The sequence below is a fragment of the Perognathus longimembris genome, chromosome 6 (assembly GCF_023159225.1).
Source record: "Perognathus longimembris pacificus isolate PPM17 chromosome 6, ASM2315922v1, whole genome shotgun sequence".
In the NCBI taxonomy this organism is placed as follows: domain Eukaryota; kingdom Metazoa; phylum Chordata; class Mammalia; order Rodentia; family Heteromyidae; genus Perognathus; species Perognathus longimembris.
The window spans coordinates 35,277,367-35,349,298 of NC_063166.1; the positions used below are offsets into that span (position 1 = coordinate 35,277,367).

The 71,932-nt window shown below is 44.7% G+C and overlaps 1 protein-coding gene across 1 annotated transcript; it reads left to right on the top strand.

Moving 5' to 3' along the window:
• The first annotated feature begins 14,859 nt into the window (after positions 1-14,859).
• Pxdc1 (PX domain containing 1) lies at positions 14,860-41,918 on the top strand. Its single transcript, XM_048348541.1, has 5 exons — positions 14,860-15,442; positions 29,923-30,014; positions 30,845-30,962; positions 37,781-37,892; positions 40,799-41,918. The coding sequence occupies exons 1-5, from the start codon at positions 15,187-15,189 to the stop codon at positions 40,914-40,916; spliced, it is 696 nt and encodes a 231-aa protein (XP_048204498.1). The 5' UTR covers positions 14,860-15,186; the 3' UTR covers positions 40,917-41,918.
• The last annotated feature ends 30,014 nt before the right edge of the window (positions 41,919-71,932 follow it).

Here is a 71,932-nt window from a genome sequence, read left to right on the forward strand (position 1 = left end):
AACTCAGCCTGGATGCATGGAGCTGCCACAAGCCTATGAAAAGCAGGAAAAATAATAAAATGATTATTTCCTTTATTAAAAAAATCCTTTGTGGTTAGGCATGCTTTCAATCTATTGCTCCTGTTGATTGTGTGTTCCTATCTCCAACCTTCCTTCCAGACACAATGCTCTTAACAGCTTAAATTTATTAGTATATTTCAGCAGAATCAGACAGCCTAAGTATGATGCACAATAGTCATTGCTTTTATCGGGAGCATTGGCATTCATGATGTGCTATGCCAACAGGTTCTCTGGTTTTTGTTGGGTTTTTTTGTTTGTTTGTTTTGTTTTGTTTTTATTCTCCTAATGTATAGACTGATTAAACCCTAGGACGAGGATTGTGGAAGTGGCTTTTATAAGGAGAACATGAGAAGTCTACTGCTATGATAAATTCTATATGTCATCTTATTTATTCTGGTGTTTTTTTTTTTTTTATACTAATACTGGGGCTTCAACTCAGGTCTGTATACTGTCTCCAAGGGTTTGGTGTTTTGTTTTGCTTTTTCTTCTTTCATTTGGGGAAGGGGGAGGGATGCTTTAGCTCAGAGCCTGAGTACTTACCCTGAGCTTTTTTGCTTAAGACTCTACCACTTTGAGTTGCAGCTCTACTTTATTTTTTCTAGTGGTTAATTGGAGATAAGAGCCTCATGGACTTTTCTGCCTGGATTGGCTTTGAGCTACAATCCTCAGATCTCAGCCTCTTGAGTAGCTAGGATTATAGGGACGAGCCACTGGTTCCTGGCTTGTCCTTGAGCTTTTGCTTTTATTTTTTTTCCTGAGTGCTCTATCACTTAAGGCAAAGCTCCATTTCCAGTTTGTGGATAGTTCATTGGAGATAAGAGTCTCACAGATTTTTCTGCCTGAACTATGATCCTGAGATATCAGCTTCCTGAATCGCTAGCATTAATGCTTAGCTAATGTAATGTAAGTAATGTGTAAGTAAGTACGTAAATAAATAAATAAATAAAAATTCTAGAAATAGCTTGGTTCTTGTACTCTTTTCTGTAATTCTAGCTACTCTTGAGGTTAAGATCTGTAAGATTATAGTTCCAAGCCAGGCCAGGCAGAAAAATCTGAAAAATACATTGTTACTGATTAATTTCCAGTTAATGGGCAAAAAGCCAGGCTGGAGGTGTGATTCAAGTGGTAAAGCACCAGCCATGAGCAAGCAAGTCAAGCGAGTATGAGGCTCTGATATCAGCGCCATACTGGCAAAACTAAATGAAACAACCTTAAGAAACATCTAGAAGTGTAGAGAAAAATCCCAAACTTTATTTTCCAAGTAGATGTTGACACAAAGTATAGAAAACATGACCACTTACTAAATGTTAAGCAACCTCTACAGAGCTCAGTTTGATTACAGTCAGGAATGCGATGACTGTTGCTCACCTTACATTACCAGTCTCTCCTACTTGGAAAATAAAACCACAGTGGAATTAAAAATTGATATAGCAACTTATCAAAGCATCGGATGATCTGCTTCTAGAATTATCATCTTTCCTTCCTCACAGTCCCTGCTAGCTGGGTAATGCATGGCCTGTTAAGCTAATTCTTAGTCAGCTTCTGTCACTATGACAAATGCCTGAGATAACTTATGAAAGGAAAGGTTTCTTTTGGCTCACAGCTTTGGCAGTTCAGTGCACGATGACTCAATCAGCCCTGTTACTTTGAGTTCTCTAGAGATGCAGCACACTGTGAAGGAAGCCTCCACAACAGCAGGGTAAAACTGCTCACTCATGGTTAGGATGAAAACATAAAGAAAGGAGAGAGGAAGGAAAGAAGGAAGGAAGGTATCAAGGCTCCACAATCCTCTTCAGGAGTATAATTCAGATGAAATGAAGCCCTCCTAGGCTCTTTGAGCTCCACCACCTGTTAGTAGTGCTAAGCAGATGACTAAGCCTGTAATTTCCTAGGGAAATGTGCCAGCTCTCAACTACAGCAGCTAGCAAATCTTAGTGTTTACAAGATAATAATTCTGACCACGTACTTTCTTCTCAAGGCTCAGAGTGAAAGGAGTAACACTGATAAGATGCATTGTACTCATAAACTGAAATGTTGAAACAAAATCCCTCTGTATAACTATTTAACATAATAAAAATAAGTAATTCTTGAAAAGGCACAGAGTGATTGTTTATCCTTAATTAAAAAGCACACAGTGATCCCCAAGAATTCTCCACTAATGTGAATAATGTCATCACTGGATCTAAATAAAATCAAGTAATAATAAAAAAGATCTGTTAAATGAATGATTGAATGAATTAATAAGTGATACAAAGCTGGAAAGGTGTACATAAAGAGGAACTTTTACAGGAAGAGTACTAGATGAATATATATGTAGGTATATTTTTTGCTTTTTATTTTATGTGGTAAGATCTGCTATACTCGGGTCAACTCCAAACTCATGATCCTCCTACTTCAGACTCCTGAATGGGGGGGATTAAGGACATGCACCCTGCATCTGGCTCTCGATAAACATATTTTTAAGAATAAATTAAATTGAAAAATAAAAATATTTACATATGTAAGTGATTAATTGATTGGGAAAAATCTCTAAGTTTTGAATCTCAATTTATAATCTAGAAACTGGAAAAGAAAGAGAGTGTCTTTCTCAAGCTAATCAATGAAATTGCAGTGACATTTAGGAGTTTCATTTCCTTGGAAAGTGTACTGTTTGTATCACGTTGTTTTGGAAATGTTTTAAAGTATTTGTTTCTGGCTATTTTATTACACAAAAGAATATGCAGGACCAGTAAATCTTGGATCAAGAGGACAGAATGCAAATGTCCCCTACACCTGTACTTTACTCTCCCTCTCATTCAAGGGAACAGGACTCTTCCTTTGACATAAAAGATTCTGGAAAAGTCTTTTGTTTGAAAATGCTGACCATTCCTCCACTGGAAGAAGTGGGACAATGCTAAGGAAATAGCCAGCAATCAAGGGACATAGTATCCCTCCAGTGGCAGAAGGCCACAGGATGGCCTCATGCAGAGATTTGGGATTCCATTCATTGGCTTAATTCAAATGTTTCTGTTTTTATGTTTATCTGAAATAGTTAAAAAGTGTGAAAACATACTAAAGAATATCAGTAGGCCTATTTGATTCCCTGTGTGTGACTGTGATTTGATGGAAGGTTATTTTGCTTTCTTGTGTTTTGTGAAGTGACTCAAACAGTAATAGAAAATAAAACCAATCATATGTGCTTGGTTTCAGCCCATTATTCCTAACCTATTAATTTTATTCACTTTCAGGAAGTGGCTCCCAACCCTTTTTGGACCCTCCATGTCCATGGCCTCTACAAGCTGTGTATCCAGGAGGCAATCAAGCAAGAATCAGAAATACCTAAAAACAAAACAAAACTCCCAAATAACTACTTCTAAACAATACGGCATAATACCTATTTACATACTATTCATCTAGAGATGGTTTAAAGCATACTGGAGGAGGTAGGTGAGATGTCCTTTTTAAATTAATTTTAATTAATTTAAATAGTTGTTCAAAGAGGTTACCATTCAATATAGCTATGAGTTTATGAATACAATGCAACTTGACCATCATTCTCCCTCCATGCGTGTGATGTCTTAAGCTTGTAATCCTAGCTATATTGTAGGAGGAGATGTAGAATATTGAGCTGAATTGAGGTTTGAGACCAGATCAAACATAAAAATTCATAGGACTTTGCAGGGCATCAGTGGCTCATTCCTATAATCCTAGGTACTCAGGAGTTGAGATCTGAGGATCACAGTTCAGACAGCCCAGGCAGCCAGAAAACCAGAAGTAGAGCTGTGGCTCAAGTGGCTTAAAAAAATTAGGATGCTCCATCTATCTAAGCACGATGTCTTGTGCCTGCCATCCCCAGCAAAGTAGAAACTAAGAGAAGAATTGCATCTAGGCTAGCGTGGGTATATGTGAGAGTCTACCTCAAAAACAGCCAATGCAGGGCTGGGAATATGGCCTAGTGGCAAGAGTGCTTGCACCTTATACATGAAGCCCTGGGTTCAATTCTCCAGCACCACATATACAGGAAATGGCCAGAAGTGGTGCAAGTGGCAGAGTGCTAGCCTTGAGCAAAAAGAAGCCAGCCAGGGACAGTGCTCAGGCCCTGAGTCCAAGCCCCAGGACTGGCAAAAAAAAAAAACCAAAAACAAACAAACCCAAAAAACAGCCAATGCAGCTGAATACTGGTTGCTCATGCCTGTAATCCTAGCTACTCAGGAGGCTGAGATCTGCAGATTGCCATTCAAAAAACCAGCCAGGGCAGAAAAGTCCCCATGAGACTTTTATCTCCAACTAGCCACTCAAAAATGAGAAGTGGTGCTCTGGCTCAAGTGATAGAGTGCTAGCCTTGAGCAGAAAGAGGCTCAGGGAGAGTGTCCAGGCTCTGAGTTCAAGCCCCACAACTGAAAAAAAAAAAAGACAAAAAATAGCCAATGCAAAAAAGGGGATGTGACGAAAGTGGTAGAGCAGCTAACTAGCAAATGTGAAGCCTGAGCTTCAACTCCCAGTACTGCCAAGAAAAGACAAAAGAAACCAGGAAGGAGTGCATAGGTTCTATGTAAACAATGTATCATTTTATGGAAGGGTCTTGAGCATCTGTAGATTTGGGTATCCTTGAAGTATCCAGTTTCTTCCTGATTCCAAAGAAAAATGGTAATACACGAGTATTGTGTAGCTGAGTTCTTGGGATAATTCTATTTCTCCTAACATGAGTCTTAAAACCATTGGAACTAATTCATTTGAAAACACTCTCCTCACTCCCATTTTCTCTCAGTCAAAAACTACTGACTACATGTCAAAACCTGCCCTTCCAAAAGGGGCCCAAAAGCAGCAAAATTAATCACCAAGAGCTATTATCACTAAGTATAAAATTACATAAAGACCTCTGAAGACTAGACAGTTTAAGCTACATGTGGGTGTGATTATGAGTGTAAGATTGGTGGAGAGCCCATGAGCCTTGGATGTTGGCCAAAGCAGGCCCATATAGATGACTTGGGTAGACCAGCTGTCTCAGAGGGCTTGTCTTTAGCAAAACCATGTTTCCGTGTGGTTTAGACTTTGGGGTAGAGAATTGTCAAGGTGGCTACTCTTGTGTTGTCTGTCTTTCAAATACTGTACACTAACAAGCAAAGAAAACAATCTAACTTACTATGAGACAGGATTTGCTGATGCTGAACTTGGAGTGGAGTTTCAGGAGTATAATCAGAATCCAATGAGATGTCGGTCTGCTCAACTTCAAAATAGGTTATTAACAATGAGCAAAACTTACAGAGGAATCTGAAGTAACTAAGCGTTTAAAAAATAGCTGGTGTTGAACCCAAGATTGGTCCTCAGAACTAGCACTGGCTTTCTAATATATTATATGGAGGGATGGGGGCAAAGATTTTTAGAATGTTTGAATTAGCTCCTGGTAAAAGAAATGTAAATTCTTTTCATGTCTAGGTTAAGTGTCAGAGCAATTCATCATAACAAATCACTATACTCAATTCTTTAACAGTCACTCCTTAGCCAGGCACCAGTGGCTCACACTTGTAATCCTAGCTGCTCAGGAGGCTGAGATCTGAGGATTGTGGATCAAACCCAGGTGGAGCAGGAAAATCCATGAGATTCTTATCTCTGATTAACCACCAAAAACCAAAAGTGGAGCTATGGCTCAAAATTGTAGTGTGCTAGCCTTGAGCAAAAGAGCTGAGGGACAGCACTCAGGCCCTGAGTTCAAGCCCCATGACTGACAAAAAAAAGTCACTCCTTGTCCCAAGACACTGACATTTTTTCCATAGCCCTGAGTTTTATTTACTTATTTATCCTGAGTTTGGCTTACAAAATACTTTAGACCTGGGAAGAGTTTATACTGGATTATGAAGATTTGCACAGGCACAAGACGATGTAGCAGAAATTTGGCCATTAGCTAAAAACACTTTGAATGTGCAGACAACTAAGATGGGTAGTTTGGGCTGTCCTTGGAAATAAATATACAGACCAAGTAGAGAGAAGAAAAAGGTAGAATGGAGATTCTAACATGGACATGTGTCAATAATAGTTTTGCATTTCAAAGTTTCACTTACTCTAGCCAATCATGGATTTAAAATTTTTAAATGAAAAATTTTGGAAGAAAAAAAAACTTTTTTTAAGGTTTTTAATTTTGTACCATTCTGAGCAGCATGATGAGCTCTCACAGCATCCTACCTGGGGTGGAAATTACTTCTCTATTTAGCACATATATGCTGATATGCTGTTTATGCTGCCTACACACTAGTGATTGTCACTAGTGGCTGAGCAGGTTCAAGGAAGCTTTACTTCTTGACCCCAAAAGTACAGCAGTAGAGTGATGCTAGCAAATTTATCATAGTACATTATTACAGTTGTTCTATTTTATTATGAGGGATTTTGTTTGTTTGGTTAGTTGGCACCGATACTAGTACTTGAACTCAGGGCCCTATTCTTCCATTGTTTAGGCTTCATAGCAACTTCCAATCCATAGGACAGAGAGTCTCCTTGCCCTGTTCCTATGCACAGCTGAGATGCTCCTCAGAAACTGTCTCCAGGATTCATCAGATTCAGACAAGAATTTTCATGTGAAAAGATATTTATCCATCCTCTAGTCTGCTCACTTGGTATTTAGAGATTTTGTTGGATTTTAGCAAAAAATAAGGAATACCTACCTTCTGCTCCTGACAGGAGAATGAACCTTAGCCATTGACTGCTCTCAGATATAGCAGTCTGTAGAACTAATAAAGCCCCTTCTCCAGAGTTTACAAAGCAGTTATGGGACAGACCTTAGGCATGTGAATAACATGCATGACATCAAGTGCTTTGAAGAAACATGAAACACAGCTTGAATGTGTTTCCTGAAAGTTCTTGTGCTGGAAACTCAGTCTCCAAATTTATGTGATGATGTTTTTTGGTGCTAAAGCCTAGTGAAATAATCAGCATTAATTAGAAGGCCCCACAATAGCGGGCCCTCATGATGGAGTTAGTGGCTTTATGAGAGTAGGAAGAAGGTGGATGCCAGTGGCTCACACCTGTAATCCTAGCTACTCAGAAGGCTGATGCCCAGGCCCCAAGTTCAAGGCAAAGAAAAAAATACGTATAAAGAGCTGAACTTGCTCCTGATGTGATGCTCTCCAGCATGTTATGATGGAACAAGAAAGCCATTACTAGACTCTAGAACTACAAGAAATGAACTTCAGTCCTTTATCAAGTTCCCAGTCTCAGGCACTCTGTTATAGCAGCAGAAAACAGACAAAGATGTACAGTAAGGAGAAAGAGTGATAGGCAACAGTGTGCTTTTTCAGGTAAGTGGCCAAAGGTGATCTCTCTGGTGAGGAGTATATTTAGGCAGCAATCAGGACAATGGTGCAGGCTACAGCAATAGTAACCACAGGACCCTGAAGGTGGCTGTGCCTGGCATATATAAGGAAGAGTAACCTGAGAGAGTGTGAGAGTGTCAGGAAGTGAGACAGAAGATAGGGTGACAGGGACAGGCCACACAGATGTTCTCTAAACCAGGCTAATGTTTTGCTTTGTTTTTTGCCAGTCCTGGGGCTTGAACTCAGGGCTTAAGCACTGTTCCTGGCTTCATTTTGCTTAAGGCTAGCACTCTACCACTTGAGCCACAGTGCCACTTCCAGCTTTTTCTGTATATATGGTGCTGAGGAAATGAACCCAGGGTTTCATGTATAGGAGGCAAGCACTCTACCACTAGGCCATATTCCCAGCCCCCAGGCAATTATTTTAGAGCTTAATTCTGACATAGGAAGCCATTTGAAATTCACACTTAATAATTGAGTAGGATTCTATGGTCTACTTCTTAGTGCATGAATTTTTCTCAGCTCTGTATTTCTCTACACTTCCCTAGGCCTTATATTCCAATTTATGTACTTATATTATATATTGGCAAGTTAATATTTTAAATCATTGGTAGAATCAAACAAAATGGATAGACACACACACATTTACACATATACATATCTTTTCTTATCTCTGTGCAATAAAAATTTATAGTTGTATTACTTGTTTGGGGCTAACATAATTTTTTTTTCTTTTCATTTTTCTTTTTTCTTTGAAATACTGGGATTTGGATATTGGGTTTCATGTTTGCTTGACTGGTCCTCTACCACTTGAGCCACACCTCCAACTTTCAGCCGAGTGCCTACGATTTCAAGCATGAGCCACTGGTACCCAGCTAAATATCATTCACTGATATGAGGCATAATATTAGCTCAAAACAGGTAAGCATGAAGTTTGGGTATAGAAACTTTATTCCTAGTTAGAATATAAGGAAATACATAATCCTAACAGTAACAACAATCTATTCAATCTTATTTAATCTAACCACACAAAGACAGACAATGTCCTTATAAAACAGACTATCCCAGTATAAATATTATGGTCTGTCACAAGGTCACAAGTCATAATGTTGATCTATCTAATCTGATCTAAAGTTCAGATTTAAACTTCAGACTCTCCTTATTTTTCCTATATAGTTTCCACAAACAAGTTCACTAACTAATGCATAGAAATTTAGGGAAAGCAGATTAAGAAGAGTTTTCAGTGAATTAACAAATGTGAAGAAATGTTCGGCTTTAAACAAAAATTAGTTATTAAGTCATTAAACATAGCCATGGATTCTTGCTTTTAGGATCAATAGGATGGGGGTGGGCATGAAAATTCTCTGTTCACAGGTTATTTGCTGAATAATTTCATAGGTTCTATATTTAAGAATATGTAGCATAACAATGCTTTAGGAAAAGCTTAAAATTTCCAGAGGAATTATTTGGCACTGTGGCTAATACTTGGCCTTGGTGTACACTTGAGGGGTGTGTGTGTGTGTGTGTGTGTGAGTGTGTGCATGTGTGTATACACACCAGTACTGGAGCTTGAACTCAGGGCATGGGCACTATCCCTTAGCTTTTTTGTTTAAGGCTGGTGCTCTAATCATTATCAGTTCTATTTCCAGTCTTTGGGTGGTTAATGGGAGATAAAAGTCTCACAACTTTTGGGTCTGGGCTGGTTTTGAGTTGTGATCCTCAGATCACGGCCTTCTGAATAGCTAGGAATACAGATGTGAGCCACCAATGCCTGCCCATCACTCAGTCTTAAAGAGCCTTAGCTTTCATTGACATTTAGGAGTCTTGGTATTCATTGTTGACTTATATCATGGCTAAGGCTTTGAAATGAACAAAGCTAGACAATACCATCAGCCTTCTCCTTGTATTCATGATTCAACGAATGCCAGCTCCTAGGCAGTGGAAAAGAACCATGTCAACACTCAACAAGCACCAGCTTTCTCCCCTTATGACTGTTCCCAATATACATGACACCTATTTATCTAGTATTTGCATTGCATCAGTTTAGAAGGGATCTAGAATGACTTAGGTCTTGATCATTTTAGAAGTACAAATGTAACCATTTCCTGTTGGTGTTTCTACTTCCATTGTTGTGATTATAGGAGTTTCCTTTGACCTTATATTTACTTTTTTCACTGAGTCTCCCCCCCCCCCCCACCCAGTACTAGGGATTGAATTCAGGGAATGTGCTTACTAGGCGCAAGCAAGTTCTTTACCACCTGAGCACACACTCAGACTTTTTTGCTTTCAATATTTATTTTTTGAATAAGGTATCCCTTTGTGCCTTGCCAGCCTGGATGGTGGTCCTTTTATTTACACTTCTTATATAGCTGAGATGCAGGCATATGCCACCACACTCTGCTTTTTATTGGTTGAGATGGAGTCTCGTGAACTCTAAATGATGGCTTTGTACTGTAATCATCTCAGCTCCTAAAACCTGGATCAAAAATTTTGATTCTTATTGACATAAGTACTTGTTTTGCTTATCTTACCACACATAAATAGAAGTTTCAAAATTTAAAATGTGGAAGCTGGGCCTCAGTGGCTTATGACTGTAATCCTAGCTACTCAGAGGCAAAGATTTGTGGATCATGATTCAAAGCCAGGCCATGCAGGAAAGCCTCTGAGACTCTGTGACAAAATACGAGTTAAGTCAACTTATAGGCTGAAGGTTTATTTTGACAAAGTTTTCATAGCCACTTAACACCCTCAGTTTGGTCCTGTGACAAGGCGGAACATCATGGTGGAAGTGAAGGCACCCAGGGAGCAAAGAGGGAAAGGAAGGGGCAGAGTTTCAATATTCCTGTCAAGGGCATGTCCTCAATACCTAACTTACCCCCTCTGGCCCCCACTTACCAAAGGGTCCACTACCTCCAATAGAGCTACAAGCTGGAGACCAGTGATCCTAGCCCCATCCATTTGGGTTGCTATAAAGATCAAATAAGTCAATAAATCTGAAACTGAGCCCAATCCTAAGCTGCACTGCTCTTTGTAAGAAAGACAAAGCTGTGCAGGATTGACACTATGTTAGCATACTATATTCAAAACAACTGGCAAAGAGAGATGCAAAATGCAAACCATGATGATGATGCCACTGTAACTAGCTGATCAGTAGTGAGTGTCCAAACTCCCAAGGAAAAGACAGGTGAGTGGGGGACACAAATGGTGATCCTTCAGGGCCAATAGGGCCTAGACTCTTGTCTCCCCTGGTTCCTTGTCCAATTCCTGCTCCAAGCTGAGCATTCAATCTTATTTTGCATGAAGCTGCTATTGTCTTGCCAGATGCCAAATATATGGGTCACACAGTGCCATCTGGGGGAAGGAATGGCTCCCAACTTTTGTGTGGTCTTCCCTTTCACTTTGAAAGCTAAGAAGTAAAGACAAGAGCTCAGAAAATACAAATGTAAATCAAATCAAACAACTACAGAAGGAAAACAGTTGGAACATCTAAGCATCCAAAATAAAGGCTTTGAGTTGCACGAAGGCTTTTAGTCCAGTTATTTACTCTTATAATCAACTTGAAGTATTGGTTTCTTAAGCCTCCAACCCACAACCAGCACTCCTTCTAGCCTACACCTTTGTAATTTGAAACCAGGCTTGGACAGGAGACAAGTGACCCAGAGTGCTCCGGTTCTTCCTCTTCACGTTCTGGGCACTGGACTAATTCCTCAGCTTGATTTATAATCCAAAACCAGTCCACCTCTTACCTATCTGTTACTGACATTTACATAACACATGTCCTCAAAGGTGTGTACAGCTCACTCAGTCATACCTTCTTATTGTCCTTAACCACACTGGAGGACTTTGTTTTGGGTTTAAATTACCAATGAGATTTGAAAAGTATGAAATTTTGGAACTTTTGTGATTTCAGTTTTTGCGATTAAGGATACGCCATGAACACTTCTGGTCCCAAGCATTTCAGATAAGTGACATTAAACTTGTACATACTTCATCAGAAAAAATACTTAAACAGAAAAACACTAAGAAGAAAATATTAAAGAAAAAAACACCATGTTTTTAGGTCCAAGGCCTGAAGTCTAGTTACCCCAAGTTAGGAGTAGCACTCATCCCCATAGGCCAAATAAGACACAGTGAAGAGCATAGAAAGATTTATTCCATAGCAGCCATAGGAAGACAGCACTTTAGTACATCTTCAGCCATCTTCAGGGGTATAGACATTAGCCTTAGGTTAAATAGGGAGAATTGGGGAAAAGAGATAAGAAATGTATGTTGTTAAAATAGTCCTGGATCGCAGGGTGTGGCCTGATTGACTATTATCTCTATCTTTGCCCTTGAAGGAGTTACAGAAAAGTTATCATTTTATTATTACTGGAACAGAATAGGAACAAAGACGTCTCCTGAATTTTAAGCTATTTTCTTTCAGATTATAAGCAGCTCTGTGCTGGGGGCTCCTGTCAGTAATCTTATCTACTCCTGAGGCTAAGATCTAAGGATCAGACAGTAAGGGCAGGGAAGCCTGGAGACTCTGATTTCCAATTAACCACCAAAAAGTCAGAAGTGGAGGTTGGCTCAAGTGATAGAGCACTAGCCTTGAGGAAAAAAAGGATAGAGCCTAGGCCTTGAGTTCAAGCCCCATGACCAGGATAACAAAAAGGAAAAAAAAGAAAAGAAGATAAGAAGGCATTGTCTGTTTAAGGGGCAGTTTGTCTTCCAGACAAGATGGCCGTGAGTCTGAGCTTTCTTGGAGCCCAAGGTACTTGCAAAGAGACTGCAGCAGGGAATAGCTCAGATCATAGGGCACAGAGACAAAAGCTAGGGGACTTTTAGTTAATTCAGGAGGTCCAGCAAAAGCATGAGGTTGCCTCAGTGGTGCTTATTCTCACCTACCAAACACTGAGGCTGTATCTATTCCCTTGCCTCTACAGCTCAATCCTCTAATAAAAATCACAAAGCAATATTTGCATTCAATTTATTTTAAAAAATGTATTATAAACTAGGTGCTGGTGAGTCATACCTATAATCCTACATAGAAGGCTGAGATCTGAGGATTGTGGTTTGAAATCAGCCGTGGCAATAACAATCCCAGAGAATTTTATTTCTAACCACAAAAAGCCAGAAGTGGAGCAGTAGCTCAAGTTGTAGAGGACTAGTCTAGCACATGCACACACACACACACACACACATACACACACACACACACAAACGTATTATAGAACCTCACAGAAAAATCTGTGTGGTAAGAGTACACACCAGAAATACAGAGGATCATAGTGTGAAGCCAATTTGGGCAAAAAGTTAACTCTCACCTCAACAAACAATCCAGGCATGGTAGGTACAACCAAACACACACACACACACACACACACACACACACACACACACACACACACACACTACCACCCATAATCCCAGCTCTGCTAGAAGTGTAGGGTGTAGGTAAGTGAAGCACAGTACTGGACAAAAATGGAAGAGCGCCTATCTGAAAAAATAAACTAAATGGAAAAAGGACTTTAGGTTTGGCTCAAGTGGTTAGAGTGCTTGCCTAGACTAAGTTCAAACCCTAGTACAAAAAAAAAAATCTTGATAGCATTTCACCTTAATTTGCTCACAGGGCAGAAAAGCACATTTTTATAGCTGCCCCATAGTCTGCTATGTTTATAGGTCAGTAACTTAGTCATTCTGTGTGTGTGTGTGTGTGTGTGTGTGTGTGTGTGTGCATGCACGCACATATGCTGGTACTGGAGCTTGAATTCAGCATCATATGCTCTGTTTTTTCTTCCTCTACTCAAGACTGGTGCTTTACTACTTGATTCATAGCTTCTGCTTGTGGGGTGGGGGTTAATTAGAGATAAAGTCTGTCAGATTTGTCTCCCTGGGCTGGCTCTGAATCTCAATCCTCGGATCCCAGCACCCTAAGTAGCTAGGATGATAGGAAAGAGCCACTGGCACCTAGCTAATCTTTTCTTCAGGGCAAAAATTATATACATCTCTACCAGGTAGAATATGTAAATTTTTAGTCTCTATTAATAATCTTTCTTAAATTTAAGAAAATGCATCAATGCAATGGGTTAAAAACCAGCCCATCTTTGTTTTCATCAGAGTACCTTTTCCGGCACTTGCTATTTTTACTTGGCCATCTCATTTTCTCTAGCTCCAAATCTCTTTAAACAAACAGCACTGACAAGAAAACACTTTCTTCAGTGACCAGGAATGCCTGGCACAGACTAGAGACAGCCTCCCAAAGTTAGGCCTCTTAGGACTGATTGCTCCTAGCCAAGACTGCACAGCTATAGGTACCCATAAATCAGGATTTATTAAAGAACCAAAATTCTAGAGGTCCTGTTCAGAGAGTAAGAGCACCATCAGAAAGGGGTGTAAGGCCAGGAGCCCTGGAGTGGGGCTTTGCTGAGAGGATGGCACAGCTCAGGCTGCTGCTTTCTCGGAGACTCTGGCTTTTGGCCTCTACTGGGGCAGGCTCCAGGAGTCCTTCTGTCAGCTCAACACTCACTGATTACAGGCCACTGGGGAGGGGCAGAAAGCTCCAGACTGTGGCAAGCACCTCTTCTGACTCTTATTGCCCAGGAAAAGGAAGGATGCCCACCACAGGGCTGGAAACTCATGAGGATGGATAAAACTGGGAGCAGTGACACATCTAGGTTCCTCTGCCCCACTCCCCTCGTCCCGACCCCCAGACTCTATGGCTCCTGCAATGATTTTAAAAAGCTTTTAGAAACTCGTTTGTAGAGTTCTTCAGGCCCAGGGCGATGTGAAGTCACTCAACTCACCGGCAGCACCTACTTGTCATACTTAAAACTATCTCTAGACATTATCTCCCAGTTCAGATCAGCCGAGGTCCCGCGCGGCCACGAATGAGGCCCGGCGCTGAGCACTTTTCCTACTTGGACTTTCTAAATTCTTGAGGCTCTCTAGGGGCGTCGGAGTCTCTCTGGGGAGACCTTTTCCCCATCACGATCCCCCGCGGGACCGCCGAGCGGCTGGCGCCCTCCATGCCGGCTTGGCATGGTTCCCACTCTGTTGTCCGTTCCGCTGCGCTCCGGGACTTGGCCGGACCCACGCACGCCCGGAATGCGAAGGAGGACGCGGGTGGGGGCTCCGGGTGCGGAGGGGACGCGGAGCGGGCCGCCGGGCTCGCCCAGCCGCAGCCTAGCCCCGGAATGGTGCGGGGCGACGCGGAGATGAGGATCCGGTCAATTCTGCCGATCCCACCCCAAGCGCCCCTCGTGGGCCGGGCCTGGTGGGTCGAACGCTCCACCCAGACGAGTTTCGGGAGGGGAAACGGAAAGAAAAATTTTCCCGGGGCGGGCACTGGGGGCGCAGGGCCGCCCGCCCCGCCCTCCGGGCTCGGCTATGTCCCGCCACCCGCCCGCGGCCCCGGGCCCCGGGCCGCGGGCGGGTGGCGGCGGAGCACAGCCCGGGGCCCCGGACGAGGGCGGGGGCGGGCAGGCGCGCGGACCTGGGGCCGCGGCGGCACGGGGTGCGGGGCGGGAGGCGGGAAGGAGGCGGAAGCGGCCTGGACTCGACGTCGCCGCCTGCGATGGGAAGTGCCTTATAAAGCCGCCGCCCGGCTTGGCCTTCGCACTAACCGCGGTGCTGCCCGGAGCGCGGGCCGAGGCTGGGACAAGGCCAGACCTTTTCCCGGACAAACACGGGTCTACGCTGCCCGAGACGCCCCGCACCGCCCTGGGTCCTGAGCAACCTTGGGTTCTAGACTGACCCGCGCGGCCACCCGCCCTCGCGCGGGCGCGCCTCCTGCCGGCGGGCGGACGGGCAGAGACCCGGGGCCGCGGGCGCCGGGGCGGCGGGGGCATGCCCGGCCCACAGCATGGCCTCGGCGGTGTTTGAGGGCACGTCGCTGGTGAACATGTTCGTGCGCGGCTGCTGGGTGAACGGCATCCGCAGGCTTATCGTCAGCCGGCGCGGCGACGAGGAGGAGTTCTTCGAGATCCGCACCGAGTGGTCGGACCGCAGCGTGCTCTACCTGCACCGGAGCCTCGCCGATCTGAACCGCCTGTGTAAGCGGCTCCGTGACGCCTTCCCCGAGGACCGGCCCGAACTGGCTCGCGTGCCGCTGCGACAAGGTGCGGGGGCGCGGCGCCCAGTGGCTGCTCAGTGCCACCGAGTAAACGGGAAAGAATTCAAGGGACCGTGTCTTGTCACTCTGGCTCCTCAGGGACCGGGAACACTTAGACCCAGAGCCCTTAAGACGAGCGCCGGGGCGCCAGTGTTGGCCGGACGGGAAGCTCCGACCCGGGGAGAGGAGATGGCAAAGGGCCCCGGCCGGAGGACGCGTGCCCTCATTGTCACCAAGGGACCCTTGGGGCTGGCCAATACTCGGCCCAGTCCCCTGCCCGGAGCGCCCGCCGCACCCCAACCTTCGCGGCAGGAAGGGGCTTGGGGAACGTTTGGCAAGAGTTCTCCAGGGTTGGAGCTGGGGTCGTGTGGGGTCTGGCGACCGTCCTGAGTCCTCCCCACGGGAGGGCCCCCGCGACGGCTGACCGGGCGCGACGTGCCACGCAGCGGCGTGTCCGCCCCTCCCCCGGCGGCCGGGGCGCCCCGCCCCGGCTGCGGCGGACACCCCAGGGTCCCCACCCTGAGATGGGCCGCATTTGGGTTTGATTAGCTGTGGCCGCCTCCTCCCTGCCTTGTGACTGCTCTTGGTTGGCGGAGACTTGTTTTCAGAAACTGTGGCGCCTTTCCCCTTTTCCCTCTGCCAAGGAGGGGCAGGAAGAAGGGGAGAAGTAAGCAGGACTAGAGTTGGGACGGGAGGAGGGGCCACCGGGTGGGAGGGCTCTCCGCATTTGTTAGGCCTCTTCCAATCAGAGATTTCGGCAGCTTGGAGAGGTTGACCCGAGGTGGTCCGATCGGTACTGGGGTCGCTGGCTGCTTGTTTCTCTGGTCGTGGTCTGCTTTCCCCCTGGCGGTAGGCCTCACCTTGTGAGTGAATTAGGAGGATGGATGGTGAGCTCGGTTCTCATGACACGTCCTGTGGCCCAGGCATCCTTTGGGAACGCTTCCTAGCCAGCAGCTGTGGGGCCTAAGTGAGAAGGTCTGCCTCCCAGGGCCGCAGGTGGTAGGTGTTCTCCAAGTTCTCCATCAAGCATCACTTCTAGCTTCAGTGCTTTCCCGAGTTGCTGTTTGTTACTCTGTTCGCAGTGTAGCAATTGAATGCCCAAATCAGGAAAGCATTAGGCAGGGACAGTTTATTCAGTGGCCTCTTCTGCGTTAAAAGACTGGACATCTGAGTGTTTTTCGGCCAGGTGCCCTAAGTTAGCTGTGACTCTAAACACACACTTTGGAATCTGGCTCCTTCCCTGTGACACAAGTTCCTGTTACTTGTGTTTTTGTGAAGCTTGGGATACATAGGAGAGGGCAAAGCCATTTGTCCCTCCTGTCAAGTCAGCTGCTTCCAGACAGGGCTTCTGGTCCAGGCACCCTTGCAGGGTGGAAGGGAGGGGAGGGCTTGCCATATACACCCCAGGCTCTATCTCTGTTCACTGATGCACACTGGGCTAGGGTCAGTTCTAGGGTTGTGAGGTCCATGGCCGTGAGTCTCCAAAGAGTGAAAACATGTAGGAATAAAATATTTAGTGGGTGACTAGTATAGAGAAAAAGAAGGGAAATGATGAGAGCTGCCTTCAAGTCCCTAGAGGAGAACACAAATGAGAAGTAGACATGACGATGTACAGGGTGGATAGGGTGAGGACCAGTGGCTTAAAAGATTTTCTGGCAGCTTGTTATGTACCTGTTAGAGCCATTGCATTGGCTGCTCATGAGTCCTGTCTGGTCAAGGTCTCTTGCAAGTCTGGTCAAGCTTCTGGAGGGGATCAAGAGGGGTTGGGGAGACCAGAGGAAGGAAGATGTCAAGCCATGTCTCCATGCTGGATCTTGGTTCTCTCCTTTCAAGTGGGTCTGCGCTTCTTAGAACCAGCTGAGCTTTTGGGCACAATGCCAGTGACGTCATTCTTTTACTAATCCCCCTCCCCCACTTTATTTTCATGCTAGTACTGGGGCTTGAACTTGGGACCTTGTACTCTCAATTGACTTTTTCACTCAAAGCTGGTGCTCACCATTGAGCCTTACCTCTACTTTCAGTTTTTTGCTGGTTAACTGGAGGTAAAAGTCTCACATTTGTCTACTTGGGCTGGCTTCAAATGGAGATACTCAGATCTCAGCCTTCTGAGTAGCTAGGATTATAAATACAAGCCATCAGTGCTTGCAAACTCTGATACTTCTAATCTAGAAAAATTATTGGCTACATAAAATATCTCATGGTAATAAAAAAGCAGATGCTACCTTGTTTCCATGCAAATTTATTATTTGCATAAAGCGACCATCTGGATTTGCAAAATACAAAACACAAAAAGCAACCAAATGTTGTGACAGCACCAGTTTCTCTCAGCATAATTTGCTCCTATCTGTACTTATTGAAATTTCTGGGCTGACTTAAATTGGTGCTCTCTGGTTTCATTAAAAAGTGTCCATGGGCCTCATATGTGTCCTGGTGATATACAGCAGAACTATTTAAGTTGAAGGCAAGTATATAGGCATTGTGCTTTCCAGCTTACCTTCCTACCCTTTCTGTTTGGCAAGGCAAAGCTGGGGGCAAAGCTGGCCACAGGACTTGTCTTGCTTCTGTCCTGTATCTTTTTTTCTTGGATCCTTGGTTTCTCCTTAGACCCTAACCTGGCAGCAGGCCTGGTAGCTTTCTGCCTGGATTTATCTCATAGGCTCACCTCTTTCTTGTCTTTATCGTCCTTAGCTCTAGGGGATGGAGCTGACTGTTTCCTGGGAAAACTATCCCTGGCTTGGTATTTCCCCTCTTGCTTTTCTGTACTTGTAATACAGTCCCTCGTACTGAAGACCTAATGATACTCAGGGTTTCCTGCCTGGACAATGGCTGAGGTTTCTTTTTTACATCTCTTCCAGCTAGGAAGGCTTTGGGCTTTAAGGCTCAAACAGGATGCAGAATTTGATTATTGACTCTTTCAATCTTTTTTTCTTTCCAGTATCACCTATTTGAGGCCTGTGACGTCTGAGCTGGCCTGGTCACCCTGCTGCCACAGATCCTATTTCTAAGTTGTCAGGTGATCTTTGATTCTTGGCAACTGTACAGTCAGTATCTTGGTTTTGCTTTCACTCGGCCAGTCACATATCTGTTTGGTGCCTGTCATGTGCCTAAAGCATACTGGCAGATGCTGGGGCCACTGAAGTGAACAGACTCAAAAAGGTATTTATTCTGGTTAGAAGAGATGCAATAATAAAAAGATAACAGTGATAAAAATATATTAGATAGTGATACGTATTCAGAAGAATAAGTAAGCCAGGGAAAGGGGCTATGACACTAGGCATAGGGGAAGGGTTTAGCTTTTAGGCAGGACAATCAGAGATGATCTCATAGACAAGTGACTTGAGTAGATACTTGAAGGAAAGAAGGGAGCAGGAAGTGGATACATGGGGAACAGCGTCCAGGCAAAAAAGCCAGTGCAAAGGCCTTGAGGCTGATGTGTGTGCAGTGGATTTGTGTAGTGAAGAGGCCACTGTGGCTGGAGTGGAGAGTATAGGCCAGGCAGGTAGAGAATGAGGCAGATCACAGTCCACCCTGGGCTCCTATTCCGAGGCAGCTTTTGTCACTAAAGGCTCTGAGCAGATGATTGATCACACCCAAGTTGAACATCTCTCCATTACTGAGAAAGATCAGAACAGAACAAGGGAGGTAGAGTAAGAGATTCTGGGACCTGGGGCCAGGTGTGTGGCAGAGCCAGAATAAGAAGGGTCAGACACTGGTTGGTCTGGAGGGGAGAGGAATGGGAAACACTGATGGGCTGGAGGGCAGGCATGAGAGGAGGTTCAGGATGATCCCAAGGTACGGGACTGCCATGTCTCACAGTAGTATGACTTCAGGAGAAGCTGTGTGGGAACAGGGTGGCTCTGGAGTTGGCTTAGAGTGTGGCTTTTAGCATTTTTCTCCAGGTAAGGCCTCAGATGTGAGCTGCCTATGATATGAGCCTGCACATGGTACTCACGTACCTGTCTGCTCAACTTCATCACTATGACTGTCATCCACCTGTGCCAATAGTTGTTTTTTGAAAGGGAGATGCCTGTGATTTAGAAGCAAGTGCCCACCACATCCCCAGCTGTAGACGAACTAGGGGTCTGATCCCCATGCCTGTCTCCATACATACTGCCTTCATGTGGATAGTCAAGGGAAAACTCAGTGTAGCCTGCTCCTCATCTTCTGTTCTGGTTCAGCTCTAGATTTCCTCATGCCTGTTCTCTCTCTCCACAAATGGTCTTTTGGATGTATTTGGTTTCTGGTTCCCTGAGTCATGCTGACAGATATTAGAACTGTATTATTCTAGACCCTCCAGTGATACCCAAGTTCCTGCAGACCTGGAGAAAGAGCCAGGGATAGATGCTTGCTTTTGCAGCTTGCTTCTAGGTCAATCCCACCAAATTTCAAAGGAGAAGGAACTTGCTTTTGCCTCTCCTGGATAACCCTGGGCTGCCCCCTAGAGATATAGATAGACTTTCCTTTTAACAACAGGTTTGGGTTAATAGTTTGTTGCCATCTGGTTTGGCAAATAGTGCACCAGACTGGCAACAGAAGTTTCTGCATTGTGATCTCCTAACATAAGAGCAGAATCAATGGTCAAGTGTTGGTGGTGTACACCTGTAATCTCAGATACAAGAGAGAAATAGAGAGGAGAATCATGGTTTCAGGTCACCCTGGCAGAAACAAGAGACTCTATCTGAAAAAATAACTAAAGCTCGGGGGGTGGGGGGGTAATTGCGTCAAGTAGTACGATATCTGCCTAGCAAGTGCAAGGTCCTAAGTTCAAACTCCAAACTACCCCTAAGTCCTTCCTCCCCCCCCCCCCCCCGCATCCAGTGTTAAGGTGCACTAAGACCAGTCCAATACTAGGGCCATGGTCAGTTTGGCATCTCTGGAGCTCACCAGGGAGCTAATGATGCACATGGAAAATGCACCCATGTACAGTCTCCTGGAAGGCATCAATTACAATGTCCTCTGGAGAACAAAGTTAAGGGGTGTAGGTGCTAGGGAAGCTGCTGGCTGAGACAAGACCAGAGGGCAGATCACTCTCAGTTGTTGGTACATGTTTTCTCCTTCCTTCCTATTTATTTAGGAGTTTGGAATGAGACCCTGGGCCTTGCATATACATAATAAGTGTGCTCTACCTCTGAGTGGTTCAGTAGGTCCCTTAAGCATACCAAGTGGCCACATTGGCACTTACCCCAAGTAAAGCACTTGAATTCAGGCAGGGCGGGTTAATGGGCACATTTGTTAAATGGAAAAGAAATAATTTCAATGTTTTGTTACTTGACCCCATTTGGAAGCTTCCTTGATGGGATGTCCCCCAGGGTTTCCTATTGTGTGTGAGGAAAGCTTGGACCCTCTGAGAGCCTGGGCTTTGGTCATACTCCCTTTCTATCTAGAATCCCAGTAGCAGGAGTCTGACTCCAAGTCTTCCTCAGGGGAAGCCCGGGGTGATGATTGTCAGAAGCAGAGGTCCTCATTTCTGTGTGACAATTTCTGTGTTTGTTCATATTTGCTCTTGTGGTTAGATTGCTTCTCATTTTCGAAGCCAGGAATAAACCAGCTGTTTGTAATTGCACAAAATAGCCAGGCTTGAAACTGTCCAAAACACATTTTATGATATCAAGTTTTAAGACCAAAGTCCTTTAAGAAGAAAGGGCAGTCTGGCCTGCTCCAGGCAGATATTTACCCTCTAATTCTATGTGCAATTTGTCTATCAAAATTTATATAAAGTGGCATATGTGTATGTCTGTCTATATCTACATATCTGTATATATTTCAAATTCTCAACTGTTTGAGCAAATCTAGGTAAAATTTATGTCACAAATTGACTACAATGTATTTTTAAAGGTTAGGAGGTTTACTAGTGATTATGCTTTACCAAAATTTAGAACAACTTCCAGGGTCCTCTGCTCCAACTTCAGGATGTAGTTGGTGGACATCCCTTCATGTGGCCATTGTCAGTGAACCAAATTCTGCAGCTTCCACAGTGTTTTCCTGCCCCCTGCTGGCTCTTCTCAGAACAGCAGCTTGATAATCAAGAGGAAGTTCATTTCCTTTTAATGTCTGATTTCGGTATTTACTCATATCCCCTCATTAAAATGATGTTAGACCATCTCATAGATGGTCTTGTCATTAACAATATTTGGAATGTAAAACCCTGCAGCTTTAAATAGCCCTAAATTACTATGTTTAAGCACAGTTTCACAAATAAGGTTTAAAATTGTTGTTTACAATAAGCAGGTGACATTTGGAAACAGTGTACTAGCCATTGAGAGACAAATGACTTGAGTCCCAAGGAAAAGTGTAGCGGTAGGATAGACATGCATGCAAATGCTCACAGCTAGTTTGGGAGTTGCTCACGATTTTGATCATTTGTCTGGGATGTAAAGCAGTATATGGAAGGTGGAGTCCCCCAGAAGTCCTGCTTTGATTGCTACTACTTTGCATGCTTGTGATGAATTGGTGTCCTGGCAGCAGGGTTTGAAGACCGTACTGCTATAGGAGTGTGAAGCAATTAGAACTCCCAAGAGGAAATTTTATTTCATTTCTGCACTGTGGCCCCAGAGTGCAGTTATTTTTATTCTGTGTTGTTTTGCTTACACATTAAATATGTGGGATTTTAGATTGAAACTATGTGTGCTTTTAAAAAAATTGTGCTGATACTGGGGCTTGAACTCAGGGCATAGTGCTCTTGCTTAGCTTTTTTGTTTTTTGCTCAAGGCTGGTGTTCTGCCATTTGAGCCCTATATCCACCTCCAGCTTTTTGCTGGTTGATTAGAGATAAGAGTCTGAGATTTGCCTACTTGGGCTGGCTTCAAATTGACATCCTCAGATCTTAGCCTCCTGAGTAATTAGAAGTCTGGGCTTGAACCACTGTTGCCTGGTAGACAGAACCTATTTTTGAGATAATTGATGAGGAGAGGTGTCCAGGAGACAGGCACTGTAAAGGCTAGCACTTGGGCAATGTCTGTCAGAAACATGGGCTGGTGACCAGTGACCCAGTGCTTGAAATGGGAGGCCAGGCCTGCTGGTTCTTTCCTGCTTGTCTTGGCTATGTTCCGTTGTCCAGTGGCTAACTTCAGTGAATTGTGTTGAATTCACCATTTGTGGGGTCAGCTGTGGCTGCCCCTGGGGAAGGGCCTTGTGCTCCTTGTCACTCTGGTAGGCAGGCTCGTTGGAGAAATGAGGACCTCCCTCTTCTTAAAAGAGGTGATTATTCCAGGGGCCAGTTGCTCCTGCCTGTAATCCTAGCTACTCAGGAGACTGCTTTCTGAGGATCACTGCGATCTAAGGATCACTGTTCAAAGCCAGCTTGGGCAAGAAAGGCCACGAGAATATTATTTTCAACTGTTAAAAAGCCAGAAGTCAAGCTGTGGTTCAAGTAGCAGAGAATTGTCTTTGAATGGAAAAGACTAAAGGACAGCTTTAGGCTCTGAGTTCAAATGCCAGTATAGGCACACACCAACACACCAACACACACACACACACACACACACACACACACACACACACACACACACACATTGGTTCAGATTGACAGCTTGATGTCATCTAGGAGCCAGAATCAGAAGTTAAATGATAAATGGGCCTGAAAGCCCAAAGCTTCAAAAATCAGCCTAACATTTCCCACCCCCCATTTAGATATCTTTGCCTTCAACTTTTGAGTGTGTTCATGTGTCTAAAAAGGGCCAGTTCACCTCTAGTCAGAAGCATGGAATCTGATCTAAAGAGGCAATATCTTCTGTATGTTTCCAGAAATAAATCAGAAGGCTGAGTAGTTGAAACACATGTTGTCCTAGTTGGCTCTCTCTTGGGGCTAAAGCCTCACAGAGGTGTGTCTGGGCTGTCTTGGGGGTTGTGTTGACTAGTGGGCCCTTTTCCTTGTCATTGCTAGAGGATGTGGAGAAATGGCAGGGCTGGGAAGGTGGGCTGAAGTCTGGTCCATGGGGCTCTTCTGTCCCAAACAAAATGCCAGTACCATGTCTAGAGTCTTGATGGGTGATTCATGACTGTCTCTCTACATCCTGGAAAAATGAGTGGCAAAAGATGAAATACAGGATGTGCAGTTCACTTCTAACATCAAATAAACAGTGAGTATTTAGTACTCTGATCCTTACTGTCATGTTATTCTTTGTTTATCTGAAATTTAGATTGATGTGTCCTGTATTTTTGTTGTTGTTGAAATTTGGCCATCATAAAAGATGGGTCTAGAGCAGAATGTAGTCTTCATGTGAAGTGTTGGCCTTGGAAATTGGAAACCCAATTAGGAAAAACAAAGGTATAACCAAGGCCAGCAAACAATGTAAGAATTACAAAACCCTGTAATAGTTTGGGGTCATTAAACAATGCTATGGAGAAATAGTAAATGTGCCACATACCTGGACTATACCAAAGGATAATTTTCCTGGGAATTATACTTTCAGAGCACAAAAATACAACTATTGTGTCAGTAGTTTGATAGATTTAAAACTAGCATCCTAGTTTTCATAAAAGTTGAAAGATAGTTTTGTTTGTGTTTAAATAAAGAAGCTCTCTTGGAATGAGTTATAGAATTGTCTTCTTTTTAAGAACAACTTTCCAAAGCTGGGTGCCTGTAATCCTAGCTACTCAGGAGGCTTAGATAGGAGGATCATAGTTCAAAGACAATCTAGGCAGAGAAATTCAAGAGACTATTATCTCCAATTAAAAGGCTGGAAGTGAAGCTGTGGCTCAACTGGTAAAGCACTAGCCTCAAGCAAAAAAAAAAAAAAAAAGCCAACCAAGTGCTAGACCCTGAGTTCAAGCCCCAGGACAATTTTCCAAAGAAGTTTGAGTTGGTTGTTTTTTCATCTGCAGACTTTCTCCAAACATTTAGGTGCAGAGAATAGCAGTTTTACACACACACACACACACACACACACACACACACACACACACACACACACACTTTGCTTTGCTGAAGGGCAGGGGTTTTTGTTGTGGGAACACTATCCAGTGTATTTACACAAACTGAGCTATGATGTTGTGGATAGACTCTTTTGGAACCTTCTGTCATAGCAACATTGATGACCAAGATGTCCTTATGTAGCCCGTGACTACACATACTATACAATATGAGACTATACTGTATTATAATGTGTGTGCATAAATTGCATAATTATTTAACATTCTGTACAAGATTTTACAGGTAAAATTCAGGATACCTATTTCAATTTAAATTTCAGATAAACAATGAATAGCACTATGGTAATGGCCAAAAATTTCCTTCCCTTCCCTTCCATTCCCTTCCCCTTTTCCTTTTCCTTTTCCTTTTCCTTTTCCTTTTCCTTCCTCTTTCCCCTCCCCTCCTCTCCTCTCCCCTCCCCTTTCATTTCTTCCAGTCCTGGGGCTTGGACTCAGGGCCTGAGCACTGTCCCTGGCTTCTTTTTGCTCAAGGCTAGCACTCTACCACTTGAGCCACAGTGCCACTACTGGCTTTTTCTGTTTATGTGGTGCTGAGGATTGAACTCAGGGCTTCATGTATACAAGGCATGTTTTTCTTTTCTTATCCCAACATGCAGGGTGGTGGACAGGGTGGCGCAGTTTCTTCCTCTGCTTACAGTGCAGGTGTGAGGGTTGAGTACATGGGGGTGTGGACAGAGGTGCAGGTTTTCCAGTGGGTCAGTCAAATGGTTGGCTCTTTAGAGGCTGAGGGTGGATCAGGCAGGGTCCATGGATGAGCAGACATCTCCATGGATGAGCAGGGACATATGTGTACCAGGTAGGCCAGGGGGAGGGGCCACTGACCCCCTGTTTTAAGAAGTAGAGGGCCCAGTTCAGTGTCTGGACTTAACTCCATTGTGAAGAGTCCCCATGCCATGTAGTCAGACTTAAAAAACAAAACAAAGCATTCCTGTTTTTGGAAGTTCCCATAAACTGTATGTGCTCTGGTCTCTTAATTTCAATCAGGTAGTTTAAGAAATCAGTTTTATCTTTTTTGTAGATCCAGGAGATGGAATTGAAGAGGCCTTTCACTGTTTGAGAAACAAAACTAAAGCAGGATGTCTGGAGGACTTTGAATGATTGGTTATAGCTCTGGGGTCTAGGCTTGTGCTGTTGGACTGTATAGCTCACAAGGATGGTGACACTTTGAGTCATACAAAGTCACATTTGTGTTACTTAATTTCCTTCTTTAGAAATCTAGTGGATAGAAACTGTCTTGGGAAGTAGAGATAGAAAAGCACCCATCTCCCACTTACAGCCTTGAGCTATAATATTGTAACAACAAAATACTGCTTAGCTTAATAGCCATCAAGGACTTCCAGTGACTGAGTAAACACAGATGCCATTTCCTGGAGAGCCACAAGTGTTGCCCACTTTGGATTTCCCCCAGGCAAAGACATGGCATTTACACAATTAGTCTAAATATGGGCTCAGTTTACATGGGCCTTGTGGTCTGGCAATCCAGAGCAAGCCCTTCCCCATGTCACTGAGGTAGTGGGTCCTGGGCCAACCACCCTTTTTTGCAGTTACCATGCTGGTGGAGCCTCAGAGCTCCAGGCTGAGCTCTGGCCCCAGGTAGATGTTGGTGGAATAGATTTAGAATGCCCCTCTCTGGGAGATCTTGTTTCACCTACCCTCTCCCTCTGCCATCCTCATTTTTGTTTCTTGTGTTTTGGATTTTGGGGTTTGTTTTGTTTTGCCAGTCCTGGGGCTTGATGAGCTCAGGGCCTGGGCACTGTCCCTGAGCTGCTTTTTGCTCAAGGCTAGCACATTACCACTTAAGCCACAATACCACTTCTGGCTTTTTCTGTTTATGTTTCTGAGAGATCAAACCCAGGTCTTCATGCATGCTAGGCAAGCACTCTACCGCTAAGCCACATTCCCAGCCATCCTCATTTTGGATTCATGGCATTGGCCCAGCAGAAATATAAATATTTCCTTAGGTTGAGGAAACAATATGAGGCCTAGAGCAGAACTTCTAGGATAGCCTTCAGGTCGTGGGGCTGGGTGAATATCGTGGTCTTCCCTTACCTTTGGTTTTGCTTCTTGTTCTTTCAGTCACTCAAGGTCAATAATGGTCTGAAACTGTTAGATGGAAAATCTACAAATAAACAATTCATATGTTTTAAGTGGCATGCCATTTGGAGTAACAGGGTAGAGTTTTGAGCTATCTTAGTTTTTCCCTTCTATGTGGCTATGCGGTGAATCTTCTATCGGATCTTTGCACTCTGTATAGCCTACCTGCCTGTTAGTCACTTAGTAGTTGGTAGTCAGATCCACTGATGTGCTATCGTAGACTTGTGTTCAGATACCCTGGTTTTATTTACTAAGGTTCCCAAATCATAGAGAAGCTTGTGATTCAGATATGCCAAAAAGAAGCCATAAGTGCTTTGTTTAAGTGAAAAGGTAAAAGGTGTCAATAGTAAATAAAAGTATCTGCCAAGTTCACAAGGATCTGCGGTAAGAATGACTTTCCCTTCTTCAGGTTGTAAAGAACACCACACTAGGTTTTCCGTCCCTTAGGCTATAAAAGTTGTAGCTACAGCATGTGATGTATACTGAGCTGAGGTGGAAAAACACATGGTGTGGGGATCAGCCCTGGCTTTCTGATTTTGGGCACCCACTGATGGGGCTTAGTTTGTACCCTCTCAGATAATGGGGCTCCTGATCTTTCAACATCGCACTATAGAAGGTGCCTTCAGGATTGGCATCCTTATCCTGTTGTATATTTTAGTCAGAAACACATATCCTGTTCTACCTTTCAGACTTGGACCATTTCTTCTTTCTGAAAAAAGATTTTAATTAAAAATAATCATTAGAATACATTACTACTGTAGTAGGAGGATTAATTGTGACATTTCCATACATGCTTACAATGTATGTACCTTGTCAATCTTACCCCTTCCCAATCTGTGTGTGTGTGTGTGTGTGTGTGTGTGTGTGTGTGTGTGCGTGTGTGTGTGCGTGCGCACGCGCTGCTAGTATTAGAGCTTGGACTCTGGGCCTTACTCTTTATTGTTATTGTGAAGGTGATGTACAGAGTGGTTACAGTTACATAAATTTGTGTATTTTTTTTTTTTTTTTTGCCAGTCCTGGGGCTTGGACTCAGGGCCTGAGCACTGTCCCTGGCTTCTTTTTGCTCAAGGCTAGTACTCTGCCACTTGAGCCACAGCGCCACTTCTGGCCATTTTCTGCATATGTGGTGCGGGGGAATTGAACCCAGGGCCTCATGTATACGAGACAAGCACTCTTGCCACTAGGCCATATCCCCAGCCCCGCCCCCTGGCTTCTTTTTGCTCAAGGCTAGCACTCTGCCACTTGAGCCACAGCGCCACTTCTGGCCATTTTCTGTATATGTGGTGTGGTGGGGAATCGAACCCAGGGCCTCATGTATACGAGGCAAGCACTCTTGCCACTAGGCCATATCCCCAGCTCCAACAGTTACATAAATTATGTAATGAACAGTGGCACCTCTTCCTTTCCTTCCAGTTTTTTTCCTCCTGACTCCCTTCCCCACCAGTTGTATAGTTCATTTTCAACATACTGTCTAGTATTGCTGCTGCTTTTCTTCATCCCTTGTCCCATCATCACTTTTGTGTTCCCCGTAACTGTCCCCAAAATGGATAAACTGACATATAAGACAAAAGGTACAGAAATGAAGAACAATGACAAGGAGAAAAAAGAAAACTAACAAGAAAGCCTGTTGGTTCCATTTCTTGAAGTTCATTTACATAAATATCATTTTATATGACCATATGCACATAGCTATTGAGCCTTTGTGATCCTCTTCTGTGGTCTCACTGTGTGAATGTCTAGAGTCTTGTATAATTTATGATGTCCAAGTGCATTTTTTTTGTCTTTCACCATCCAGTGTGTTTACTTGTAGATTTATAGGCACATTCTAGTTACAACAAGTGAAAGAAACCACGTAGCCTATGTTTATTTGGGTCTGGCCTACTTTGCTTAATGTAATTTTTTTTCAAGTCATTCAATTTCTCTACAAATGGTACAATATCATTCTTTGAGATGGACACATAGAATTCCATTACATTTTCTTGATCCATTTATCCATAGAGGGGTATCTGGGTTTATCCCATATCTTGGCTGTGGTAAATAATGTTGCAATGAATATGGTTTTGCTGGTAGCTTTAGTATGACCTCATTTGCGGTCTATTTGATAAATGCCCATGAGTGGAATGTCTGGGTTGTAGGGAAGCACCATGTTTAGTCTTTTGAGTCTTGTTCAGCCACTCTGCTTTCCAAAGTGGCTGAACAAGTTCGCACTTCCACCAACAGTGTAGTAGCATTTCCTTATGGCCACATCCAGCATCTGTTTATTGGCAGTTTTCCTGATAATGGCCATTCTAACAGGGGTGAGGTAGAATCTAAATGTTGTTTTGATTTGCATTTCTTTCATGGCCAGAAATGTTGAACATTTTGTCATGGTCTGTTGGCCACTCTTAGATCTTTTGAGAAGTGTCTCTATAAGTGTTTATCTCATTTATTAATTAGGTAGCTGTTTCTTTAAGAGTTTAAGGAGGTTTAATTTTTTGGCCTCTAAGTATATTTTAGATTTGAAGAGCTTTGCACTCTTGCTATGCTTTTTGCTCAAGGCTGGCATCCTACCACTTGAGCCACATTTCCACTTCCAGCTTTTTGCTGGTTACTTGGAGATTTGACTCTCAAGGATTTGTCTGCCCAGGCTACCTTTGAACCAGACTGAGATCCTTAGGTCTCAATCTCCTGAGTATCTACGATTACAGGCATGAGTCACTGGTACCTGGCTCTCACTCTACTTTAACTCCCTCCTCACTTCTCAAAACAATTTCAACTGGTTCTGTTTCCACATATGCATATAAAGTACTTTGGGATATTCACCCTCATTTACCCTTTCCATTCCTCCTCTCCCTCCCACTGATACCTGACTGCCCTCCCCCCGACACACACCCAGAGCCTTTTTTACTCTCCTGTCATTTTTTTATTTTATCGCATATTAATTCTACCAAGGGGTTTTACCATGGTAATTTATCCATGCATATGCTATATTTTAACTTGAACAATCTTTTCTATTGCTGGGTCTGATTGGCTTTTATAAGTCAATAACTTACATTCTGATTTAGAGATATCCCACTAAATGGAAGCTTGGTACCCCTTGTAGTAATTAAGTGTTGTTCAACATAAAATAGAGATCAAGGAGGTCTGCTTTTGCTTTTCATGATGTTGGAACTAGAATTCACAGGCCTCACTAATGCTTGGTCAGGCAAACACTCTACCATTGAACTCTATCTGCAACCCCCAAGGGGTCTTATCTTTACCATTAGAACTTCTGCCCGGGCCAGACATGAGTCCTGCAGGTGCCCAGAGCCAGAGACCTGCAGCTGCCATGTAGTATGGCTACCAGCCTTATCCCCAGAGTTTCCATTTTCTTAGCCACCCATCCTAGCCAGAGATTGGGAATCCTAGAGCTACAATTGGCACTCCCCACCTCCCTGAGTCAGTGATTACATTCTGACCAGGACATTTCTATCTGTCTTGTAGGGCTGGTAGCCATAAAGGATGCTCACGACATAGAGACTAGGCTCAATGAGGTGGAGAAGCTGCTTAAGACAATCATCAGCATGCCCTGCAAGGTAAGAATGGCGGGTCCAGGCGGGACAGGGAGGAGGGAGGGAATCCACCTGCCATCTTCCAAATTGAAGAGGCATCCACCCTTCCCATAACTGGCCTTCGTGCTATATCTCACTTAGGATACTCTGCTCCTCAAGTTGACTTGTGGGCTATGTGCTTCCCTTTCACTCTCCCCCTCTCTCTCTCCCCTTTTGGTTTTTCCCCCCTCTGGCACAAAGTGAACATGAGGAACCATTAGATCTTTAAGTATCTCACTCCCCATGAGACAAACAGGGATCTCAGTTTACTATGAAAAAGGGAGATGGCCAGGTATGAGGCAGTGTTGGCTCACACCTGTAATTCTAGTTATTCAGGAGGTTAAGATATAAGGATTAGGGCTCAAAGTCAGCCCAGGCAGGAAAGATTGTGAGACTCTTTTCTCCAATTGACCACCAAAAAGCCAGAAAGTGGGAGAAGTATAAGCCTTGAGCAGATAAATATAAGGGACAGCCCCCAGGCCTTGAGTTCAAGCCTCAGTACTGGCACAAAATAAACGAAGGATATGTGTGAACCACAAGTGCAGCCATTTTCACAGGCATCCTGTTCCCCTGGCTTTGCATTTTAGCCCCCTGGGCAGTAAATAAAGGAGAGGCTGGCTTGCTTGTACCCTTAGTACTTACTGGGAAGCCACGGAGCCTCAGAACAACTAGAAAGTTCTTCAGAACAGCTAGAAAGCCCTGGGTATTAGTGTCAGACCAGTTTGCATGATATAGGAACCATATTTCAGGTAACTAGGTGGAGCTAACTGGTGGGAACTTTCCATTGTGTTTCTCATTGCTGTGATTCTTCCCAGTATTCTAGGTCAGAAGTTGTGCTCACCTTCTTTGAAAGATCTCCTCTGGATCAGGTATTAAAAAATGATAACGTACATAAAATTCAACCCAGCTTCCAAAGTCCTGTCAAAATATCAGGTGAGAGCTGGGGCATCAATGGGGCTGGGGGTAAAGATGTACTGCAGTGGCTGACTGTTTTCTGCTTTGGCCTCAGGGTGGATGCAGCCAAGGTTCCAGAAAGTCAATTGATCAGAATTCTGAAAACAGTGCATGAGAAATGGTTGTTTGAGTTTTACTAAGCAGCATGTTTTCTACCTGTTAACCTGTAGTCTACGCCTTTCCTACTTTCAAGGATTTTCTTTTTGCATATGAATTGGAACACACTTAAGAAATAGTGACATTAGCAAGACACTGTGCGTGTGTGCATGCTCAAGCGTACTTGTACACATGCACATTACCAGTACTGGGGCTTGAACCCAAGGCCTTACATTCTCACTTGGCTTTTTTACTCAAGGCTGTTGCTTCAGCAATTGAGCCACATCTCCATTTCTGACTTTGGTGATTAATTGGAGGTAAGAGTCTCAGGGACCTCCCTTGAGTCTCAGAGGAGTGAGGCCATGGCTTTGGGATGACCTGGAAGCCCCTGAGTTGCAGGGACAACCAGATGTGCAGAGCTGTCTGCAAAAATAACTCCCAAATGTTACCATCCCACATCTCCCTCTCCTGCTTTCCACTGTGATGTAGATGGAGTAGTGGCCATGTCTGTCCTGAAGGACTGAAAGTATCAAGATGAAATTTAAAGTGGTAACTGTAGAGCTCCACATGGGGGTTTAAGTGTGTTCTTTGTGACCTTTTACAAGAACCAAGGTTGGGCCTCTGCTGTACACATGCCTCCTCCCAGCCTCTGTGCAGGACTCAGTTGCAGGGCCCAGGTCTAGAAGGCCATGCTTATCCTTCATCTGCAGGGTTGGGGGTGGAGGGGGAAGAAATGGAAAGGAGAGTTTAGAGGAAGAAGGCGACACCCCTGAGGTTGTGGTAGGCCCTGTGGAAAGGGGGTTGGGCATAGACTGGTATGGCTAGCAGGAGCCAACTTCAGATCAACATAAAATACTTCTGTGCCAAGGCTTGGGGCCAACAAAGGCGTTGCTGTTCCTCCCAGAGTGAATAGCCTGGCCACTGTGGTGTTTCCTCCTCTTCTGAGGCTCTCCTCTTGGCTTCCAGACCAGCCCCCCTTGCTGTGTGTGAGCAAGGGCTTCCCCATGGAAGGCAGACTGCAAGGGTGTGTAGCTGGCCAGTGATGTCCCCACTTCTCTGGGCAGGATGTGGCTGGCTACTCGTGGAGAGAGGAGAGATGGCCTCCACTTGCATTTTAAGGCAGTATGCACTCCAGGAAGCACCCACATCCCTGAGACAATGTTCTCATGTGGCTTCATAGCCCCAGAGTTGGTGTTTCCACCTCAGCATGAGGGGCTGGAGAGGGCTGACCTCCTAGAAACTGGTCCACATGACCTCTCCCTTTCTCCAGAATGCACTGAGTATGGATGCCAGGCTCCAGCCAGCTCCTGAGAGCTTACTTCTCTCACATCTTCCTCTGGGGTAAAACCCATTGTTCCCCTCAGTTACCTGGATGTGCCAAGGTCCAAGCCACAGTCAAGTTTTGACTTCATTTCTTACGCTTCCAATCCTGCACTTTCTCTGCTGGAGTCTGGCTTATACTATAAGATCATCTACTGTTCTGGTTCATTCCACCCCTTTAGAAAAATACCCTTCATTGCTGAGACCTACGCCTACCATCCTTCCCCCAACTCAGATTTCCTAGTACTTTCTGTGGCTAACATGGCATTTGGGGAGGTGGTACCTTGCGGCAGGGCTCTGAGCCACTGTTTAGGATCATGGTTGAGGAAGCATCAGGCTCTGCATACACCTTGCCTTTGTGGAATGCTGAGATGACTTAGTGGCCAGGTCTCCACTAGATGGCACTAGGTACTAGCCATGCTGAGAACTGTGACCTGCAGCTCAGAGAACCACTCAATCTGAAGCATGCTTTGCCTCATGCGAGAGACATGCTCCTCAAATCTAAGAAAGCACAGTGTTCTGCATTGTGCTATGGCTATGCAGCGTAAGGGGAGTGTAGAGCTAAGTCTTCCTCTGGCTAATTGAGCTGATGGATTGCAGCCACAAGATCTGGTCAGTCAAGGGTTGAGGCCTGAAAATAAAAAATAATATCACTTTTCATTAATCTGGCATGTGTACCATCTCAGCATTAATTTCTATTACACAGGGATGGTCCACTTAGCCAGTTAATAAAAGGGTTGCTGTAGGTTCTGTTCTTCCCCCTCAGAGGACTTACAGATGGGGCATAACATGTTAAGAATACTTGTATGGCTGAGACAGCCTGTAGAAAGAAAGGAATAGAATTCATGATGTGGTAGCATAGGGGACGTAGCTTCACTTACAAAATAGAAAAATCACCACTGGGACTACATGCACAGTAGTAGTTATTGCAGAAAAGACCCATTGGTGAGACAGGTGGATACTAAGGTGGGTGATGCAAACCAGAGGAGAAAAATAGGTTTACACAGTCTGAAGTCCTCAGGCTCCCAATTATCCATTAACTACAAGGGGAAGGAAAGCAATCTTTGGAAACATCTGGCGGCCTCACTCATCTACTCAGGCTGGCATCACCTATCATAGGACCTTTGGACTTTGCACATGCGTGGGTACACACAAGCACACATGCAAGTGCTGGTATTACTCAGAAGACACATCCTCACTCTGTGGGACCCCCCTCCCCCCCAGCAAAGTTGTGCATCTGATCACTCAGGAGCCCAGCTTGACAGGTGCTTCATAGGCAATCAGTCCTCTGTGCCTTACCCAAGGGCATCATCACCATGATGAGAAGCCAGGGAAAGGGAGGGACCACAAGGGCCCCAGGAGGCCAAGGCTCAGCAAGCTCAGGGCAGTGAGGGGTCCTGGCTTGGACTTGGAACTGAAAGAGGGAGCATTAGCAGAAACCAGTGACACTGTAGTGGTAAGGGCTTTACGTTTTAGTCTGGTGCCAAAGTTAATGTCCTGGACTTAGCCAGGGGATACAGTTGCTCTGAAATGCTGCTAAGGGGTATGTGAAACTCTCTAAAGTCAACTCAAGACAGAAAGTTAAAAATATAGTCAAGCACTGGTAGCTCACACCTGTAATCCAAGCTACTCAGGAAGCTGAGATCTCAGGATGGCGGTTTGAAGTCAGCCCAGGCAGGAAAGTCTGTGAGACTCTTATCTCCAATAAACTACTCAGAAAAGGCCGGAAGTGGTGCTGTGACTCAAGTGGTAGAGCTCTAATCTTGAGGCAAAGAAGGTCAGGGATAGGTCCTGGGCTGAGTTCAAGTGCCAGGACTGGTACAAAAACAATGCTAAAGCAGGCCTCTACTTCATGAGACAAATATGGGTATAACAAAGTGGTATGAGGACTCAATAGTAGAGCAATTTACTTAGCATAGATGAGGCCTGTGTTCCACTGGCTCTGCAAAGAAGACCTTGAAAACTTAACTGTTTTGGGGAGTCAGGCAGCTGTGTTATTGAAGTGGCCTGGTGGTTTTTGTTTTAATACTAAACAGAAATTCAGAAAATTCACTTTTTAAGTATGTCTGGAGATAAGTTTTAGGTGCTGCCATTTTTCTTTAATCATTGCATTCGTGTGTGTGCGCGCGCCTGCCAGATCAGAAATTGAACTCAGAGTTTTGAGCTCTTATTCAGCTTTTCTCATGATTGGTGTTCTAACTAAGCCATGCCTCCAGTATAGCATTTTGTTGCTTATTTGGAGATGATGTTTTATGGCCATTTCTCCCTGGGTTTCATCCTCCTGAGTAGCAAGGATTACAGACAGGCTTCTTCCATTTTTTTTTGTATTGGGGGAGGGTAAATGAACTCAGGGCCTCACTCACTTGCATCCCATGCAAGGCTGTCACTCTACCAGTTAAGCAACACCTCCACTTCTAGCTTCTTGTTGGTGAATGGAGATAAGAGTCTCATGGGCTTTTTCAGCTGGGCTCTTCTAAGTAGCTAGGATTATAGGCATCAGCCACTGGCTCCCAGCCCATCAGGGTTGCTTTTTTACCCACTTATCACAATTTATTGGAAGACGTTCCCAACAGAGGTAGCCATAATTACAATTTGTTTGAGCCCCCAATGTTTTCTTTATAAATGTCATTTCATTTAACCTTTGGCTAGGCCCTGGAGGCTGGATACTGTCATTCACATTTACAGAAGAAGAAACCAAGCAAGAAGTAATCTGCTCCCCAGGCATAGGCAGTAGTCAGACTGGGTCTGAACCAGCCCTACCCAAATTCAAAGCTGTCACCTTCATGTAGCATGTGGCCCCTTTGGCCAGCCTTTGTTACTACAAAGTTCTGCATTGCTGATGCTGCTGAGAGTGGACTGCCACAAAGACTTAGCTGGTACCTTGTGTTCTGTCATGAGCTGTCCTGTGTCTACACTGAGGAGAAAGGGTTGGGTTTTTAGTACAGTGGGGCTTACTAGAGCTTCATGCTCTTTCTTCTTTGTAAACTGTATACAACTTATAATTTGTTTAGCTCTTCCTTAGACATTTCTTAAACTCAGGGCTTTGCACTTGCTCAGCAGCATTTTCCTTATAGCTGGTGCTCTATCATTTGAGCCATACCTCTGGCCCTGCTTTTGTGCTCATTCATTGGAGATGGGCTTTTGTGGACTTAGGCCCAGACTGACCTCAAACTGTGACTCTCTGGATCTCATACTCCGTAAGTAGCTAGATGTGAGTCATTAGCACCTAACTTCCTAGGACTTAGTTATTTTCAAGTAACAGAATAAATAGAATTATAAACTTTCACAAATCAAGGCTTCATTTTCAGCAAGCACAGGCATACACACAAGCCATGTAGATTTTGCTAGGTTTTAAGTCCGCTGAGATATGACCCATTTATGTTTTAAGGGATGATTTGCTTTTCAATATTCTATCCTTCTCCAAGCCATAGTTTGGAATGTATGTTCCAAAGGTTGCTGCAATCAGGTGCCAATGGCTCACACCTGTAACCCTAGTAACGCAGGAAGGTGTGATGTGAAAACTAAGATTCAAAAATAGCCCAGGGAAAATAGTCCAGGAGACTCTTGTCTCCAGTTAACCAGCAAAAATCCAGAAGTGGAGCTGTGGCTCACATGGTAGAATACCAGCCTTGAACAAAAAAGTTCAGAGATGGCACTCAGGCCCTGAGTTCAAGTTCCAGTACTGGCATGCACACACACACACACACACACACACACACACACACACACACACACACACACTCACCCAAAAGGGTTGTTACAAACCTAGCAGCTGCACAGCACCTGCACAGTTTGCTTTGGGGTGTCTTCCAGGTCCTGGAGCTCACAGAGAGCAGAAATGGGATCCTGAGCGTCTTGGGAACCATCTTTCATGAAATACTCTGTTCTAGAAAGTTATATCTGAGGCCTGGATTAAGGCTTTGAGGCACAAAAGCACCAACACACCTTAGTGTCTTTCACAATCCAGCTGCTTTTGCAAGCAGTGAAACAACATTGATGTACACAAGGCTTTTTGTTACAGACAGTTGAGAAAGGAATTTTGTCAGTCTGTTTTGGAGGGCTTAGTAAATAAAGATTCCATATTCCACAACTCCAGAGTTCATATGGAAGAAAGATCAGGCATGCAAGGTAATAATAATTTTTTGGTTCTGAAATGATTCTTAACAGTGACATGTGTTTGAACTTCTAGGCTTCCCCTGTCAAATTCCTTTGACAAGGGGTGGGAGAAAAGGGTGAGGGCTGTCAGGTGGCTGTGTGGAGGCTGCTTAGAGTTTTTATGAGCTTCCTCAGACAGGCAGATTTGGGGCAGGACTGATTTTTGAAAATGAAGCATGGCTCCATGCAGCCATTCCATTTACAGTGAGAGGCTCCGGGATCTGCATCTGTGTTAAGACTTACTGTAATACTTTCCAGCCAGGTGCCAGTGGCTCTGGCCTCTAATCTAGCCACTCAGGAGGCTGAGAGCTGAGGATTGTGCTCTGCTCAGCCCAGGCAGAAAAGTTGGTGAGACTCTTATCTCTAGTTAATCAGCAAAAAGCCAGAAGTGGAGCTGTGGCTCAAGCAGTAGAGCATCAGTCTTGAGTGGAAAAAGCAAAGGACAATGCCCAGGCCTTCAGTTCAAGCAACAGTACTGGCATTAAGCAAAAAACAAACCTATTTAGATTTTTTATGGGAAAAGTTTGGTGTTTATCAAAATAACATGCAAATTTGAGATTTCTTTTTTGGAAAGCAGTGTGTCTTTAGTGGAAGTTGGGTGGCATTATGAGAAAATGAGTCAAGCCCCTGCAGCCCTCTATGTATCCTGAGAATTTCCAAGTTTTCCTCAGTCACTGTCTCTTATACATACAGATATCAAGATTCTACTATATCTCTGCCATGGGGGGAAAAAAAATCACTGTTTATACAGAATTATGTAAGGCAAAAAGAAAAAAGAAAACAGTGAAGCTTCTCATTTGGCATGAAATGCACCTTGGTCTCGTTTGACACCCAGGACAACCTGGGTTTGTGGATGTTGCTATCCCTGTCTTTACCACAGGCCAAACCTTGGAAAGGCCCAGGGACCTGCATAGTGCTGCTCATTGCTGTGCCATAGATCTGCAAGGCATCAAACTAGACTCAGTCCCTCTCTGTCTATAGGACCCCACTTTAAACCAGTGTGGAAGGGTATTGGGATGCTCAGACAGGCAGCACTTCTTTCCTCAGGGAGAGGCATCCCTGCCCTTGGCTGAGCCCTGAGTGTGTGTCTGCTATTCAAGGAAAGCAAGGGGGAACAATAGGTGTGGAGGGGGAGGGGGAGTAGGGAAATTTGGTGTTACCCCCAAGCTTCTCAACCCTCAAATTCTGACCCTCCTGAATACTTCCCTTCTTGCTTTGGTTTTCAGAAATCATGAGGTCCAATGGATTTTGCTTAGCAAACACAGAAACGATAGTTATTGACCACAGCATACCTAATAGGCAAGACCAGCACTTGGGCGACGATCCCACAGAGCATTTGTAAGTATACTCATCTTAGAATGATCTTCTAGAAGGCTGGTGATCCAGGCTGGGGCTCACTGCCCATAAAGAAGTATGGATGGAGGACCAGAGGTACCTATCAGCAGACTGCGTTGGAGTTTTACTTTAAAAAATGGCCTTTATTAGAGTCTGATGAGGTCTGGATTCACTGATCTGTGGGGACGCTTAGGTGCTGACTGTGAGGGTCAAGGCCCCAAGAACCAGTTTGTGCTTCTCTGAGGTATGTGACATGGTCTTCAGGCCCAGGGCTGGAAGTTACATCCCTCTACATTTAAAGGAGTCAGTCCCCTGTGACAGAGAAGTGTGATACATCCATTGGCCTCATGAGCAATCAGTGGCTTGGGATGGAGTCTGATCATCAACCTTGTCCTATAGGGGAGATAAACATGTCATTATGGAAGGCTGCACAGCCAATGACACCACTGTCACTTTTTTTTTTTCTATTTTTTTTTTTGGCCAGTCCTGGGCCTTGGACTCAGGGCCTGAGCACTGTCCCTGGCTTCCTTTTGCTCAAGGCTAGCACTCTGCCACTTGAGCCACAGTGCCACTTCTGGCTGTTTTCTGTATATGTGGTGCTGGGAATCGAACCCAGGGCCTCATGTATAGGAGGCAAGCTCTCTTGCCACTAGGCCACATCCCCAGCCCCATCCACTGTCACTTTTATCCATCCACCTCCAACAATTTAATTTCTAACTGTAACACTATCTAGAAAGCCTGGCACAGGGATGCCAGGGGGCACACCTACCTTCATGCTCTGCTGCTGCCTGTCAGTTTCCTGGTGAATTACGGAGGCAGCGTGGCCTCTAGGCAAATGAAGGGAAGTCTCCCTCTTTGCTTCTGTTTAGTGTCTAGGCCAAGTCCAGTGTTACTGATTGTGTGGGTGCAGGATGTTCTTTGACCTTCCCTGGTTTCCCCAGTCTACAAGGGGACTGTCTGCTCTGTCACAGATGGACCTTGAAAGACTGTGATAATGAGCAAACCTTGTCTGGCTCAGAAGCCCCCGAGGAGGCAGTGTGGGTTGCAGAGCACCCTGGGGATGGGCTTGTGTCTGGAAGACTCAGAACCAAACTCACTCACTCGGTGGCCCTCAGAATATGTAGATCAAAACTAGAATGAGGCTGGGTCATGTGCTGAGAAGCTAGGGCAGCTTCCACTATAACTCAGTGGACATAAAATGGCCTGAGTCTCCAGGATTGTATCCATGCTGTGCATGAGCCCTAGGAGCTCTGTCACACCCAGGAATCTGGCCACACCAGCAGTGCCCACTTCTCAGTTTGTAAGTAGGACTTTCTCAGGATGAGGTGGGGGTGGGTTGTCTCTCATTATGGTTGTCTGTCAGGAAGATGGTAAAAGGATCTCTTGTGGTCAGTGTGGCATGAGTTAGGAGTGGCCACAGCAGAAGCCTGGGCCTGTGCAGTCTGGACAGCTTGTAGACTCCCTCATTACTCCATGCTTGGAGGTGGAATTGGGTTTCCACAATTCTCCACTGGTCAGTAGTGTCTTGAAGTGCTGGGAATCAAACCACAGATATAGAACGTGTATCACCATACACGCTTGGAAGTTTCCCTGCCTGATGACCTCCTCCTCATCCTGCCTTGCTGACACTGATTCTAAGTTAGGAAGGTGGAGCCACACAAGGAGTGGCATCTTCTCCCTCCCTGGGGAGAATGCCCTTCTTGGTCAAGGTGTGCTGCTGCCACAGCCTGAGCCATCTAAAGAAGAAATGAATGGCTTTCTTACAGTGCTGGAAGCTGGCAAATTCATAACATGGTGGTGGCCTTTTGTCTGGACTTGCATGCTACATTATAGCATTGTGCCAGGGAAAGGGGGCCAGCAAAGAGGGAGAGGAATAAACAAAAGGAGGAGGAGGAGGAGGAGGAGGAGGAGGAGGAGGAGGAGGGCATCTACAAGTTGGCCAAAGAGAGAGAAAGAAGGCTGAGAGAAGAAAGGAGAGAAGGAGAGAGGGGAAGAAGGGAGCAAAGGGGGGGAAGAAAGGGAAGGAATGAGAGTAGGATGGAGAGAGGAAGACAGGGAGGGAGGGATGGAGGAAGGGATGGAAGGAGGGAGGGAGGAAGGGAGGGAGGAAGGGAGTGAGGGAGGGCACTCCTTTAATAACAAACCCAGTCCCAGTGACAATGGCTTTTATCCATTATCAGTCCTCTTAGTATTGCTGCACTGAGAATTTAAGTTTCTAACCCAGGAACATTGTGGGGAGTCACATTCAAGCCTTAGCAGTTCCTTCATGCACTTCTTTCTCAGTTCCACATTTTTTAAAATGTCCAGTATTATTTTTCAGTTCAGGAGGCCAAATCTACATTGGGCAGGCAGTAGGAACTGTTCCATCTGATGGGAATTACCATTTTCTTTTGGGGTACCTGTGCTTCCCCTCCCCTCCCCATGTGAGTTTCTCACATTCTAGTAGTCCTTGACTTGACTTTCACAGACTGGATCCCCACTCACTCAACACAGGCTTTCTGACCCAAAGGACCCTCCCTCCAGGGTCTCCTGGGCTTCCTGCCTCTCCTTGCTTCCTGAGCCCAGATCTTCCTGCCTTGTCCACTGCTGTTCCCCAAGCTGGCACAGTGTTTGGTGCCAAACAAGAAGAACAAAGTGATCACCCCATAAATGAAGGGATGCCCTGCTGACTGTAGTTAAGCAACCATACAAAAGCCACCAGTCATTCTACCAGTCTATACACTTTGACCAGGTCATTTTCAGTTACAGTTCTTGCTTGCTTCCATTTGAAGCAAGCCTGGGAAGGACACCCAGGGCCTCTTTCAGCCTCCCACACAGCTTTGATCTCTCCCAACCAAGACCACTTCTGCCCTTTCTTTCCCTTCAGCTGGGGTCCAGTGAGCTGGCCCTCATTCTGTCTTCTCTTTCAGGTTTGAAAACAGCAGCGAGTTCACCTCAGAGATGGAAGATGGTGATGACCCTGAGGCCTATGTCACCAACCTGTCCTATTACCACCTGGTCCCCTTCGAGACGGACATTTTGGACTGACTTCTCCAGGGGCCTCCCCTGCTTCAGCCAATGGCTGCATGTCCTAATGCTGTCCACTGGGTGGCCCCAATGGCAAAAAGCTGTGGGCCCACCCAGAGGTTTTGTCACCACCCCTTGTGAGGCCCAGTGTCCTGCAGTTGGCACTGCAGAGGCTCCTAGTGGCTACAGACTGATAGTAGGTTCAACAGTGGAAGTCCACACAGCCTGAGGGGTCATCTTTGGGCTTCTACCACCAGCCTGCCTCTCCCCCTGCCCCCCCCCCCCCCCCAGGACCTACTGCCCTGCTTGGAGTGCCACAGAGCACATGCTCCAAGTGCTGTCACTGCCTTTTCTTGCTGTCACTGCCTCCATAGGGAGAGCATTCTTCTTGGTCTAGGGGCCCTGGCCCCCCTGACTCCCCACCATTTCCTCATGTGTCAGAGATACAAAGCATTTAGGAGGAAGTTTTGATGAGTCATGGCTTCTGGACAACAGGGTCCGGATGTTCTGGGGTGCAGGGTGTCCCTGGGAACCAGGATGACTGGTTTCTGTTGTGGTTTTTTATTCATCTTCTCCCTGGAAACTAGTTTTTAGAATAGCATAAAGGACTGTTCACAGAAGGTCAAGCACAAGTAGAAGTTCTGGCTACAGAGAGGGGAGGTTGCTGGCAATCAGGTGAACCATGAACTTGACCCAAGAGATAAGTGTCTCCTCAAGAGGAAAGGAATTCTACCCTGGCTGCCAGCCACTCCCAGCCTTTCTGTGCTGGGTATACACTCTGTCACTACAGCCCAGGGTCTGAAGTTCAAGGACACAGTGTCCTGATGAATAGGAAGTGAAGGGAGGCAGGTACAACCCCGGCTGTCCCTCAGCTCAGGGGAAGGTATGTCATCCTCGTCTCCTTGTCTACTAATGACTAATATTTGTTAATGTAAATAATAGTAAATTATTGAGAATTCTAATTCTTTTACAAAGTCTGTTTTTAATCTATTTTAAGTAAATAAAATCAATCCTCTACTTTGATCTATTGAAGATGTCTGTGTAGAAAGGGTGGTTCATGTTATTCTCTACTGAGGGAAGGAAATGAGATGCTGGTCCTGGAGCCTGGCCCTGAGCTCTGTCCTAGTCACATTGTCATTTAGAAAAAGGTCATGTGTTCTTGCCCTCAGGAGAGATCTGTCCAAATTGAAAAATGAACACATGGCTGGGAACCAGTTGCTCATGCCTGTGATCCTAGCTACTCAGGAGGCTGAGTTTAAAACCAGCCTAGGTAGGAAAGACTATGAGACTCTTATCTCTAACTAGCCACCAAAAAGCTGGAAGTGGAGCTATGGTTCAAGTGGCAGAGCACTGGCCTTTAGTACAGAAACTTAGAAACTGTCCAGGCCTGAGTACATATGTATACACACACACAAATGAACACACACTTGTAAGGATTTTTGTTTTAACATAAAGATTTTTCCCACTGGCCTTTTTGACAGCCATAGGAAGGTCCTTTTTGGTGTACTTTCTGAGTTCTTTCAGTGGGTTTTCTCCCACTAATGTTTGGCTTTATGCCTCTTCATTTTCAGTACATTATCAAGTGGCTGATTGAGGTTGACCAGTTTCCCTTTTCCCCTGAAAGAATCCGATGCAGTTCTGTGCAGTGACACAGATTGCCTAATAGTTATGTTTAGGATCAGTTAATATGTTGAGTGAATTCTGATTTAACCTCAGTGCCTAATTCCAGGGTTATCCTCATCATCCTTGCTCTATAGAGATGATTCCCTTCCAGTGTCTGACCACTGTGACAGTAGCTTCCTCAAGTCCTGCCCTTGCTCTCCTTTATGAATTTCTCTGTCAATACCCTACTCTGGCTCCCCAAGCCTCCTGCCTTCCCTGAAGGAGCTTCAGTGATTTTTATTAGTCCTTCAAAACATCAGCACATTCTCTAGTTTCCATCTTTTTCTGGAAAACATTAGTCTTTTAGGCCCATTCTTCATGTTCCCACTAAGTAGATGGATATTTAAGTATAATGACACCTCTGGTAAGACATATGAGGTGGTGAGGACTGTGACAAAATGGAGAGCTCATGCACTGCATGCAGGTACTGCTACTCAGTGGATTGTTCTACTTGGAAGGGTGGATTCAGAGTAGCTAATCTTCTAATTTTCAAAAGACCTAAATACCTGACTTTATGTGAATTGCATCATTTAAGTCACTTGAATTTTCTATTTGAAAAGAACTTTTGCACTTGCCATTTGCAGACTGAAGAATCATCTCTTCTTTGTTTTGCAAATGGATGCTGGTTTTCTACTAGAAGGCTTACTTAAGCAAAGGGTACAATGTGATTTGATCATGACCTGGGCCTGCCCTTTGATGGATGCCATCCAATAGGGGCCCTCACTGTGTTTAGCAAGATGAGCATATACCACCTGGTGATTGAGTAAGCTGAGCTTCATTAGCAAGTGTTTAGTTCTCTGGGATAGCTCCTACTCTCCCTATCATTCTCCCTTCTCCCTCTTCCCAAAACAATTTCAGCAGGCTTCTATTTTCACACCTGACCACACTCATCTTATTCATCTTCTTTGTTAGCTCAACCCCTCCCACTAGTACCCAACAACTAACAGAGCCTGCTTCTGTATCCCTTTCCCCAGCCACCTATTGGTCAATAGCTCTCATGATCTCTAGGGCACCGGGCTACCCCTAGTGTCTGGTACTGGGCTCTGGGCTGACTAGGGCAGATGGATAGTGACCCAGAGTATGGGCACCAGTAAAGGAGGTTTCGGGGGGTGGGGGTGGATATGTTCAGGCTTGTGTGAAAAATGTGAGCTAGCAAATATGTCTTTTATTATGTCCAAGAACTGGCTGACTCGGGGGGGGGGGGCAGTCAGGTCAGTATGGGCACAAAATGGGAAAACATCAGCTACAGAAACTAGAAAACAAAATACTTAATCTATGCACTATGGTCTATCCTGTTTCATCTCCTGCTGGCACATAGCAAAAAACTAAAAAAGTAGTGTGTGTCCTTCATGAAAACATTTTCTGACAGGCATAAGGCTCCTGGGGATGAGTGGCTAATATATTCCTATGGCCCACGGTTGAAGATTTTTAGCTAAACAGTTCAGTACCATTTATTTCCCCATCTGACCCTGCTGTCACATTGATTAGCTTCTAGTGTTTCTATAATGTGTATATGTGTTATTATTTTCCCAGTGCTATAGGTAGAACCTAGTGACATAGTGGCTTGTGAATGCTAAGCAAGTGCTATATCACTGAGATGCTTCATCAGATCTTGTGTTTTTGAGACAAGGACTCCCAGTGTGTTCCAGACTGACCTCATGTGTGGCATCATGCCTGGCCTATGCAATATTTTTATGCAAATTCTAAGCGAACACAAGCACCTACTTTTAAGGCAATGGCTAGATTTCCTCGTGTCTGTACTTCGGTATTTTTGGCCAATACTAATGTTTTGCAATTCACAGTATATGTATACTCCAGAAATAATCTCACAGGAGAGAGATTTACTTTCAGTAAGTTTTGCTTCTGATTTAAAAGTGTGAATGTTATATTAAAACACTTTGGATTAGCTAAGACAGAATACCTGATAGAAACCTAAAGGAGAAGAGATTTATTTTGGCCCATGGTTTCAGTCCTTGGTCCCTTGGCTCTGTTGTTTCTGGTCTCATGTAGTGAAACAGCATTATGATGGCAGCATGGGAAGGGCAAGGTGGCTCACCTCATACCAGATGAGACTGATTTGGGCAGAGAAAGACTAGGAACAAGTATATTCCTCAAAGACCCACTTCTTCCAATAAGGCCCTATCTTCCACAGTTTCCACCCCCTCCCAATGGGTCATTCAGCTATGAATGTAAGACCTGTCTATATTAAAGTGTACTGACGGTTCTGTCTGGGACATGAGGCAGCAAAGGCTAATGATTGCCACAGGCCAAGGGATACTTTTGGTCTTATGTGAGAAAGGGAGCAAAATCCCTCTTCTGTGGCACAGGTACATGAAACCATCTTGAGTAGATGCTTAAATGTCTTAATGGTTTCCCCTTCTATGAGTTTACAAAAGAAACAACTGTCCCCTAAATAATAAGTCATCACTCCCTGTAAGTAGGAAAAGTCAAATAATGATTCAAACCTAGCTCCAATAATACAGGAATTGGTATAGAAGGGATTCATTAGATTAATACTACTGGAAGTACCATTGGTATCAGTGGTATTTGGTATCTCATCCTCAATATTAAATAAATTAGCAGTATAAATGAGTGACTATATTTCTCCTCATTTTTTTGTGGGCAAGTGAAAACTTGACATATATGGCCAATAGTTTATTGGGAACCCATGACATGAACAAAGGGAAAAGAGATGTCTTCACCAATGGAAAGCCAAGGCTTAACAGCTCCTGTCAGAGTGACAGTTGGGACTGAAATGTTTGGATGAGGGTAGTGAGGAAGGATCCTCTTCTTAGTCCCAAAGCACCCTTGCTTTAAGAAGAGGGGGGTCAGAAGGACAATAGTGAGGAAAGGTGCTATCTTGCTCCAACCACCATCAAGCAGTCAAAGCTGACCTGTTGTTGGTCAAGATTTCTCTTGCACAGTTGGTGTCCATGAGCACTGAACAGGTTAGCTTTGGTAAAGCTGCTGTGGCTGACTGCCCTGCCACCAGGCACTTCTCTCCCAGACCCAGCAATGCATCCAGGCCAGCCTCACCCCTGGATCCAGTCTTCTTAGTCAAAGAGCAATAGCACACTTCATTTCTAATCAGTTGAATACTGATTTTGAAGTATGATACTCATATGCTAATACTTTAAAATAATTTTATATATTACTCTGGGTCTTGTACTTGCTAGGCAGATATTCTACTGTTGAGCCATGTTTCTGTCCTGGCTTTGTTTTTTTGAAAAAACATTTTTTGCACATAGTACAAAATTCAAGCGGAGTAAAGAATTGATCATTGAACCGGGCTCTTGTGGCTCACATCTGTAATCCTAGCTACTCAGGAGGCTGAGATCTTAGCTCACAGCCAGTACAAACAAGAATGTCCATGAGACTCTTAATAACTACCACAAAAGTTGGAAGTGGAGCTGTGACCTAAGTGGTAGAGCACTAGCCTCGAGGAAAAGAAGCTCTCAAGATAGGCACAAAAGAAAAAGTTGCTCATTTTGAACAGCTAGGTCCAGCCCAATCTGTCACTTATCTACCCAGCTTCCCTATTTAGGGACAACTATTATCATCAGTGTCTTGGGCAATACTGTAGAGATACAGAATGTTTCATGCACCTGGCTTTTTTACTTAATGATCTGTAGCTTTAATCTCAGTCTCTGTGTAAGTCCACTTATTTAGTGAAACGACACTGTTCTTTCTTTTTTCGCTTAAAACCTCTTTTTCTCTTTTAACTTTGAAAGTTATAATCCACTTATGCACTTTAGGGTATCAGCCCATTCTCTGTCATTATTCGTTTAAGAAACAGGTAGTAAGTGCTGATGACCAGACCTGCTGTTCCCCATTGTAGGGATGTAGCAATGAATAATAAAGTCTATTTGTAGTGATAGACAATAACCAGCAACAGACAAGTAACCAGGACACATAGAATGTTAGACGATGAACTGGAGACACTCAGAAAAGAAAAAAAAAACAGGAAGGAGGAATTTGAGCACAGTTTTTTGTTTTGATTTTTGTCCAGTCCTGGACCTTGGGCTTAGGGCGTGAGCACTGTCCCTGGCTTCTTTTAGCTCAAGGCTAGCACTCTGCGACTTGAGCCACAGCACCACTTCTGGCCATTTTATGTGTATGTGGTGCTGGGAAATTGAACCCAGGGATTCACCTATACGAGGCAGTTGCCATTAGGCCATATCCTCAGTTCTGAGCACAATTTTAAACACGATTATTTGGCAAGTTCACTGAGAAGGTGATAGTGGAATGAAGACTAGGAGATGAGGAAGTCATCATGTGGGTGCCTAGGGGTATCATGAAGCCCTGGAAGCTATTGTAAAGCTTCGGCTTTTCTCCAAGGGAAACAGGAAGCACTACAGCATTTTGAGCAAACAAGTGATAAGGTTGACAAGGATTGTTCAGGATTCTTCTGGCTGCTGGATGGAGAGCAGACCTAAGAGCAAAGGTGGAAGCAGGGAGACCAGTGTTTTAGTGTGCTTGGGCTGTGGTGACAAAATGCCTTGAACTGGGTCATTTATAAGCAACAAAATGTATTGCTCATAGCTCTGGTGTCTGGAAAGTCCAAGATCAAGCATCAGAAGATTTGATGTCTGAAGATGGTTTATTCTTCATAGATGTGGCTACCTCATATAGCTCTTCACAAAGCAAAAGGGACAAATAGGTCCCTTGAGCCTCTGTTTTTAAGGAAATAATCCCATTCATGAAGGTAGAGCCCTCACATCCTAATCACTCCTTCAAGGTTATGTCTCCTATATTATTGAGTTGAATTTGGAGAACATCAACCTTTAGAAAACTGTTTATTAGGAGGCTATGTTGTAATCAGACAAGGGTTGACTGTGCTCCATGGTGGTGATAATGGCAGTAGCCAGTCATGGTTGGTTGGCCATGGCCACAGAGGAGCACTTTCTAGGGTGATTACACAACAATACACTGGTTTATTTGCAGTGTCAAAGGCAGAGCTAAGGCAGAGCAGGAATTCCATTTTGGACATCCTAAATTTGAGATGACTTGTTTTTAATTACTATTGGGGATTTCAAGTTAAGAAAAAAGAAATGTAAGGATGGAAGTTTTGCAGGTGTCATAACTGTTGTGCAAAGTCACGAGACGACCATCAAGAAGGCCACCGAGACTCAGACGTTCCGAAATGCAAAAGCAAGGCAAGGCTTTATTCAAGCGAGCTGCAACTCGGGCCTTGTCCTACCCACCGACACAGTGGAGGTTAGGAGGGAGCCTCGAGCTGCGATTACACAGGGCTTATAAAGGCAAAAACAAAGTTACAGCAATCAGGTGTTCAAGCAAGCAAGATTAGGACACAGGTACAAATCTGATAGGGCTCGAGGCATTCTAGGGGTGGTTAGAGTTAAGCATTCCCAGGGGTTAGAGTTCTTGACTGGCTGGCCCTAATAAGCTTGCCCTGGGTCTGCTCACAGGGCCTGCTTATCTCAGGTTCACGTGGTAAAGTGGCGTTCGTGTGGTAAAGTGGGGACTGACTTCAAAGTCTGGCACTTCATTTCCCCTTTTTTACTTTGGTACCTTGGGAGCCAATCATGGCTCCATTCTGTCCATTTCAATGGCTTGCATGTCTAGGGGATGATATAGAGATAAGGCATGGGCCAATAGGGCCCAAAGTAGTAACCAAAGGGCCTGTCACCATTTCTCACAAGTACAGTCTCTGTACCTCTGTTTTGCATGCCTCTAGTTTATCCTGCCTCATCTTCCCAAAAACAACTCTGGTCCCTCAGTTTTAAAGGGGGGCTGATGGGTGAAGATCATCCATCTTCTGTAACTTCTTCAGGCTGACTCAGGGGCGTTGACCTTACCTAGCCAGGAACCTATAACCTTAGTCTACTTTACCAAGGGGCTGCACACATCAAACTGGACAGGACTCCTCATCACACTCAGGAAGTCGCTTATTCAGGTTCGGGTCCAAGTGATCTGGCACATCCCAGTTGCCTGTGGCTAGATCACATAAGTAAGTCTGGCCACCAGGTTCCTAAGGGGGCTTCCTTAGTTGCTAAAATAAGGGGGTCAGCCCACTTTGGAGTGAGCTGCCAAAATAATTGGAAAGGCTGGTGAGGGTTAACGTCAACATTAGCCAGGGTAGCAAGGAAAGAAGGCAAAAAGAAAATTATAACAATATTCAGTCTAACTTCCTTTTCTTGAGGCGAAGGCAAGCGGCTGAGTTGGGTGCTTGGAGACCTCCCATGTTCCATCACGGTAGTTGTCATCCAGGGCAAAGGGGTCAGCTGGCCTGGCGTGGAAGCAATGAACCCAAGTGGCGATGCCATCTAGGGTCCCTTCCACCGTGGTTCTAAGGATTTGGGGTTATGCCTTTGGACGAACACCCAGTCTCCTGGTCTGAATAAATGGGGGGGTAGGGACAGAAGCAGAATCATATAATGCCTTAAGTTGGGGTCACATATTCTTGTGCACGAGCTGCAAATAATCGAGTTTACACAAAAATTCAGCATCATCCAAATCAGCAGGCAATTCAGTCGGAAGGCTAGGGATAATGGGCAGGGGGTACCCATACATTATTTCAAAAGGAGTAAAGCCAAGCTGATAGGGAGAATTTCTTCCTCTAAGCAGAGCCAAAGGAAGGAGTGACACCCAGTCTGTGCCAGTCTCTAAGGCCAATTTAGTTAAGGTCTCTTTTAGAGTCCGATTCATTCTCTCTATCTGTCCTGAACTCTGGGGTCTATAAGCACAATGCAATTTCCAATCCATCCCCAGTGCAGTGGCTATTCCCTGACTTACTTTTGAGACGAAGGCCGGTCCATTGTCCGACCCAATGGTGGATGGGAAGCCGTACCTGGGTAGGATTTCTTCCAGGATCTTCTTAGCCACTACATTCGCAGTCTCATGCTTTGTTGGATAGGCTTCAACCCATCCTGAAAAGGTGTCTACAAAAACTAGCAAATATTTGTATCCAAATTTTCCAGGTTTAATATCTGTGAAATCTACTTCCCAATACACGCCTGGCCTATCCCCACGAAGGCGAGCTCCTTTAGTAACTGGTTGATTGGGGGCATTGGCGAGCTGACAGGCCTTACAATTTTTAACAACATTTTCAATAAGTTGGTCTCTTTGTCTAATTTTTACTTTGGAGTGTCGGAGCAAGTCCTGCATTCTTCGGGTTCCCATGTGAGAGGCTCAGTGGATTCTCTTAAGGATCCCTTTACCCAGCCCTTGTGGGTAGATAAGTTTCCCTTCACAAGTTTTCCACCAGTCATTGTTTCCTTCTCTGTTTGGGGTTTTGTGGGCCATGGTAATTTTCTTTATCTACTCCAAGTCTTCTTGGGAATACTGGGGCACAGGAGGCAAAGCTCATGGCCCTGGGTCTACTAGAGTTAATACCTCTGTTCATATAGAAGCTTGACCATCTCAGCAAACCCACAGCCGGAAAAAGCCTGCTGTTCCTGTTCCCAGGAACTCAGACTTGTCTGGCTGACTTAGGCACAGGGATTTTCAGCACAGCATCTTTATGTGCATCTGACAGCCAGCGCTTGCCCTCTCTTAATATGAAGACCAGATAGGTGACTTCAGGTTTACAAATTTGTGCCTTTTAACATTCTAGTTTGTAAAAGCGTTTTCCTGACTGGCTGGGGAACTGATCTCTGATGACCTAAAAAAAATTACCTTTTCAGGCCTTTAACAGATCTCAATAAGGACACAATCTCAGGTCTACAAGCTTTCTTTCCTGAACAGATGAATCAGCTTAAAATTCTCACTGCCAGTCAGAGCTTAGAGTAGATGCGAGGGTTGGGATTTTAAACTGTCCTCTCATTTGACAAACTTACCCTTACTACCCACTATCACAGATGACTGGCAAGTTCCTGCCCAGTAGACAGACATGGGCATTTAGAAAGGCATGCTTACGAACTATTCTTCTAGGACTTCCCGGCTTTGATTAACTTTTGAAAGGCCAAACAGGAGTGACTGTAGGATCTGACACCATCTCTGCCATCCAAGCAGTGGCTTACTGACTCTGGATGCTCCATCACTTTTGTCCCAGGAGGAGTGACTTTCCACTGGACTTGGACTCAGGGCCTGAGTGCTGTCCCCCAGCTCTCCAGCTCAAGACTAGCACCCTACCACTTTGAGCTCCACACAACTCCGTTCCCAGCACTCTGCTAGCTGATTAGAGACAAGTCTCTCACAGGGACCTTTCTCTGCCCAGACTTGCTTCGAACTGCACATTTCAGATCAGTGAGTCTTATAAGAGGCCACTTTACTCCAATTAAAGCAACAGGTGGTCCACACAGAAGTAGTTTTTAAGCATGCTCTCATCTGGAACTTATTAAGGGTCAGTATTAGATCTTGACAAACTTGTAGGAATCACCTGTGCTTCTCTGTGGGCCTGCTGGAAACTGTTACAAAAAAACCTACAAAGAAGCTGGAATGGCAATTAAACATTTTGGTAGCCATATTCTCCTTTTCTCACTTTGCAATAATTATTTAGGACAATTTTACTTCCAAATTTCTTATCTAGAAATGTATTCTTGATTTCCAAAGCCTTTTTAACACTAACACAACACTTCAGCTTTTATCTGCATTGGAAAAACTGAAGCTCACAGGCATTCTGAAACCAGGTGCGGCCCTTTGCCTACGGTCTGCTTGTTTCAAAAGAGCCTTTTTTTTTTTTTTCTTCAGTCCCAGTTACTGCATGGCATGAAGACCTTTGAACTCAAATGACAATTTTTCCTTAATGCAAGAATTACAATTAGAAATGCTTATCCATTCAGCTTTCCAATATATTAGTGAGAAACATTGGCCCATTTTGCCATTTCTTCCTCCATACATACAGTTAATGAGAGTTTACTTCTATCCCCATTAGTTTAATATATATATATATATATCATTTTAAATCCAAATTTCTGACACTTAGCTCCGATTAAGCATTTTTTTTTAACTATAGTTCCTCTTTAAAACAATGCAATAATCATTTAAAGCATTTGGTAATGCCCAAACTTGATGACCATTTGAATTTAAACTTAAACTCACTCAATTTTACATCATACTAACAGTCTTGAACATGTTCACACTCACACATGCACACACACATACATATTCAAAAGATCTTAAAGCACACAAAATAGGCATCGGCTGTACATTTTCTAGTGGCAAGAGATATTTTTGCCAATCTTACTCCTGCAACACGCAAATTTTAAGACAAAACCTTTAATATATGATTTTAGCATTCTCTAGCCTCATTTTCCAGGGCTTGATAGTCTTAGTAAAACATTTTTAGTCTTAGTAAAACATCTTAGCACACCAAATAATTTTCTGCTTAAGAAGGCTGGGTGGGGGTCCCCCCAGAGTTCTTTTTGTGGACACTCACACTGATTGTGAGCTGTTGCCTGTATGTCTCTTGCAGGTTTGACACAAAAGAGACTGTCAGAATTATAAACACAGAGATGACAGCGCTGTGCGGTGCGGTCATTCTCTGCCACCTGTGGATGGCTTGGGCTGGCCCCATGTCTGCCCCTGTCGGCAGCGACGCCTCCGTGACCTGGGCTGCCAGCGCCAGGACTGGTCGGGACCCTCCAGAGCGGAGGGCACAGCTGAAACATTTTAAGAAAGGCCGAACCCAAACTGGAGTGTCCCTGTCAACTAGTTCCCTCCAGGTGTCTATATAAGGAATCTGGTCTAGATAGCCTAAATGAGGGGTGTTGATTCAAAGCTCCCCTCAGATGGTGAATTAGCTCTCTCAAGGATGGGCCATTCTGACTTGCACAGGGTGATTTTCCTCCTTACGGGCCACACCTCGGTTCTGAGCTATCTCCTTGACCTCCCTCCAGTGAGCTAGGGTCAAATCTAGGGGGCTAGATGGAGGTCCCCAAGATAGAACGTTACCCGTAGCTCTGATTAGATGTTTAGTTCAAAGGGCTACAAAAAACAAACAAACAATACAACACACAGGCCTGAGAATAAGAAAAGCTATGAGTTGGAGATCTATCTCCTAGGTTGGCCCACAAGCCTCCTCCTGCAAGCTAGAAGCAGCAAGAGCAGACCTAAGTTGGCCCACAACCTCCCGCAAGGGTGCAGGAAGAGTGGACCTAAATGGATTCAGGTAAGGGTGGAGAGTCTCCTAGGTTGGCCCACAAGCCTCCTCCTGCAAGCTAAGCAGCAGGAGCAGACCTAAGTTGGCCCAACCTCCCACAAGGGTGCAGGAGGAGTGTACCCAAGTGGACTCAGAGTCTGGGGTGTCCCCCAGTTTCCCCGGGATTGCTGAGTAAGCGCGTCCACTTCGACAACCCCTTAAAGAACCCCTTTAAGAAATAAGCAAAAGCAAAACAGACAAACAGACAAATTACAGGACAAGACAAATAAACAAATGAACAGTGCTGTTTCCTTACCTTCGGAGTCTGGGGTCTCGGGGGTCTCTGGGGCGATCCCGGACGAGCTCCCAAATGTTGTGCCAAGTTGCGAGACGACCACCAAGAAGGCCACCGAGACTCAGACATTCCAAAGTGCAAAAAGCAAGGCAAGGCTTTATTCAAACGAGCTGCAACTCGGGCTCCCTCCTAACCTCCGCTGTGTCGGTGGGTAGGATGAGGCCCGAGTTGCAGCTCACTTGAATAAAGCCTTGCCTTGCTTTTTGCATTTCGGAATGTCTGAGTCTCGGTGGCCTTCTTGGTGGTCGTCTCGTGACTTGGCACAACAGTAACAAAAGACAAGATTGGACTTGATCACTTGGAGTGAGGGTATAGATGGAAGAGTTCTGAGGCCCTGCATGCAGCTTTTACAGATGTCAGCAAGAGAATGGGAAACTTGTGGGCTTGTGTTACACAGCAAAAGCTGACTGATACATGGGCTCAATTTCTTCCTATACAAAAAATTTCTTCAATACTCCCTACATGTCCATAAGGAACTTTATTGATTTCTGGGGGTTTCATTTGTTTTTGGTGCCAGCACTGGGGCTTGAACTCAATATCTTACATTCTCACTTGGCTTCTTTGCTCAAGGCTGGTACTTGACCACATGACTCACTTCTACTTCTGGTTTTTTTCTGGTTGACTGATGATAAGAATACCATGGAGTTTTCTGCCCAAGCTGGCTTTGAATGGTGATCTCAGCCTCCTGAGTACCTAGGATTACAGATGTGAGCCATCAGCACTTGGCTTTATTGATTCTTTTACTGGTTCTCACAACAGTGAGGGAGAAGGACTAAGGAGCAAGATGAGGGCCATAGAACAGAGTCCTAAAAGCCAAGTGGAGAAAGAGTTTGGGCACAGGAAATGTTCACAAGTCAGTTATTAGCAGTAATCATATTATAGTGAAGGTGGAAGAAAGAACATTGAGTGTGAGCACAGAAGTCTCTGTCAGCTTTGACAGAACAACTTTCGTGGAATGATAAGAGAGTCATGACAGGAATAAAAAAGTACTCCATAAAAATCACTCTTTAATGTTAATAGGGGTGACATGGATCAAGATATATTTTATTTGTACACTGCGTTGTTAAATGGCAGCTCATTTGCACAACTACTTACAAGGTAATTTTTTCAAAAATCCCTCTACTCACACTCCTGTTTACAATTTACTTGTTTCTAAGAATCTCTTGTCTTTACCCTGGTAACCAGTTTGATAATTTCTTACCTATAGATCAAAGAGATTTTGCACCAACTTTCAGCTTACATGAAAATATGCAATCTTATTCTTCACTTTGAAACATAGAAGTTTGTACACTGGGCATACTACTCTCTATCTTGCTGTTTTTCCTCAAAGTATTCTCAGGATCTCTAACTGTTCTTAAAACCTTCTGCATTCTTGGTTGACATTTACAAGAAACGTCATTGCAGTCCCATTGATAGATGTGTGGGCCTTTTCCAATGCATTGTCAGTGATTGTACAAAGGCAGGGGCAGTTGCAGCTTTAGTACAACCCCTCTTCTTGAGTGGATTTCTGTGTCAAAGGTGAATTTATGATTTGGCAGACATTGTCAAATATCCTTTTACAGGAGTCATTCCAGTTGCGTATGAATATATACAACATACACAAATAAGGTCTCTGATGAAAACACAATTTGATTGTTTCAAAAGATACACCTGACTAATACAAAGTCTCACATGCATGAGAATGTACTTGTATAATAGAGCCCCTTGTTGAAGTTTAGGGGTTCTCTGTATGAGAAAGATGGGAAGAGATTCTCTGTATATGAAGAGATGAACCTTTGTGTCAGCCTTTGCTGTGCGACCCAAGCTCCAAACGCAATGGCTGAATAGCTCTTTATTTAGCTCCCTGCTCTGAACTCATCATGTAGATTGGATTTAACTGGATGGTTCTGATCTCTGTAGGCTGGGCTGGACTTGCTGATAGCCATAGTAGGGATGGTAGTCATAGGAGGGCTCTGCTGGAATGGATTGATTACTCCCTCTGCTGTTCGTTCTCCAACTGGCTTTCCTAGGTTTTCCCCCCAAGGCAATTTGTGGCTCAAGGACAGATAGAGGGCATACTCCAATGTACAAGTGCTTTCTAAGATGCTGTATTTTATTTTCTACTCTCTCATTGGCTCAAGCAAGTCACATAGCCAAATCCATCAACAGTGTGGTAAGAATGTACCCACAGGATATCTGAACTAATTGAATCCGTTATTGTAATCAATCCATAAACTACTAGTGTTAATTCTCCATGTCTAGTAGTTTGGGTTATCACTCTAGTCTTCTTTATTGATAATTCAAGGCACTATATCAGAATTGGAGATTGTCATAGAAGCAACTGATCACAAACTTTAATTCTAGAATGTGAGGTTCTGTACACAAAGTTCTTTCCCTCAGAAAGAAAATACACCTGGATGAAGACAAAGCCCAAGTCACAGGTGCAGGGCTGCCTGCAGAATGTGGGAGGGGGAGGCCTTGTTTTGTGGTTTTTGAGAATAGATTTTTATTTGCAAAGGCAATCTGCCTTTCTTTGCTCAAAGGGAGCTTAATGACCAGGTATCCCACTGGTGTTGCGACACAACCCACCAGGATAGGTTTGATCTTTGTTAATTTTGATGGCTAATGTGTCTCACTAGGGACAGCCAGCAGGACCAGGGCATTCAGAAATGCACAACAACAGGTGGGTAAATGTATTTAAAACTTTTCAGGTGATAAGATTTGACCCATCAGAAATAGTCCTCTTGATTCTCATGCTCCATCCAGTTTTTTAATTTTTTATTTCATGACTGGAGTTGCCAACTGAGATATTCTGTTTGGGAGAGAAGAAAAGACTTTAATAAAACCCATGAAGTTAGTCCTTTGAGAGTATAGATAGACAAGTAATGCTGTCTTTGGTCCCTCAGTCTATATCCAGGCCTGGAAACTGTGGACTCTGACAGGAATCAGGAAGAGAAAGAGAAGAGAAAGGATTTGTATTGAGCAACTGCTGTATCCCAAGCACTGTGAAAGGCTCTGAATATTTGAAGATGTGTAAGATGCATGTGCAAATCATAGTGGAAGGAAGAAGAGGGGCAGGTGAGATAGAGAAAAAGAAAAAAGAGAAGAAAAGCAGTAATTACATTAAAACCAGAATGAGGATGGTGCTAAGGATTGTTACTCTGTGGGCATTCAAAGGATTTCTCTTTCTTTTTTTTTTTCCTTCTTTCCATTCTTTCTTTCTTGTTTCCTTCCTTGCTTGCTCTCTCTCTCTCTTTCTCTCTCTCTCTCCCTCCCTCCCTCCCCCTCTCTCTCATCAGTCATGGGGCTTGAACTTGGGACCTAGGTGCTGTCCCTCAACTTTTTTGCACAAGGCTAGCACTCTATCACTTTGCACCACAGTGCTACTTCTAGTTTTCTGGTGGTTCATTGGAGCTAAGATCACTGACTTTCCTGCCTGGGCTAGCTTTGAACTGCGATCCTCAGATCTCAAGTCTCCTGAATAGCTAGGATTAAAGGTGTGAGCCACCTGGTCTTTTTCTTTTCTTTCTTGCTTCCTCTCTTTTCTTTCTTTCTCTTCTTCCCTCCCTCCCTCCCTCCCTCCCTCCCTCCCTCCCTCCCTCCCTCCCTCCCTCCCTCCCTCCTTTCCTTCCTCACTTCTTCCTTTTGTGCTAGGGCTTGAATTTAGGTCCTCACATTTTCATTAGCTTTTTCACTTAAGGGTGTGGTCTACCACTTGGGCCATACTTCCAACTTCTAGCTTTTTGCAGGTTAATGGAAGATAAGGGTATCATAGATTTTTCTGCCCAGGCTGGCTACAAATCTCAACCCTCAGCTTTCAGCACCTTGAGTAGCTAGAACTACAGATGTGAGCCTTCAGTGAGGTGCCAGACTTTGAAGTCAGGCCCCACCACGTGAACCCCATTTTAGAATCGAACCCTGAGCCAATCAGATTTGTACCTGTGTTCTAATCTTGCTTGCACAGCTGATTGTTGTAACCTTGTTCTTTGCCTTTATAAGCCCTGTGTAATCACAGCTCGGGGCTTCCTCCTAACCTCCGCTGTGTCGGTGGGTAGGACGAGGCCCGAGTTGGCAGCTCGTTAAATAAAGCCTTGCCTTGCTTTTGCATTTCGGAGTGTCTGAATCTCGGTGGTCTTCTTGGGGGTGGTCTTGCAACTTGGCACAACATTTGGGGTTTTGTCCGGGATAGCCCCAGAGACCCCGAGATCCCAGACTCCGAAGGTAAGAAAACAGCGCTGTTCATTTGTCTTGTCCTGTAATTTGTCTGTCTGTTTTGCTTTTGCTTATACTTGTAGGGCGCGAGTCAGTTTGGTTTTTGGCCAGAACTGACCAGGAGGGCCTCCTAAACGAGACTCAACCCGCCCACCTTGTACTTGGGTCTGCTCCTTCTGCTTATCTGGCAGGAGGTTGTGGGCCAACTTGGGTCCACTCCTCCCGTACCCTGGCAGGAGGTTGTGGGCCAACTTGGGAGATCTCCAACTCATAACTCGGGTCCACTCCTTCTGCACCCTTGCAGGAGGTTGTGGGCCAACTCGGGTCCACTCCTTCTTACAGGAGGTTGTGGGCCAACTCGGGTCCATTCCTTCTGTACCCTTGTAGGAGGTTGTGGCCCAGCTTGGGAGATCTCCAACTCGTAACTTTTCTTAGGCCTGTGTGTTTTCCTCCTTTTGTATTAATTGTTTTGTTTTTGTATTGCAAAGTGAGAAAAGGAGAATTATGGCTACCAAAATGTTTAATTGCCATTCCAGCTTCTTTGTAGGTTTTTTTGTAACAGTTTCCAGCAGGCCCACAGAGAAGCACAGGTGATTCCTACAAGTTTGTCAAGATCTAATACTGACCCTTAATAAGTTCCAGGTAAGAGAGCATGCTTAAAAACTACTTCTGTGTGGACCACCTTGTTGCTTATAATTGAAGTAAAGTGGCCCCTTATAAGACTCATTGATCTGAAATCTGCGGTTCGAAGCCAGCCCGGGCAAAGAAAGGTCCCTGTGAGAGACTTGTCTCTAATCAGCCAGCAGAGTGCTGGGAACGGAGTGGTGTGGAGCTCAAAAGTGGTAGGGTGCTAGTCTTGAGCTGGAGAGCTGAGGGACAGCACTCAGGCCCTGAGTCCAAGTCGAAAGTCACTCCTGGGACAAAAGTGATGGAGCATCCAGAGGCAGTAAGCCACTGCTTGGATGGCAGAGATGGTGTCAGATCCTAGAGTCACTCCTGTTGGCCTTTCAAAAGTTAAAGCCGGGAAGTCCTAGAAGAATAGTTCATAAGCATGCCTTTCCAATGCCCATGTCTGTCTACTGGGCAGGAACTTGCCAGTCATCTGTGATAGTGGTTAGTAAGGGTAAGTTTGTCAAATGAGAGGATAGATTAAAATCTCACCCCCCGCATTTACTCAAAGCCCTGACTGGCAGTGAGAATTTTAAGCTGATACATCTGTGTAGGAAAGAAAGCTTGTAGACCTGAGATTGTGTTGTGTCCTTATTGAGATCTGTTAAAGGCCTGTCAGCTTGCCAATGCCCTCAATCAACAGATTAACCACGGTGGAAGGGACCCTAGACGGCATCGCCACTTGGGTTCATTGCTTCCACGCCAGGCCAGCTGACCCCTTTGCCCTGGATGACAACTACCGTGATGGAACATGGGAGGTCTCCAAGCACCCAACTCAGCCGCTTTGCCTTCGCCTCAAGAAAAGAAAGTTAGACTGAATATTGTTATAATTTTCTTTTTGCCTTCTTTCCTTACTACCCTGGCTAGTGTTAATGTTATTTTGGCAGCTTACTCAAGTGAGGTGAATCCTGCAGTTCCTTGGAAAAGTAGACTAAGGTTATAGGTTCCTGGCTAGGTAAGGTCAACGCCCCTGAGTCAGCCTGAAGAAATTACAGAAGATGGATGATCTTCACCCATCAGCCCCCCTTTAAAATCAAGGGACCAGAGTTGTTTTTGGGAAGATGAGGCAGGATAAACTAGAGACATGCAAAACAGAGGTACAGAGACTATTCTTGTAAGAAATGGTGACAGGCCCTTTGGTTACTACATTGGGCCCTACTGGCCCATGCCTTACCTCTATATCATCCCCTAGACATGCAAGCCATTGAAATGGACAGAATGGAGCCATGATTGGCTCCCAAGGTACCAAAAAGAAAAAGGGGGAAATGAGGTGCCAGACTTTGAAGTCAGGCCCCACCACGTGAACCCCATTTTAGAATCGAACCCTGAGCCAATCAGATTTGTACCTGTGTTCTAATCTTGCTTGCACAGCTGATTGTTGTAACCTTGTTCTTTGCCTTTATAAGCCCTGTGTAATCACAGCTCGGGGCTTCCTCCTAACCTCCGCTGTGTCGGTGGGTAGGACGAGGCCCGAGTTGGCAGCTCGTTAAATAAAGCCTTGCCTTGCTTTTGCATTTCGGAGTGTCTGAATCTCGGTGGTCTTCTTGGGGGTGGTCTTGCAACTTGGCACAACACAGTACCTAGAAGAAGGATTTCTTTAACCATGTTAGAAGCGTCTGATTGGCTTCACTCTAGCAGCTAGCCCACTGAGTGATGGGACATTGAACCACTCCTGGGGATAGGGTAAGATCCACATACCATGGAGCTTTTTTCCTTATGTCTGGACTATACCTCAGTTCCTTTCTAGGTGTATACAAAAGCTAGTGTATATAGCACTAGCCTCCTCTGCTTGTGATGGCCATGCAGAAAAGAATTGGGCAGTTTCAATGTTTTGTCATCTGATGAACCGAGACCAGAGCCCATGGAAAGATGCCCTGAGCGGAGAGGCATTGGACAGTCAGATATTGAGCAAGCTTGACACGGTGATCTGGAAAGGTTGGTGTTTTCCCCAATGGGCCTGCAGTGCCCCCAGGAGGGAATTTTCTCTTAAAAGATCTCTTTATCTCAGTAGTCTCTGGGGACATGTGCATTCCTCCCTCCTCAGAAAGTATTTATCCTGTAGAGTAAACAAAGAAGATAGGAAAGAAGAACAAGGAAGTGGTCCTCTGCATCTGGCTTTTCTGTCAGAAGAAACCACTGAAGCTAGCACCCAAAGCCAGGGAGACGAATGACCAGGGGCCTTGAGGTTAAGACAGTCCCAGTGTGGCCAGTGGGTGGCAGCAGGTCGGCAGGTATTCCTGCTCAGGCCTTGGCAAGTGAGCCCAGAGCTGCCTCTGCTTAAGCCCTGCCACACTGGCTCATGGGGAAGCTGGCTTCATTCTGTGTTTGCTCAAGTATCCAGGTATCCTACTTCTACCGGCTTGTATGGAGCCCCAACACTTGCCATTCTCCTGCCAGACACCTGCCCTTCAATCTGTGCTGAGGCTGGTGACCCTCTCCAACACAGGACAGAACTAAGGTCCTGTCATCCACCTACCCATCCAGACCCTGCTCTGTGTGTGTGTGTGTGTGTGTGTGTGTGTGTGTGTGTGTGTGTGTGTGTGTGGGGGGATTTCTCAGTAGATTTTGTACTGAAAGCAAAGAGCCTGGTTAGGCATCAGGATGAATGATGGTTCTATGTCCCTGACCATGGTGTTGAACAGTCCCATATGCAGACCCATAGACATTCAATCACTATGGCCTTCTGGAGCACTTATGAAGGCAACCCTCCCCTTCCCGGGATTACATCCTGGTCCATTGCCTGTGGAAGACTTGCTTATGACCAAGTAGCTGATTGTACCCCAGAGGTGTGCACTTAAATGGGACCCAATCAAGGGGGATAAAGGAACATGGAGACCTCATGTAGGCTAAGTGGAGCCTCTAATTGTTTTGGTGGACTGATAGGACCTGCAGGCTGTCCAGTGATCTCAAGAATTGCTTAGTTCTCTCCTAGAGACACCTTATTAACCCCTGCACAATGATCCCCAGGTAGTGCCTTCCCTTGGGACCCCTCCAGTCTAGCAAGAGCTCTGCATTATATATACCTGGGGGGGGGTGCTGGGCACTGTCCCAGAGCTCTTTTGCTCAAGGCTATCCCCCTACCACTTTGCCACAGCAGCCCTTCTGGTTTTTCTGGTGGTTAAAAGGAGATAAGAGTCTCACAGACTTTCCTGCCCTGGCTGGCTTCGAACTGTGACCCTCAGCTCTTGGCCTCTTCAGTAGTTAGCATCATGGGTGTGAGCCACCAGCGCCCAGCTTCTGCTTGCATTTTTTTCTCAATGAATCTTCACTGTTTTACTTCTGCCTCTGTGTCCATGGACTCATTCTTCAAAGCCATAGAGACTGTTGGATTTTAATTATGTAAACCGTAAGGAGACTACTCCCCCACCCCACCCCACAAGAAGAAATTCACTCCAGATGGCTGCCCCCGGGTCGTGCTGGAGACCTGGAGACACATGTGGCCTATGGCTGGGCAGCTTCCCTGCCATGGGATGACTGAGATAGGGAGGAGAGAAGGTGTGGACAGGTGGGGGAAGGTGTGGCCATTCCAGGAGCAAATGTGATCTCAGAGCCTGTGCCCCTCCCATGGCGCGAGGTGGGCGTGGCTGGGGAGGTACAGGATGTGACCTGAGAGAAGGGAGGTGACTGCCTCCAGGTGTGCCGGTTACCTAAGTAGCACAGGTACTGGGAGGAGACCTCAACCAAGGGAGGAGACCTCTGTACCAGCCTTCCCAGGCAGACCTGACAGAGACAAAGTACCTGGTACAGGTAACCCATCCCAGGTCTGCTCACCTCCAGCTCAGAGCCCACTTAATCCATTCTGTATGGTCGACTGTCACTGGAAAGGAGATGCTAGTTTGGGAGATTGGCAGGAGATCTAATGTTTTAGAAACATCCAGAAGACTCATCAGACATCCCCATGCACTCAGTCATCTCTTTGTCAATCAACTAGAGACCTTGGCATTTGTCAGGGTCTCAGCCCCCAGCACTCTCCCGACTTGCGAGAGAGATGGGGAAGCTCACCCCACCTGGGGCGGGCCAAGAAAGGAGAAGGGTTGATGGACCACCTGCACCCAGCCCCCCTCACCGGAGGACAATCAGACAGACTGGGAGAGAATGTCTGCACATGTCTCCACGTCTCCTTTTATTGAAATAAGCTCTGCTCTTAAATAGGTCAGAGAGCAGCAGGAAGGGTAGGGGTGTATGTGCACCTATCTGGGGACTGTGAAGGGAGGCCTGAGTTGTCCATCAAGGGTGGAGGGCGGAGGGAACAATCCTAAGAGGCAGCCTAATACTATGTCACAGCCCACAGGACCGCCTCCAGGTTCACCATCAGGCACCATCTTGGCCACACGTGGTCCCAAGGCTGGGAAGCGAGGCCAGCTAGAACCGCCTTTCTGGGTCCCCGTAATAGCCACACGTGACCCGGGGGCTCGAAGACAGGTGGGGCTGGAAGACAGGTGGGGCTAACTAGGACCGCCTTTCCAGGTTGCGGGCCACTGGGACCTCCTCTTCTGATGCAAGGCATCCGGGCATGCCCCACAGGCATTGAGCAGGGTTTAGATGATGTTGGCATATGTGGATATGCAGATGCTTGCCTGGCCTTTTCTCTCCTCATACCGAAGTTGCCAAGCCCACTCTTGGAAATCATAATTCACTCTCTTTCCAGTTCATCTTAATTAAATTGGGTTTGGTACTATTCATTAATAACTGTTATTATACTCCAGCAGTGAGTGGTAATTGCCATAACTTTTCTTCTATAGCTATATATTTATAAGTGACAGAGTGGTTGTGACAAATCATGAAGTCAGCAGTAGAGCAGAGGTGGCAATCTTTGGAGTCACACTGACCTGGGTTCAAATCCTGGCTGCAGCACTAAAGAGCCCTGTCACTCAGAGCCAAACACATGACTGCAGTTTGAAAGTGAGGCAGGATGAATTGATGAAAATAAGGCCTGGTGAAGGCAACTCAGAAACATTGCATTTAGAAACATAGAAGCACCACCTATGGTCCAAAGAAAAGCAAAAAGGTGCATTTGTTCCTTAGAGATTCCTTAACATTTGGCAGGATTATGCCTTCCTGAAATACTCCCCTTAAACCTAAGCAACCTCCTACCCAAAATGTAAACAGGAAGCCTTCCTTATCTCAAGGATCGGCATCTGTTTTATATGATAGGCTGCATTCTTACCTGGAAGAAATTCCCAAACATCCAGAAACTCAGAAAGTAACATCAGGAATGATTAGAGCAAAGATAAAACACCTATCTTTGCATCTTTAAAGTCAGACTCCCTGCCTTTACCATATAAATACCGCTAATAGCCAAGGAGCTGTGTGTATGTCTCTGTCTCCTTTCGAATACCCACACTCTGTTAGAATATGCCTCTGTCTTTCTGATTAGTCTGCATTTTGTCTGCTTGTCCCCTTGCTTGCTTATTTTCTCAATAAAGCTCTGCCAGGTGACTTGTCCAGAAATTCTTATTCTGTGGTCAAAGTCAAGGACCCTAAGAGAAGAGTCCCTGCTTTTAAAGGGAAACTTCACAAACCTTCACCCACATCCAGCAACAAAAACACAGATGAAAGTAATTAGTTCTCAGTGTTATTATGAGGAACATGAAATATAGTAGGTAAAGCTCAGCACTGTCTCTAGATGGGTTCTGATACTCAATTTCTATTTTCCTCCATTTCAACAAGATTTTGGTCTGGAATTTATGTTTGTTTCCTTAACAATGGAAAAAGCTATGCATGATTTTCAAAACTACAAATTTATATTTCTAAATGTGTACAACAAGGGTTAGGACAATTCACAGTTCTCCATCTATGACTTGAGAGGGGTTGGGTTTCTGAGCTTGGAACAAGGTGCCCTCCTTGCATTGTTGGTCATGGTGAACTTGTGGACCACAATCAGACTCAGTAAGCCTTTCCTTTCATTCTACCTTCCATTCCACCTTGCAGAACCCCCCAGCAAGTATTTGAGGGGTTATTTGCTCAGGAAAGGAGATAAAGATGGGAGAGAAGGGCATTGATTTTGAAATTAACAAGCTTTTGTTCACCATTGTTTGGTCAAATGGAACTGTGTGGAATTCTGGCTTTGTTGGTAAGCAAAACTGTCTGCCCATCCATTCAGGGCCATTCCCCTGGGAACCCAGCCCTGGGGGCCTAGCCTGCCTTTTCCCCCCCCTACCCCCATATTCATGCCCAGCCACACCAGAGCCCTAGCTTCCTTTTATTTGTGGGAAACCTGAGGTCACAATTGGTTTCCCCTAGGGTACCAAAGTATGCTTATGGTGTAAAGAATCATTCCAATCCTGAGGAAGAGAATCTTTGTCCTGGCACCAAAGTATCAAAGCAAAGGGGATGGGCTCACAGTGGTATTTCAGGGCTTAATCTGTGGGCAGGAGAGATGAGGGAGTTTGAGTTATGATACACCCAGGAAGTGATTGTGAAATGCAGTGTGAGTATGCACTCTGAATTGACACAAAAAAAGCTTTGATGTGTTGCCAAGATCTGCTTCAGGACAAAACGGCCTTATTTCTATGATGCTTGAACTTAACCCCGGCAGGGGTATAGACAGCCTTCCCTCTGTACCACATCTTTTACTTTTGGGGTGTCAAGAAAACATTGATATTTTAGCTGCATCCTGTAGCTACAGTCAACACCCCCAAAATATTTCCTCCCCCATTTTTTTTTCTGCTGCAGCATGCTGTGGTCAAAACCCCTTGGGTTTGGAGTATGAGACAGTGGGATTCACCCCCATACCTGCCTGTGTCCAGTTGTTAATTTCATTAGCCAGTGCAGGCAGCTACTCTGTGCGGGACCTGAGGTTACATAAAAGAAAGACTAAATGCTGGGTCCTGTAACTCATGCCTGTAATCCTAGCTGTTCAGAAGGCCAAGATCTGAGGATCATGGCTAGGCAGGCAAATCAGAGATCCTTATCTTTAGCCACTAAAAGCTAGAAGGGTTAAGTGTGATTCAAGAAGTCGAGTGCCAGCCTTGAGTGTAAAATCCAAGCAAGAGGAAGAGGCCCTGAGCTCAGGCCCTACTACACACATACACACACATACACTTGCACCATTGTGTTTAGGGGGAGCACATACCACAGAGAATCCTAGGATGGTTAAGAGTCTTAGTTCTGAGCAAATGGTATTAAACTGAACTATGGAGAGAGGACAGGTGAGATGGCAGGTGACAGGAAAGAGCAGCCCAGAGAGAACAACATGTTCAAAGGCTCTGTGGTAAGGAGGAGCTTAAGCCCAAGTGCAGCCATACTGGTTTATCATTACCTTCTCCGAATTATTCAAGAATAAATGAAAGGAAACAAACAGTATGGAATGCTTTGCCCAGGGCTGACATACAGATCCCCCTCCAATGATTTCCAGTGCTCATCTGATCATTATTAAAGCCTTAGCAAATTTTTCTCCCCTGGCATGGAGGATCCAGGAGGCCAGAAGCCCCCCAGCATAGAAGGAGGGATCACTCTTCCACTCTCCCACCTTCACCCCTTCCCCTTTGGCCTGCAAAAACAGTACAAGGGAACTGTGTGATGGCAAACAGGTAGCTGGCAGGTGGCTGTTGTCCCAGTTACTGCAAGACTGGCTATATGACTGAAGGTCTTCTGCTGTCATCTTTGTCAAAGAATGATTGGTTCTTTCCTTCCCCCAGCATGAAAAGAGCAAACAACTGTATGGTTTCTGAGCTGCAGGCCTCAGCTGAGCCTTAATTATGCACAGGGGCTGGATGAATTATTCAAGTGGTTTACCAGTAAAACAAGAGCCCACGGGATCAGAAATTGGCACAAGAGGCAGCACACACTGTCTCTTAGGACTTACTGCCTACCTGGGCAGAGGAACTCATTCTACCCTGCCTTGCCCTTGCCCCACAAGGCTCCACTGCCTTTGGGCATCAGGAGGGACTGTGAAAATGTTCTAGCACTAGGAGGAGATGGGTCCTCATGCCCTGTGCCCCATGGCCTGCAGCTTCCAGGGCCAGACAATGTTGGCCTCAAATTCACTAGCTCTTCCTCATCTTTCACCTTTTTCTTGCATTATTTCTTTTCTCTTTTTAAATAATCTTTAAGTACTACAAAGGGGCTTTTAATTAAAAATGTCAGTTTGTGAGGAGAATGCATCTTTTTTTTCTTTCTTTTTTTTTTTTTTGCCAGTTGTGGGTCTTGAGCTCTGGGCCTAGGTGCTGTCCCTGAGCTCTTTCTTCAGTTCAAGACTAGTGCTCTATTACTTGAGCCACAGCACCACTTCCAGTTTTCTGGTGGTTAATTGGAGATAAGAATCTCATAGACTTTCCTGCCTGGGCTGGCTTTGAGCTATGATCTTCAGATCTCAGCCCCTTGAGTAGCTAGGATGACAGGTATGAGCCACTGGCACAAGGCCAAAATTGTTTTTACTGCTGGGCACCAATGGCTCTTGCCCATAATCCTAGCTACTCAGGAAGCTGAGAGCTGAGGATTCTGATTTGAAGCCAGCCCAAACAAGAAAGTCCACAAGATACTTATCTCCAATTAACTACCAAAAAGTAAAAGAAAAAGGATCAAAAAGTGGAGCTATGGCTCAAGTGATAGAGTGCTAGTTAGTCTTGAGCAAAATAAAAAAGCTCAGGAAAGTTACCAAGGCCCTGAGTTCAAGCCCCAAGACTGGTACCATATAGGTGATCTTTAAGTACTTGTAGAAAAGACCTGCAGCTTATGAATACAATGCATCTTGATCAATGTCACCTCTTTCATCATTCTCCTTCACTCGTCCCCTCAAGTTACCTAGTTCCACTTTCATATATGTACCTTGAATGTTATGACTATATTTATGCAGCCTTTCTCTGTTCATTAACCTACTCCCTCCTCTCAACAATATGCTTCAGCTTCCTGGTACTCATTTAGCTAAAACTATGTTAGTTGTTCAGAAGAATATACATTCATATTACCATACTTCGTGTTTGTGTAAATATGCATATGACCCGTATATGCTTATAGGTATAGATTTGTAATTTATGTCTACCTTTCACATAAACTATAGCTTGTCAGGATTTCTCTAGACTGCCATCTTGGTGGTTGTGGTGCAGTGTGTTTACTTGCATATCATCCCAGCATGGCATTAGAGATGGGCAAGCTGGGGGGACAGAGTGAAGACCCAACTAAGAACTCACCACAGGATGACTGGAATAGTCTCTCAGGGTCTCTGTGTCCTTTCTCTGCCCAAGGTCACCTCCTCAGCCTTGTAACATGTCTAGGAGAAGCTGTTCATTTCCTAAAGCAAGTCATGAAGAGACCCATTACCACATGGTGATCACAAGCTATACCCTCACCCCTGTACATAATGCCAGCAGTACTGAGGCCCACACTAATTCATATTTATCCTGGTGGTCCTCCAGGACTCTCAGTATCCACATCATTTCCATCCATGTACACACTCAAGCGCGCGCACACACACACACACACACACACACACACACACACAGCCAGACATATTGTGGGAATACCTATCCATGTTCTGAAATCAGAAAAGTGCTTGGGCAGGATCCAGGAGAGTTCTGAAGGAACCCCAGGCTGGAGGCAGGGCAGCGGTGGAGGGGCAGAGGAAGAAGGAGCAGAAGCTGCGTTTTGCTTCCTGATTGCACTTTGACTCCTGTCCTGGGATTTCAGTGGGGCTCAGTTTGTGGTATGGCAGATATTTCAAACTGTGGAATGTTCTCCTGCTGAGATCTTGGGACAGGTAAAAGGACCTCAGAGCAGCCCTTGGAAGACAGAGAGCTTGGGGGCCTCCCTTCCTTCCTGGGAGAGCCTGGGGTTCAGGGGAGGGCTGAGGCAGGCACAGGCTCCAGGGAATATGCTTGCCTTCACTGTGGACAGGGGTACTGCCAGTAAGACACCACCACCCTCTTCTCCTTCATTCTCAGCTAAAACTTTATATCTCCATTCCCTGGGGTTCCATGCTACCCCCTCCCATATCTTTTGTATATCAGCAGATCTTCAGGTCTAAGCTTGTTAAAAACAATAGAACTAAAGGGTTATCATGAGTGTTGTCCATGCCAGTGGCTTTACTTAACCCTAAAAATAACTGGATGGATTGGGCGGTATGGGCACCATCATCTTGGCCTTTTCTTTTTTTTTTTTGCCAGTCCTGGGCCTTGGACTCAGGGCCTGAGCACTGCCCCTGGCTTCTTTTTGCTCAAGGCTAGCACTCTGCCACTTGAGCCTCAGCACCACGTCTGGCCATTTTCTGTATATGCGGTGCTGGGGAATTGAACCCAGGGCTTCATGTATTCAAGGCAAGCACTCTTGCCACTAGGCCATATCCCCAGCCCCTTTCTTTTCATTTTTTGAGGAGAAAATTTGTGGTGTGTGTGTGTGTGTGTGTGTGTGTGTGTGTGTGTGTGTGTGTGTGTGTCTGTGTCTGTGTCCGTGTCTGTGTCTGTGTCTGTGTGTGCATGTATGCATGTGTGCATGTGCACACATGTTAATAATACTGGGATTTGAACTCAGGACTGCTCCATGTCCCTTAGCTTTTTATTCAAGGCAAACACACTACCACTTGAGCCACAACCTCAGTTTTCAGCTTTTGGGTGGTTAGGTGAAAATAGAGTCTCATGGACTTTTCTGCCAGACTAGCTTCGGAGGATGATCCTGAGCTCTCAGCCTCCTGAGTAGCTAGTATTACATGCATGAGCCACCAGCACCCGCCTTCAATGGGGAAATTGAGCTCAGCAGGGATTTATATCCTCAAGGTCACACAGGCTTCAGCATTTTAACTCAAGCCCCTCTGACTCCTGGGCCTCAGTCTCCTGCTAAGGCAGTGCTCACTCAGCTTCAAATAATCCAGTAGAGGGTTCAAGAGGGACATAACCCTGTCTCTGTGTCCTGGGGTTGGTGCCTCTGGGCTCCTGCTTTGTGAACAGGCAATGTGTGGACCAAAGGCTTCCAGCATTAGCCCCTCCTAGCCTGTTAGCTTCTCAGGGGCACAGGCCGTGTCTGCCCCAGCTTGTGTGTTCGGTCCCTTGCATCTCAGAGGCATCTGCTGTGTATTTATGGAATAAGAAGCACTGAAGGAGGCAGACCTTTACTCTTGAATGTGGGCACCTCATCCTGACCCCGGAGCACTGTGCACCCTGACCCATACCTGTGCCTGAGTTTCGTGGGGTTTTAGTTTTCCACCAGAAAGATGTGAATTTTCATGGACCTTCTATATACAGGCATCATCATTCAGACAAGAGTCACAGAGATGATACAAAGAAGAGTTGTCTGTGCTTCCAGCTACAGCCCTTGTCTAGTACTAAATATGGAATAAAGTAAGGAAGCACTCATTGTCATAGCTGTGGGAACCTGATAATGCTGTTTCCCCTCTCCTGGCTTCAGCTTCATGAGTTCAGAAATGGCAATCATCATGAAATGTGCAGCTTTGCAGCACTGGCCACTGGTTGCTCCCTGAAGGACGTGCAGCACTATTTTGAGAAACCCCATTCTTTTTGGAGCATTTCCTTATTCACTGGCACTTCAAGATGCTCCAGGAAATTTTTATTGTACGTTTCCCACTTTAACCATGGAACTAATCACTTCTTCATGGGCTCCTCGTTCTTTTAATTAAGCCGGGCATCAAGGTATTCTCATTGGTTCTAGGCTCTTAAATCAGACAGAGTATAAGATGTATATATACTATGTATACACACATGGTATATTTGTTTGTCATTTTTATATCTTTATTTTGAAAAAATACCCTATGAGTTTATGCTGATATCTAAAAGTCCTAACACCAAAGGGCTCATCCCAGCCTTTCTCCTTTACTAAATTATAACCCTTCTAAAAATATTACAACTAGACTGGCAATTGTGGCTCACTCTTATAATCCTAGCTATTCAGGAGGCTGAGATCCAAGGATCAAGGTTAAAAGCCCAGGAAGGCAGAAAAGTCCACGAGACTCTTACCTTCAATTAACCAGCAAAAGGCCAAAAATGGAGCTATGGCTCAAATGGTAGAGCATGAAACCTGGCCCAGAAATCAAGCCCCGCTACTGGCATACACATAAAAAATATTATTATAACTTTCTCTTTCTCATATAGTAGTGTAGCACTGTGTTATATTGGTTATCTCTACACTCCATGGTTTCCCCTGTAACCACCAAATTTATTTCCTTCCTTCCTTCCTTCCCTTCCTTCCTTCCTTCCTTCCTTCCTTCCTTCCTTCCTTCCTTCCTTCTTTCCTTCCTTCCTTCCTTTCCTTCTTTTCAATACTATGCAGAATCCTATACACATATGAAGCTGTGGAAAGAACATAAAATATAGAGAGAGTATCAGTGGCTTTCTTATAACCTCTTTGATAGATATTTGACTCCAAATCACAAAGATACCAAGGATGAGAAAAATAACTTAATATGACTTATTGCTGGTCTCATTCTCTGTCATAGTCTCACTCCTAAGCTATGAACAGTTATAGCACTGAGCTATAATTTGCTGAGACTTAAAATACCCCACAACCTCTCAAATCAACCCACATAAACATGAGTGCTAAGGAAAAACATTTAAACTAAACTAAAGATGGCAGAATAAACATCAGACAACCTCTTTTCTTTTTCAACATTTAAAAATATTTTAATAAGTTGTATAAAGAGTTTTTATTTCAACGTGTCTGTTTGTGAATATAATGCATCTTGATCAATGTTACCACTCCCATCATTCCTTCATTATTCCCAACCCCACTCATCCCTTCAAATTACTTTGTTCCATTTTCACACCTAGGTAAACTGAATATTATGATTGTATTCACTCACTCTTCTAGTCCCTTTTTCATTATTCTGTAAATTGATTTTTATTAAAAAAAAAATCTGAGTTTGGCACCAGAGCCTCACACCTATAATCCTAGCTACTCGGGAAGCTGGTATCTGAAGATCCCAGTTTGAAACCAGCTTAAGTTTCCTGATTAGATGGTCCAAAGTTCAAGCTTCAGTGCCAGCATCAATAAAAATAATAAAAATTAATAATAATAATAAGAATAAGAATAAGAAAACAAGTGAAAGAAAACTTGCTGGTTACTAGACTATAAAAATACTTCAAATAAATAAAAGTCAAAACTTTATGGCACAGAAAAGAACTGGACCAAAATTTTAATATTAGGAATGAAATGAAAGTTTTAGGAATAGCTCTAAGTTCTTCCATGGAGCCCGGAGCCAGAGAAATATTATTCTGTATGTGAGCTGATACTAGGAAAATTCTGCCCCTGACTTGTGATACAAGCAGCAAGCAGGCCTCTGCCCTGAGCTGCGGGTAGAAATGATGTAAAATGATATAGCTATTGGAAGTTGTCGCTTTTGGTGAGTGTTGCTGTATGGCCAGAATTCTTAACACTACCATGCAGGGCCAAACTCTGTAGCAGGAAAGTAGTCTAGTTCTGGAATAGTTTTAGAGGCAATAGAGTAACAGTCTTACAAGAAGTTCTTAGCAAGCTAGGATACATATAGGACTTTTGCAGTGAGAATTCTACTAGAGATTAACTCACAGACAAAAATCACAAGGCATATGAGGAACTCAGATCAAACATGGCACAGAACTACTGACAAGATGGCCTAACAAGTGAAAGGAAAGGTATATGAGGAGCTATGGATGGCTGAGCAATCTATACATGACTTTTACAGCAAATATGTAAAGAATAGAACTTTGTTTTTAAAAGAAAAATAACATGGGACTTGAAAATTTGCCAAAAAGAAAGTTTAAAAAAAAAGTGGTCACTTAAACTATAATTTCAACAGACAGTTGAACAATAGCTTACAGGCAACTGAGGAGAGAATTAACAGAGATACCTGAAGAAATCATCTAAGATGCAGCACATTTGTGATAGAATGTAAAACAGAAAAATGTAGACAGAAGACCTGGAGGATAGGTGGGGAAGCACCAGTATATGTCTATAGGAAATCTATGAAACCAAATAGAAATAAACAGGCAGAGCAATGGTAAGACAGGCAACAGCTGAGATTCTAGTAGTGAAGACTCTTTATATTGAAAAGCTGTCATATCCCAATGGTGGGAAACTAACAAAGATAATGCAGATAAAGAAAGGGAAACCTAAAAGTAAAACCTTAAAATTACTAAGGAAATGATGACAGATTCCTCATTAGCAATAATAAAGGCCAAAAAAGAATTATATCTT

Bases quoted from the DNA above. Each gene is read 5' to 3' on its own strand.
- Pxdc1 (XM_048348541.1), top strand. From the start codon at position 15,187: ATGGCCTCGGCGGTGTTTGAGGGCACGTCGCTGGTGAACATGTTCGTG. The intron at 30,015-30,844 runs GTAAGAATGGCG...GATTCTTCCCAG, and splicing joins TCATCAGCATGCCCTGCAAG to TATTCTAGGTCAGAAGTTGT. The intron at 37,893-40,798 runs GTAAGTATACTC...CTTCTCTTTCAG, and splicing joins GACGATCCCACAGAGCATTT to GTTTGAAAACAGCAGCGAGT.